At 39.2% G+C, this 54,334-nt stretch overlaps 2 protein-coding genes and 1 non-coding gene across 4 annotated transcripts; 1 reads left to right on the top strand and 2 right to left on the bottom strand.

Moving 5' to 3' along the window:
* Nucleotides 1-347: 347 nt before the first annotated feature.
* RNF168 (ring finger protein 168) lies at nt 348-18,744 on the bottom strand. Its single transcript, XM_040249703.1, has 7 exons — nt 18,382-18,744; nt 17,714-18,050; nt 13,627-13,703; nt 10,791-10,970; nt 8,140-8,261; nt 6,327-6,408; nt 348-3,681 (listed from the first exon to the last, which is right to left on the bottom strand). Exons 2-7 carry the CDS (start codon nt 18,012-18,014, stop codon nt 2,722-2,724), a joined length of 1,722 nt encoding a protein of 573 aa, XP_040105637.1. The 5' UTR covers nt 18,015-18,050; nt 18,382-18,744; the 3' UTR covers nt 348-2,721.
* Nucleotides 18,745-20,067: 1,323 nt separating this feature from the next.
* Nucleotides 20,068-26,968, bottom strand: SMCO1 (single-pass membrane protein with coiled-coil domains 1). Of its 2 annotated transcripts, none has more exons than XM_040249912.1 (3): nt 26,799-26,968; nt 23,191-23,340; nt 20,068-20,990 (listed from the first exon to the last, which is right to left on the bottom strand). In XM_040249912.1, the coding sequence occupies exons 1-3, from the start codon at nt 26,846-26,848 to the stop codon at nt 20,546-20,548; spliced, it is 645 nt and encodes a 214-aa protein (XP_040105846.1). In that variant the 5' UTR covers nt 26,849-26,968; the 3' UTR covers nt 20,068-20,545. The 2 variants fall into 2 exon arrangements, with proteins under 2 accessions (XP_040105846.1, XP_040105853.1); XM_040249919.1 differs by lacking the exon at nt 26,799-26,968 and adding an exon at nt 24,218-24,434.
* Nucleotides 26,969-38,047: 11,079 nt separating this feature from the next.
* LOC120860229 lies at nt 38,048-38,154 on the top strand. Its single transcript, XR_005720272.1, has one exon. It is a non-coding gene; the product is annotated as a U6 spliceosomal RNA (small nuclear RNA).
* The last annotated feature ends 16,180 nt before the right edge of the window (nt 38,155-54,334 follow it).

The raw sequence follows: 54,334 nt of genomic DNA, 5'->3' as shown, positions 1-54,334 counted from the left end.
TGATATTTCTCCCAGCAATCTTGATTCCAGCTTGTGCTTCCTCCAGCCCAGCGTTTCTCATGATGTACTCTGCATATAAGTTAAATAAATAGGGTGACAATATACAGCCTTGACATACTCCTTTTCCTATTTGGAACCAGTCTGTTGTTCCATGTCCAGTTCTAACTGTTGCTTCCTGACCTGCATACAGGTTTCTCAATTCTCTTCTTTGGATAAATAGTTGCACACTATTCTACACTTGTATTTTTTATTTACTCTATATCTTATAGTGCTTTTAATCTCAGTAAAGTGGTTTTTCTTTGTTTAACTGCTGTATAGTATTCCATTTTACCATCATTTATTGTCTCTTGATATGCTTAAGGTTGTTTCTAACTTGTTATTATAAACAATACCATACAAAAATCTTTTGTGCATGCCATTATACATATGTGTGAAAACAGTAAGAAATTACTAGAGATAAATTGCCAAGGTTACCTCTTCAGGGCTTTAAAATTTTCTATTCATATCAAGCAACATATAAGAGTGCCTATTTCCCTACAGTTTTGCCAAGACTGGAAAAACAAAACAAAACAAAACCTATACACAGATAAAAGCAAAACCAAAAAAGCACCTTTATCTTTACTAATGAAGGATAGAAAAACATGAGCATTGGTATAAGTGATATTATGCATCTTTTCACACATTCAAGAGCCATTTGTATTTCCTTTCCAGAGAACTGTTTCTTGGGAACATAAACTTTTCTAATTTTTCTTTTGAGTTGTTAGTCTTTTTCATAATGTACTGGCAGACACTTTATAAAAAGAAATTAGCTTTTTGTGGTGAACTGTATCTACTTTTTCCCTAGTCTTCCATGTCTTCCAGTTTTCCTTTATGGTAGTTTTTACACAGAACTTATTTTCATGTTTTAATTTTTAACTGTGATAAAACATATAGACATATAGTCCATTTTAATTTTTAATAATTATTTTAATTTTCAGATTTTCAGCCTCTGCACAGTTCTAGCACTCCTTGAGAAATTAAACACTCTCATATCCCTTCCACAAAAATGGAATGAAAAGTATCAATACATTCTAATGACACAAAATATTTACTAGTTTCTCACAAAGATGCATACATGGTAGGAGTATCAGAAAGACTAAGAAGTTAAAATTTGTGTTAAAACCAATTTTAGTCAGGAAGACTTTTCACAGACAAATAAGTGGTTATATATGTAAATCCTAAATACATTATACTATTTTTCTCCCTTTTTGGTCATGGACTATTCCAGGAAGATTTAACTGCATAGCTTTTATTTGAGGAATCCCTAAAATGTAAAGCAAAATTGGTCTTAAAAAAATATTGGTTTGATGAAAAGATTTTAGTCTACTTTAGACAAATTTGGTTAGTTTCTAAATACACTTCATTTCAGCACAATCATTACCCAGGAGACAATCATTTTTGAGAAAGGGCAAACTAAATTTTAAGTTAGCATCAGGATTCTACCCATAATTAATCAATATTGAAGGAGATGCCATCAGTGTGCAGATTACAGAATTTTGGTTACAAAATTTGGAGGAAAAAAAAAATCAATGTCCAAAAGCACTGATAAATTTAAGCTACAATTATTAACTCTAGGACATTTTATTATGTTATTACCTTAATTGGATGGTTAACTAGACATCCATCAGAAATGCTGTTAAACCTGTTATTTGCTCAAAGTTGTTCATACTACTGAAACAAAAGATCTCTAAGTTAAATTTCATAAAATGAAATTGCTGCCTTCCTATTTAACTTTTGGGGGTAAGACAGGGCAAAACCCAAGTATCATACTTTCTATTTTTGTCCATAAACACAAATAAGTCAGTATGATAACCTAAGGAAATAAACACATGGTTAGTCAGGTTCTACAATATAGGATACTGTGACATAACTTTCCATTTTTTCCTCTGGAATAGTCGATTAGATAGTATGGTGTGTAAAACTATAAAATCTAAATGTTTCTTGTGTCATTCAGCAAAGAAAGGACGAGGAAGAACACTCTGCCAGACTACACCTGCTACTCCATTCTAGATCCAGCTGTCTGATCATCCCACACTGTTCATCTACCCCTCTAGCCTCATCCCAAAACAAGCTCCTTTGTATCAACGGTCTAGTTTTGTCAACTAAGTCCTAATTTTCCAGAAAACCCTGATTTTTCTGATTTAACACTGACCCCAACCCATTTTAAGTCAAAGAAAATATTATAATACTTAATTAAAGCAGAGATGGAAATTAGTGTTATGGAAGATGTATGTCAAGTGCTCTGCAAAAATATATGGGAAAGCTGCAAGAAAACAGCTTTTAAACCCTGCCTGGATACCTTAGCTACTTGGTACTAATGTTGCTTTGATTACTAGTCAGGACAAAAAGGGGCTCAAAGGCCATAAATATGCATTTTGGGGGAAATGCACGGAACTGAAGATTTCCTGGGAGTTGGCAAATGCAATTTTATATCCGTAAAGGCTGTCAACCTATACTGAGTACATCAGTTATTGAAAAAGTAAAGGAGTGGGACTCTTGCTTACAACTGAGTCCAGCAGAAACACATTCGTATGTTTCTCCTTTGTAATCACATGCTCCTTTAGTTAGAGACAATGAGTGTGTCCACAGAGCAGAGCTAATGAAAAATTTATAAAGAACCTATGATAGAAAGCTTCACAACCCAACCTTACTGGATTATAAAATACTCTTCTTACTCAAGCATTACTTTGTGAATCTCTGAAACATCTGAAAAATACTTTTCTGTGACTTACTAGGCTGTAGGGAATGAGCAGTTTTAGGTACATTACAATTATCTCTAGTAGAATTTGCTATCTTTCTTCCATTAACTGAACATTTCAACTGGATCTTAAAAGAAGGTTGCCGATGGTTTTCATTTTTTGAGTCGGTCTGAGGTTTTGGCTGCTCTAGCTCAGTTTGTCTTTTGGAGTTTCTGTCTCTGGAATTCTTTCTCTGTCCATTTAGTACTTTGTCTGGAGGTGAGGACACAGTCCGTAACTGATATCCATCTGGGGATCCTTTTTGCCGGTCTGGCCTTATTTGCTCTTGATCCACCTCTTCCTGAAGTTGTAATGCTAATAACCTGTCCTGCTTTTCTTGCTTATGTCTCTCATAAAGTAGATGTTCCAAATCTATCAGTTTCTGGGTCAAGCTGATTTCTGTTTCCTCTTGGTCTGAGGAGGCTTTGGGGAACATTTTCTTTCTTTTTGCAGAAAAGCATGGCTCTCTGATTGCTTCAGACAAAGGTTCTAGGTTTCTTCTTTTGGAGGTACCTTTACCGATCGGTAGGTGGGACTCTTCATTTTCTGTCCCAACCGTGTTGTTTCTAAGGAACTGTGTTGTATCTGATACAGTACACTCACTCTCTGTTTCACCACATGCCTCAGTGGCAGCATCTCCAGAGTAGGGAACTCTGGCTTTAGGTTCCTCGAGACTTATGACACATAACCCTTTTTCACGATTGCTTGGTCCTGTTTCAACTTTTCCTTCAAGGCACCATTCTCCACCACTGGTACATAACTGAGGCATAGGTGACTCCACTGAAGATTCTGCACCTTGTTCCTGAACTGCAAGATATATTTGAGGAGAAAGCGTTGGCATATCTTCTTCATCATCTGTGTCTTGCCATGTAGGGCTCTTCACATCACTGTTGTCGTCAATTTTCTGTAGAAAACAGAACAAGATTGAATGAACCAAGGGAAACCATCAAGTCATAACATATGTCTTATTACACTGACACCAAAACTGAGTTGTCACTATATACTATAATTACCTGATTATTACTACTACTAAGATATATTAGTTTTTAATAGTATTTTTATTCTGTGTGCCAACTTAAGGTATTTCTTCATTTTCACTCCCATGAAAACCTACAGCTCAAAACCCACAAGCCAGTTTTATATATGGCCAGCAGCTGGCACCATGACTTGACCTTTCATCTTTTAAACTTCCTCCAACCCAGGGACTTTTAATACCTTTTTGTGTCACAAACCCTCTTCTTTTTGGCATTTTTGTGAAGCTGACAGACCTCTTCTGAGAATAATATTTTAAAACATAAAAGTAAATACATAGGGATCAATTTATATTGCAACATAATTATTAAAATCTTATGATATAATAATGCATATCATTAATACATTAAATAATAAGATCTAGTAACAAGTCTAATAATTTGTAACACTGAAGGAGGGATGAGTATAAATGTTTCAAGAGATCTACAACAAATCTAATATGTTATTGGTGACAAAGACTCAGGTACTGTTGACAGTATTATGGTTTGCTGCTTATATTCATGACTATGTTGCTAAGTCATTTCGGTCATGTCCAACTCTGTGCAACCCCACAGACGGCAGCCCACCAGGCTCCCCTGTCCCTGGGATTCTCCAGGCAAGAATGGGTTGCCATTTCCTTCTCTAATGCATGAAAGTGAAAAGTGAAAGTGAAGTTGCTCAGTCGTGTCCGACTCAGCGATCCCATGGACCGCAGACTACCAGGGTTCTCCGTCTATGGCATCTTCCAAGCAAGAGTACTAGAGTGGGCTGCCATTGCCTTCTCCGATTCATGACTATAGGAAACACTAAAATGAGAGGTCAGGTGGAAGATAAACCTTTTCTTCTATCCAGGTTCATATTTACTCTATGGATTCTACCCACAGACCTTAGGTTAAGAACCCTTGCTTTAGCCAGTATAATTCTTCTCACTTACAGGTCTTGGGTAAATTAAGATCTAGGATTAGTTTTGACCGTGGGAAAGCCTTAAGAAAGGCTTCAATGAGAATTTGCTTCAAGACAAAAATTATTTATTGTTCAAGATCTTCTGTTCTTTTACCTACTTTGCTTTGCATTTATTGTTCCTCATAACATTTCTTGTGAACCAATGTAGTCTGGGTTGGACAAATTCTAAGCTGCCTAGCACGTTTTGCTGTATTAATATCAGGATAGGGAGAAAAAAAATCCCAGCCTTCAATGCCTCCTTCCATCAATCGTTAGTCCCAGCATAAGCCAGACTATCTGGACTTGAATTTCCCTCTATTACCTCTACTTAAGAGACTCTTTGTGGCTCAGCTGGTAAAGAATCTGCCTGAAATGTGGGAGGCTTGGGTTAGATCCCTGGGTTGGGAAGATTCTCTGGAGAAGGGAATGGCTACCCACTCCAGTATTCTGGCCTGGAGAATTCCATGGATTTGTACAGTGTATGGGGTCACAAAGAGTTGGACATCGCTTTCACAGGACTCTGAGCAATTCTCTTGCCTCTGCATGCCTCAGTTTTCTCAATTATAATTGGACACAAGGATACCTTACAGAATTGGTGGTTGTGATGAAGATTAAAGAAAATACATATATTTTGGGGCACATGAATGTCCATTAAGTGTTAGGTACTATAAAACCACCTACCTGAATTGAAAAATATTTATGAACCTATTAACAAAACTTTGGTTAACAAAACTTCTATATAGGACATTGATCTTGTATTTTTTCTAGTGCTCTTTTCCTGGAAATATGATAGAGGTGGAACGTCACTTGTGTCACTAGGCCTCATAGCTTATGATAAAAATGACCCTTATTGCTGAACTGCATTTGGACTAGGAGACCTAGGAGGGATCTTTAACCCCCTACAGGAAGCCAAGGTTCAGGGGCTTTGGAAAACGACTTACAAGTCTTTGGCTGTGTTCCTTACCAGGACCTCTGGAAGCTACACCCATGAGTCGTTACAGTAAATAACTGACTCTTATGGGGCATGGGACTTCTAAATCTTCATGGCAACTACACTCCTCTGCATGGTCTCACTTTCAGGCCATCACTTAGAAGCTCTGCAGTGAGGATGCTTGCTGAACAGATATGCCTGATGCTGCCCTACTAGCACGCTTTTTCCCATTCTGTTATCTTTTAAGTGAAGCTGGTACCAGGGGTAGCCTATTTAGTTTTGTGAGTCTGATGATCTAGGTCAGGGATCTACAAATTTTGCCCATGGACAAAATTCAACCTGGTGTCTGTTCTTGTAAACAGTTTTACTGGAACAAAAGCAAGCTCATTTGTTTAGATTTTATTCTGGATGCTTCCACATGAAAACAAATCACTGAATAGTTGTGACTGAGACCACCTGGGCCACACAGCCTAAAATATTTACTATCTGGCTTTTTAGAGAAAAAAATCTACTGACTCCTAGCTTAGGTGAGACTAAGATGATTAAGAAGGTGTATTCCATTTACTATGGTGACTTTTTTAAAAAAAAGTAGGAAACTATAAGTATTAACGATCTATAGCATTAATAAACTTGCGAAGCCAAGAATATCTTTAGCATTCACAAACCTTAGACATGGAGTTTTTTCTGTCTTCCTGTACAACTTCAGACTGTGATGCTGACCCAAGTTGAGATTTAGGTGACAGATACCTTTAGAAAAAAAGAGTTCAAAGTTAATTACACTTTAATAAAATATATATATTAAAAAAAAAAAGTTTGCCAAAATTTGAATGCTTTGAAACACAAGTGGCATGTATCCAATGAAATAAAGCCAGATTAGCTATTTATGCCTAAAGTTGTCTCACTTGCTACTTGGCTGATTTCTCAGAAAAAGTGTTATTTTATCTCCCTGTCTCAGGTATTTTGGTCTAACTCTGGAACAAAACTTAAAAGTCCGAGTATTGATATTTCAGTGAAAAACAGGAGAAAAGGAAGCAAAAGTCAAATTTAAATTATCCCTTAATTCTCAAAAGAATCTAAATAGGTAGGTCCTGGCATCAATACAACCTAAGACTGTACAGTCTTTCCAAAAGTAACGGAAACGACACTTTAAATTAGGAGAAAGAATATGTTAGTTTCTTTTTAATGTCAGAAATTCTACATTTTTTATCTCTGAAAAATGGTCCACGATCAGATTCTTTACCATTTTGGTATAGCGATTTTTATTACATACAAATTTATATCAACTATCTGCTTAGAGACATGAGACTTATCAATATGTTAGCATAAGAGCATATCTCTATCTAAGCATCAGTTTATTCTTGTATTTGTGACACATTTTTATGTTTATATATTTCAAAGTATATATTTAGATTCATGAAGATTTATGACAATTATATCCTTTATGTCTGTGCATGCTAAGTTGCTTCTCAAACTGATGTCCAACTCTTTGCGACCCTATGGACTATAGCCTGTCAGGCTGCTGTGTCCAAAGGATTCTCCAGGCAAGAATACTGGAGTGGGTTGCCATTTCCTTCTCCAGGGGATCTTCCTGACCCAAGGATCAAGCCTGTCCCTTTTTATGTTTCCTACACTGGCTGGCGGGTTCTTCTACCAACAGCACCACCTGGGAAGCCCCTTATATCCTTTATGCTGAATAATATATCAATTTGAAATATCCCTGCTTTTCTCTTTTAATGGCTTTTCTCTTGATTTCTACTTTACATAATATCAGCATTAACAATATTGAGGCTACATGTCTGCTTTTTCTCTTAATAGCAACCACCTCTTTTAACACTGCCCTCTCCCTATAAACCTTCATCTCCCTGTCTCAAATTTCCACTATCTCAAATCCTAAATTTCTATGAATTTTGGAAGGGGGTAAATCAGTTGCACATATTTATCTAATTGAACCAAAAGCCCTTACATGTTTTTGAAGTCTAGATTGTAGTTGATAAACTGCTTCGACTATGAATTACTATGGGAAAGCTTATCAACTCGTCTTGCTGCTAAGAGGGGCACAGTGGGGCAACTAAATTCACTCTACTGTTGACTACTTGACTCATGTTTTTTGTACAGTAGGGAAGAAATGTAATATATAAACTGGGAAAAACAGAGTGGGGTAAGATCTAAATGCCAGCCAAACTGTAAACTCTTTCAATGAGGATGACCTTATATTGGACTACTTTGTTTTTCATTTGAATCCAAACCAAGAAAAGAAGGAATCCAACTGATTGATTTTGAGAAAATGGTACCAACATGGAAATCCTGAGCAGTCAGGATAAAAAAAGGCTTCACATTTCTCTTCATGTTAGCCAGGAATGTAAGCTATGTGAGCATCTCTCTTATTTTCACTTTATATTAATGTCAGACAATCTAGAGGGTTTTCATGCAGAGCTGATGGACCAAATTTTGATACAGCAGTATTCCATATTCACTTACTTCTGAATATCTCCAGTGTTTGTTTGTTTGTTCTTACTTTTCTTTTGTGATTTGGTTGTGACTGGATCAGATTTTCTGGAATTCAAAGGTGAAGCCAAAACACTTCCCTCACAGAAATTGTTCTTCAACAACAGAAAAAGCATAAAACAATTTTAAAATAAAATAAGCTATTAATTAACTCAGAATCCACAATAGAATTTTTCAGGAATTATGCTCATTATGCTTAAATTCTATATATCCTGTGAAATAATACTGGCCATGCAAAAATTAGTATAAACAAGATTAATAAGTTTATCTAAGTTGGTCTAAATTGCATTATTACCCTATGTTAGATAAACAAAGGGCATGATGATACTAATCTCATTAACTGATCATTTTTAAATTTTTCTAACGAATAATTTCATATATTTATAACTACTTTAACCTATAGGGGAAAATTGAAAAAGCTGGGGCTATTCCTGGAATAAAAGTTATTTTATGTAAAATAATTTAATTTGGGAATTTAAGGGCATACCAATAAATAAGCATGAATATTTACTTCCTATCTCATGACAGACCCATAAGTTTCCTACTATGTCATTTGAAAAATTAACATACTTGGTGGTGGTTGACATTTGGCCTTGAACCAACAAACTTTTATTTCAAAATATCAATAGATCTGCTCTTATAATCCCATGTGAAAACAAGAATTAGAACAATAATTCTTGAAAGACAAAGTTGACCCCAGGGTTTCCTCTTTGATATATTTTCTTTCCTATCCCATTTGTTATTCTATTGGTCTTTTTTATGGCCTTGCTGCTCAGCTAGCAGGATCTTAGTTTCCCAATCAAGGATTGAATCCAGGGCTATGGCAGTGAAAGTGCTGAGTTATAACCATTGAACTGCCAGGGAAGTTCCATGGTCTATGTCTTTTACTTAATTTCTCAATTATGTAAAGTTCTGAAGCTATCCCACTTAAATTTTAAAAGGAAATATAATTTTTAAAAGGGTGTACATTTTAAAACTCAGTTATATTATGAATGGCAAGCCTCTCAAAAAATGGGGGAAAAAATCAATTCTGGATATACTTCACTTTGGTAAGTATATTTTAAGATATCTGTTGTTTGAAAGCAAAAGAATTGTTTTTAGAGGCTCTCAAACCTGCACACACACCCCCAGAGGGGAGTGGTATTCCCTAAATCCCATCCCCAGAGATTTTGTATTTTAAAAGAACTTCAAGTGATTCTGCTACGTCCTTTCAAATCACTGGGTCTCACTGTATCCTTTGGTCTTACAGTATGTGTTCTATCATCCTTCCCTTAATTCACTGTCCCCTAGGCAGTAATTTTTAACCATGGCGAGATAACAAAATCCAAGTTTAATATGTTATGTAAGAATTTAGGGACCTCCCTTGTGGTCCAGTGTTTAAGACTCTGTGCTTCCATGCAGGGGGCATGGGTTCAATCCCTGATTGGGTAACTAAGATCCTACAAGCCGCGCAGCACGGACAAAAAAGAATTTAATGTGCTTCACTTTCAAAAAGTGATTGGCATCCATACAATGGAATATTTTACCACTATTACAAAAGAATTATAGACTATATGTAGTAATATGAAAAATCTCTTATGAAATATCAAGTGAAAAAGTTCAGGAAACAGTTTCTTATGACACTAAATGTCTTCCTGACCCTTGATGTTGGACCAAGTCAAGTGATTTGCTTTATTAAATGGCATGTAAACTGTCATGATGCTTAAACAGAAGCGTTAGGAACCACTGCATGGTTGGCTTTTATTCTCTTTCCTCTTCCATAAGAATGGCATGGCCTAAAGAGGACTCCCTCTTCACATGGAACACCACCAAATCAGCTGACATGAATCATGAACAAGTCATAAATGTGGGTGGTTGAAAGCCTCTGAGATATGGGGATCATTTGTTACCTCTGCAATGCTGACTGATGCCATTTCCCATTTACATGTAAAATGATGAAGTTTGTGAACATAAAATACTAAATTAACCCACATTCAAAAGAAAAAAAAAAATTCAGAAAAAAAAAAACAAACCCAGTGTGATTCATATATCATTTTTAGGTGAAAAAAAAAGTTATAAGAAAGAAACCATTAATAGTGCTAACCTTTGGGGAAAGAGCCTGATGTAATGGAATAAGAATAGGAGTGGAGAAGTGGGAGGGGGAAATGGAGTTTTCATTTTCCACTAAATAGCTTTCTACATAACTGAATTTACTTATGAAAAATAAAAGTTTTTTATAGAATACTTGGGGGACTTCAACAGTCCAGTGGTTAAGACTTTGCTTTCCAATGAGGGGGTATGGGTTCGATTCCTGGTCAGGGAGCTAAGATTCCACATGCCTCATGGCAAAAAAACAAAACATGAGAATAAGAGAAGCAATACTGTAACAAATTCAATAGACTTTAAAAAATGATCTACATTAAAAAAAAATTCTTAACAAACAAAAAAATCCCCAAACAAACCAAGAAAACCACATACTTGGATTAGAGCAAATATATAACAATATGCCAAAAAAGTTTTGTTTTAGGTAGAACAAATATGTCAGAAATAGTTTCAGTTATGGTGAATGCTTCCTCTTTAGACTGTTCAAAATCAAACAAAGCAATAATAATGGAGATACTTCAAAGTTCTTTCTTGAAACTTACAATATCAAGGCTTAGTCTTCTTGCCAGTTCTTCATCACTTTTCAGTTGTTCTTCCATTTCTCTGTGCCTTTTTTCTGCCTGTCTCTTTTCCTCCTCTTCCTCCTCTGCCAGTAATTTCTGAATGTATTCTTCACTGGCTTTGTTTTCTTCTTCCTCACAGGCTCGCCGCTCTGCCTCTACCTTAAAGATGATTAATAAAGAACAATCCTTCTCTGAACTTTTGAGTACACTTGCAATATTTCTTAGTAAGAATAGTAAAAAAAAAAAAAAGAAACAACAACAAATTGGCAAGAAATAAAATCCCTCAAATTAAGGTCAAATCCAGAGAGGCGATTTCCTGTAAAGTAGTTAAGGAAGTCTCCTTTAGGAAGCCTCCCCAGTCGGTCCAATGAAATCTTGATCAAAGCCTCATCCCTCCTTGTTTCAGTCCTTATCACAGTTTCTATTACACTATAATACAGTTTTGGAAGTCTTCCTAGGGGATATTTTTCCCTAGGTAATAGAAGGTCACATTCTGACTAACTTTGGCATAGGTTTCTGAACCAAACACTAGCAAGGGAATGGAATGATAAGAACTGAATTAAACTAATCAGGGTCTCTCCCTGAAGTTGGGATGAATCTCCAAACATGGTGGGCAAGGGTGCAGTAGTTGCTGAAAAAACAATGGTCATTATATGATCTACAGAGGAGAAAAGACAGAAAAACTTTAATAGATCAGTAAGTGATCTAACTTTCTTAGCTCAGTAAGTCAGAGTGGAGGCTCAAACTCAGCTTTCTGGACCTAAGACCATGCTTGTGGGCATTTAAACTATACTTCCTGAAAGAAATAATGTTAAGAATTACTTTAGAAATCCAAAAGACCTGACTTGAAAATAAGTAAGTCCTTGATTCAATTCAAGTGAAGGAGATAGGAGGAAAGATTTGTTAAGTTTTCTTGCTCTTAAAGGAAAGCCATTGGAAGAGACTGCTGTTTTTTCCTCTGCGTATCATTGTGTATGCAGCTGAGGTTCAGAAATGTGCAGCTGTCTTGCTATTAGCCTGAGGATAAAGCCAGGCAACAGAAGTCAGCAAAGAATTGGAACCAGAGCTGTGGATGAAACCAGCCCTGAAGTCCCTACTAATCTATGGAATTCTAATAAATTAGTTTTTTTCATCTATACCCAAAATCATCCTGATAAAACCAGTTCTCACTACATTGTTGTGAACATCATTTCTTAAACCCTTACTTAAAGATATTGTTTAGACAATATGCTGTCAATTAAATACTATGATTGTTTATTAGCTCTTGTAGAGCTCACATGGTCTAATACAGTAGCCACTAGCTACATATGGCCATTGAAATGTGACTAGTCCAAATTGAGATGTAGTGTAAGTACAAAATACACAGTTGAAGACTAAATAAGAATAATCAATACTTTCTATGCTGACTACATAATAAAATATTTTAGGTACAATATATATAAAAATTAATTTCATGTTTTAAAAAAAATTAAAATGTGGCTAATAGGAAGCTTTCAATTGTGTATGAACCCATATCATGCTTCTATTGGACAACATTGCTCTAGACTAATCAGGGTAGAAGAGTACTAAGGCTCTCCTAGTACTAGTGAAATCCAAAGACCCCTCTTTTCCTAAGCAGGTACTTGACAAAGTAGACTGAGCACCAAAGAATTGATGCTTTTGAACTGTGGTGCTGATGAGACAAGGAGATCAAACCAGTCGATCCTACAGGAAATCAACCCTGAATATTCATTGGAAGGGGTAATGCTGAAGCTAAGACTCCAATACTTTGGCTACCTGATGCAAAGAGCCGACTCACTGGAAAAGACCCTGTTGCTGTGAAAGACTGAAGGCTGGAGAAAGGGATGACAGAGGACGATGGTTGGATGGCATCATTGACTCAATGGACATGAGTTTGAGCAAGCTCCAGAAGCTGGTGAAGGACAGGGAAGCCTGGTGTGCTGCAGTCCATGATGTCAGAGTCGGACATGACTGAAAGACTGAAAAACAACTTCACAATTAGCCCTTTATGCTTTCCTCATCTAAAGGCATTGTTTGTGCCTCTAAAATTCATATACTGAAGCCCTAACTCCTCAATGTGACATTTAGAGGTGGGGCATTCAGGAGGTAATAGGATCATGAGGGTGGAGTCCTCATGAAAGGGACTAGTAGCCTTAGAAGAGACAGGAGAGATGATCCACCTCTCCCTCCCGCTCTTCACCATGTAAGAACACGGTGAGAAGGCAGCTGTTGAGAAGCCAGGAAGCAGACCCTTGCCCAACACCAGATCCAGAACTGTGAGGAATCAATGTTTGTTGCTTCATTCACCCAGTCTCTGGTGGTTTTGAGCCTAAATGGACTTAAGATACCATAATCTACCACCGTTTTCCCATCCTTTATGCTTAAAGCTTCAGGGAAATTTTAAAAAATCTCCTTAACACTTAAATGCTTACAGATCACTATCACATAAGAGCACCAAACACGTATAAATAAACTAAAGCTAATTTTAACTATTTTAAACACATGTAAAAACTGGAGCTTTGGGATGTCCCTAGAGGTCCAGAGATTAAGACTTTGCCTTCCAAAGCAGAGGGTGAGGGTTTGAGCCCCTGGTCAGGAAGCTAAGATCCCACATGACTCGCAGCCAAAAAGCAAAACATAAAACAGAAACAAAACTGTAATGGTCCACATTAAAATAAAACAACTGAAGCCTTTATAAACTATATTAAAATCATTAACATTTCAGTATATATTATTATTTATTTATATAGGCACATAAAACTGTATGCAAAAACATAGCAGAAAATTTTTCCAAAAAAGAACATTTACGACCTACCTTGCTTATCTCCTCTTCATATTCTCTTCTTAATTCCCCAGGCTTACTTAATAAGCGGACTGGCTGATAGTCATCAACTGTTTCAGATCAAGAGAGAAAATTACATTATAGGCAATTACAGAATTCTATAGCTAGCTTTGAGCTTCCATTAAACCCATATTAATATAAAATGCAAAATTAAAGTAAGTGTACAATTATTAACAGCTATAGGAATATGGAATTCCATTTTTAAAAAGGCCAGAGGTTTTCTGGTTCAAAATGGCACACAAATATGTATCCTTAGCTTTCTCTAGAAGCCATTAAAATTACAGTAAAGGAATTTAAAAAAAACAATCCCACAATAATAGCAAACAGATAGTTCTCCAAAAAAGATATATACAAATGGCCAGCAAGCACGTGAAAAGATGCTCACAATCACTAGTCATTAGGGAAATATAAATCAGAACCAATGAGACAGCATCTCCCTACTACTCCATCAAACAAAGAAAACAAAACCAGAAAGTAGCAAATGCTAACAAAGATACAAAAAGGAACTCTTGCCCTTGCTGGCGGGAGTATTTAAGATTGTACAGCTGTTATGGAAGAGTATAGCAGTTCCTCAAAAAATTAAAACATAGAATTAGCACATGATCCAGCAATTTCTTTTCGGGTACATACTCAAGAGAGTTGAAAGCAGGGACACTGACACTTGTACATGTCCGACTCTGTGCGACCCCGTGAACTAAAGCCCGCCAGGCTCCTCTGTCCTTGGGATTCTCCAGGCAAGAATACTGGAGTGGGTTGCCATTTCCTTCTCCAGGGTAACTTGCCGACACAGGGGTCAAACCCAGGTCTCCCGCATTGCAGGCAGGCGCTTTAACCTCTGAGCCACCAGGGAAGCCCAACACTTGTACACCCATGTTAATTCACAATAGCCAAAAGATGGGAGCCAAAGATGGAAGTAACCCAATGACCCACTGACAGATGAAAGGATAAACAAACACAGTAGACGCATACAATAAAATATTAGCCATAAAAAGAAATGAAATTCATTCACATGCTACAACATAAAGTCTGACTTTATGTTAAGTGAAAGAAGGTGGTGATCATTTTGTACTATGTAGAATTACTGAATCACTGTTGTGAAATAGTGAACCTAATATAACACTGTAAGGTAATTATACTTGGATTATTTTTTTTTTAATGAAGTCGCCAAATTGCCCATACTGGGAAAAAGAGAGAGAGGAGAAAAAGAGAGAGAGGAGAAAAAGAGAAAGGGAGGGCAGGAGGGAAGGGACAAAAAAAGCTACAAATAGCTACTATGATTCTACTTATATAAGGTACATAAAGTAGTTAAATCATAGAGACAGGAAGTAACAGTGGTGGTAGCCAAGGGCTGGATGGAGAGGAACTGAGGAATTATTGTTCAATGGGTACAGAGTTTCAGTTTTTGAAGATGAAAAAGTTCTGGAAAGGGATGATGGTGATGCTTGCACACCTATGTGAATGTACTCAATGCCTTGAACTGAATGTCTAAAAATGGTTAAAATGGTAAATTTTGTATGTATACTTTACCACAATTTAAAAAACACACTAAGATACCAGTTAACACCTCCTAGGATGGCTATAAAAAATGAAAAATTTTTTTAAAAAGCAGAACAGAACTAGTGTTGGTTAGGATGTGCAGAAATTGAAACCATTACACATTGTGAAGGGAATTTAAAATGATGCAGATCTGTGAAAAAGTTTGGCAGATCCTCAAAAGGCTAAACATAGAATTACCATATGATCCAGCAACTCCACTCCTATACACAAAAAATGAAAACATATTCAAACAAATACTTGTGCATGAGTATTCATATCAGCACCCATTCAAACAGCCAAAAGGTGAAAACTACCCAAATGTTCATCGATGAATGAATAAAAAAATATATATATAAAAATTATTCAGCCCTAAAAAGGAATGAAGTACTAATAAATAATAGAACCTTGTATGAACCTTGGAAACATTATGCTAAGTGAAAGAAGCCAGACATAACAGATTACATATTTTATGAATACACTTATATTGCCATTGTTGAGTCGCTAAGTTGTGTCTAATTTTTGGGGGGACCCCATGGACTGTAGCCCATGAGGCTCCTCTGTCCATGGGATTTCCCAGGCAAGAACACTGGAGTAGGTTGCCATTTCCTTCTCCAGGGGATCTTTCTGATCCAGGGACTGAACCCGCATCTCCTGCATTGGCAAGTGGTTCTTTTTTTTTTTTTTTTTTTTAACTTTAAATTTATTTATTTTAATTGGAGGCTAATCACTTTACAATATTGTATTGATTTTGCCATACATCAACATGAATCCGCCACGGGTATACACGTGTTCCCCATCCTGAACCCCCCTCCCACCTCCCTCCCCGTATCATCCTTCTGGGTCATCCCAGGGCACCAGCCCCAAGCATCCTGTATCTGGCAGGTGGATTCTTTACTGCCCAGGCACCTGGGAAGCCCTTCCCAATGAATACCTGTTGCTTATTCTGAAGTTGTTTTGTTCTCAGATCCATCAAACAGCCCAGATGCTTCCTTCTGCTTATACCACGGAGATCTGATTTTGGTGATTTGTCCTGGTATCTTTTGGGGTTTATGGGAACATTTTATGAGCTAATTCTGAGGTAAATGATGTCTATGATGTTTAATTCTGCTAAACAGGTGGTGTGTGTGTTTTACTGGGGCTTCACAGAAATTAAAAAACCAAGCAAATTCACAGAGAACTCTTGACAGGGGGTAGGGAAGAGTGAGTCATAGCTTAATGGTTAGAGTCTGTCTGGAATGATGAAAAAGTTTTGGAAACACAGTGGTGATGGTTGCAAAACACTGAATGTAATTAACACTACTGCGTCCACTTAAAAATGATTAAAATGGCAAACTAAGAAAAGCTATGACCAACTTGGATAGCATATTAAAAAGCAGAGACATTACTTTGCCGATAAAGGTCTGTAGAGTCAAAGCTATGGTTTTTCAGTAGTCAGGTATGGATGTGAAAGTTGGACTATAAAGAAAGCTGAGCGCCAAAGAATTGATGCTTTTGGACTGTAGTGTTGGAGAAGACTCTTGAGAGTCCCTTGGACTGCAAGGAGATCCAACCTGTACATCCTAATGGAAATCAGTCCTGGATATTCACTGGAAGGACTGATGCTGAAGCTGAAACTCCAATACTTTGGCCACCTGATGGGAAGAACTGACTCACTGAAAAAGACCCTGATGCTGGGCAAGATTGAGGGCAGGAGGAGAAGGGGATGACAGAGGATGAGATGGTTGGATGGCTTCACCAGCTCAATGGGCATGAGTCTGAGCAAGCTTCGGGAGTTGGTAATGGGACAGGGAAGCCTGGTGTGCTGCAGGCCCTGGAGTCACAGAGAGTCAGACATGACTGAGGGACTGAACTGAACTGAACTGACAATAAGTAAAAAGAATTCCAAAAAAAAGCTACGTATATCACAGCATTAAGCATTGCATTCAAACCCTAAACAAGAAACATCGCATGACTTACTGAGCACATAAATGATCAAGCTGCTAGAATCAAGTGTTCAGTTTGAGGCACAAAGAAGAGTCCACATTGTGGAGGACCTTTGAATAAAAACGGCTGAACTAGATGGCCACAGAAAGCTGTTTTAGGCTCCCTGCAAGCTTAAGAATTAAATGAATGGCAATGTATAGGCAAGCAAGTTAGAGAAAATAATTGAAAGTGAAAAAGACATTAACACAAGAATCCTTACTTCTGCTGTTGCTATACTGTGACTGTGGCTCCTCTACGACTATTTATATAACTTTTCACATGACTGAAGACTCTATCGGGCAATTCTTTTGTTTTGGGTTTTTCTTTTCATTTTTAATCGAACAAACACCAAGTGAACACAGGCTGGGCATTATAACAATGAACAAAATCTTGCCATTGACCTTAATCAACATTTTGAGGCCAAAAAACCCCAAACACCTCTAAAAATTTTAGACAAATACTAACTGACTCTCTGTTTAATCCTTTAAAAAATGGATTAGTGGCGGTTGGTTTTCAAAATGATCTTAGTTTTTAGACAACAAACGCGCTGGGCTTTACTCACCAATTTCCTTTGATTCTTGCCCAGAGGCTCTTAGCTTGCATTCCTTTGGATAGTGTTTTTGAATTGTCTCCCACAGTTCCATATTAACTAGAGAATTTGTTCGGGTACGGTACCGAGCCCACGAAGAGACCCGGCGGCGACAGAAGGGACAGCACAAACTTGCCTTTTCGACAGTCGATTCGAAACATGGTTTACAGAGCGTGTGGTTACAAGGCAGTGTCACAGGCTCAAAGAGGATTTCCACACAGATTTGGCACTGACATTCTAACAAGGAAGGGATGGAGTCTTTGGGTACAGCCATTTTAATATGCTAATAAGGCATATTCAACATCAATACCTGAAAGAGAAAGAATCTTGTTTCCGGTCCGAATAGGAAAAAAGCAAAGTAACACTTTTGCGTTTTAAATATTATGCCCAGTAGCCTGCCAGAATTCAGAGACTGAAAGCATCAAATATCTAGAAGTAAAAATGGTGTTCTACAGGTCAGGTAAACAGTACGACCCTGGAAGGCGGTGTATTTGTCCATGTTTAAGATAAACATCCGGAAAGAAAACAAATGAATCTTGGCTGCTCCCAGGCATTACCAACCATTGCAGCAGGGCGGAAAGTGGGCTCCAGCTCTCCGGCGCGGCCGGAGCCGCGCGCCAAGTTCCCCTCCTCCCGCTTACCAGGTGAGAACGCTCCCTTAGCTCCCGGCAGGCAAGACGGAGGCCGCCGAGGCGCACAGCCCTCGGGCCATCGCTCGAGGAAAACTGCAGCGCCTCCCCCGGACGCGGGCTCCGTTGGAGCAGGACTTCCGTTTCACCGCTGCTGTGGGTCCGCGTTCGCGCCTTACTCGGATTCTGAGCCCACCCCTTGTCCTCTCTAAAGTCAGCCAGAAAGCCTAATCTTAGCGGCGGCCCCTTAGAATCCCGCAAGGGCTAGTAGCGTCACGACTGCCCGCCAAAACAGCCCCTCCCACCATAGAAAACCGACAAAGGATACAGACAGCTAACATTCCGCGATGGGACTTCCGGGCCTGCGCGCGCACTGCCCGCCCTGCTGGCCCCGCCCCCCTGCCCCGGCAGAGAGCCCGCCCCTCCCCTCGCGAGGCGTGTGTGCTTGCTTGCTAAGTCGGTCCAGTCCTTTTGGACTCTGCGTCACTATCGTCTGTGGCCCGAAAGATTCCTCTGTCCTTGGGATTCTTGAGGCAAGAATAATGGAGCGGGTTGTCATGCTCTTTTCCAGGTGAGCTTCCCAAGCCTGGAATGGAACCCCCGTCTCCCGCGGCTCCTGCATTGGCGGGTTCTTTTAGGTGAGCCACCGCCCCCCTCGGGTCGTTGTGGCTCTAATTTTCTCGTGTGGTTCCTGCTCTCGGGGACTGCGGAAACCGGGCAGTGTCGCAAGATTGGTCTCTGGGCAGAAAAAGGAAACCTCAAAACAAACTGAGACCCGAGCGGTAACTTGAAAATTCTTCCCTCTATACTCCTCAGCCTACCTTTCTGTAGTACCCTTCTGTACTGTTTATACATGATGGCCTGCCTCAGGGAACCTTGCCCCTCTGCCTGACTGTTAAATCAGGACCTTTGTTCAGGACCCTGTTCACCTGTGGATGGCTACAGGAAGGAAGAAATTGACACATCCCTTCCCCAGACTTGCCATTCTAGGAGATACTTGCAAGATGAAGGGGCTTTTTACTTCTCTTCCTCACCCCACCCCCTCCACCCCACTCATTCTGTAAAAGAACCCGGCATCCAGACCCAGATGGGATGGTTATTTTGAGACATTAGTTTGCCATCTTATTGGTCAGTGAGTAGAACCAGCTCGGACTTGGTAACGCTGTCTGTTCAAGCACAAGCTGCCTGTTCTCTTTATTTGGTGCCCTGCAATAAATGCTGCATTTTGTCTTAACACAACCGCATGTCAGTAGATTGGCTTTGTTGCAGACCCAAGTTTGATTTAGTAACACTTCCAAGAGATAGTTCCAGTCTCTCTCTCTTCTGTGGCATGGTTTCTCTAAACAATGTGTCTGGAGAAGGATAAGACTAAGTGCATGTATCTGGCAACCAACCTATTTTCAAGGAGGAACCAGCAAGGTAACACATCTTGTATTACTTCTCATCCTTCTCTACCTAACTTCCCTCCAAGGTGTTACTCATTCTGGTTGTCCTGAATTTGTACCTTCTAAATTAAGTAACTTTTGCCTGTAGGGCAGGATCCACACTTTAAAATGTTTCTGTTATTGACACTACATATTGCATGGCATTTGTTTAAAAAAGATTATAAAATATATGATCACTGTGTGGGAATTCCCTTTCTAGTATAAAACACCTCTGGAACTGTACCAGAAAGAAAATGCACATCAACATACGAAATATAGTAGATTTTTTTTATTTACTACATCATACATTCACATGTTTCAAAATTCATAAAGTACAAAATGAATTAACAGTTGAAAAAGACTTCTTCCTACCTTTGATCCCTAGCCTCTAATTAGTTTTCTTCCCTAAGACAAACAATGTTACCACTTTTTAATGTATTTCTCCAGAAGTTTATAGATATAGTAGCCTATGTATTTGTTTTTGCCCTTTTTTTCCCACTGAGCAATAATGTTGGAAATATTTTAAAACACATCTTGGCGATAACTCTGTGTTACTATACAGTTACATGAAAGCTTCTTCATTCTTTTATATTGCTACACAGAAAGTATCCATTGTACCAGTGTATTATAATTTAACATTCTTTTCACTTTTGCTATAAAAATAAGCCTGTAATAAATTGTGTATATGTATTGCTTCCCATTTGCAAGATAAATTATACTAGATATGGAATCTCTGAGTCCAGTGTAACAGATTAGCTTTTGACTGATGGTATCAACTCTTTTAGGGTTGACTTTTTCTCTTGGGGGGCCATCTCTGCTTTCCCCTTCTCAATGACCTGCACAGCCTTCAGCAAACCATCCTGCAGAGCCTGGTTCTTTACCATATTAGAGATCATGAAATTGATATCTCTTATATACATCTGCCTTACTTTAGCAATGTAGTGTTCTGCCTTGTTACCATGTGCTACAAAGAAGATACACAGTGCTGTGATATCTGCTTCTTGCAACCCACAGTCCTCCAGAACAGACTCCCATACAACTCTGATGCGCTTGTTCTTGACTTTTCGTCTAAGGATGGAGGCTAAGGTGGGAAGACTTCTCACCAGATCTGGCAGCTTCTCAAGCACACAGGTGTGCAAGTGGACAAGTACTTCAATGACGTAGCTGTATAAAATATTCAATTCCATTGAAGTGAACCTACAAAAAATGTGGGCACTTCTTAAGCAGTAGAACTCTCTATGTACAGCCATAAAGTGAATTTTATTAGGATAATTCAAAGAAATATAAACATACTAGGAGAACTTTAAACAGATTGGGTTAGAGGTTTCCAGTGAAAGAGAACAAGACTTGGATCTCTTGACATAAGAAAAGCCATTGTTTATCTAAGCAGTTTTGTGATCTAAGCCTGGCCACAGTGCTTGCCCTAGAACAGGTCTCAGTAATTCATGATCTTAAGGGAAGTGATGGAATGTTGGAACAAAGGAAAGGATATTAAGAAACAATAGTTCAGTGATAAGTGTTGGTTGCTCAGTTGTGTCCAACTCTTCATGACCCCATGAACTGTCGCCCACCAGACTCCTCTGTCCATGGGATTCTCCAGGCAAGAATACTGGAATGGATTGCCATTTCCTTCTCCAGGGGATCTTCCTGACCCAGGGATTGCACCTGGGTCTCCTGCATTGCAGGCAGATTCTTAACCATCTGAGCCACCAGGGAAGCCCAATTCTTCCTAAAAGGATATACATAACAATCTGATACGTATTTTAGAGTTCTGCAGGAACTAAAGCCCCACCCAGGTGGCGGTGGTGGTTGTTCAGTCACTCAGTCATGTCCACCTCTTTACAACTCCATGGACTGTATGTAGCATGCCAGGCATCCCTGTCCTTAACTATCTCCCGGAATTTGCTCAAACTCATGTCTATTGAGTTGATGATGTCCTCCAATAATCTCATCCTCTGTCACCCCTTATCCTCCTGCCTTCAGTCTTTACCAGCATCAGGGTCTTTTCCAATGAGTCAGCTCTTTGCATCAGGTGGCCAAAGTATTGGAGCTTCAGCTTCAGCTTCACCATCAGTCCTTCCAATGAATATTCAGGATTGATTCCCTTTAGGATTGACCGGTTTGATCTTCTTGCTATCCAAAGAACTCTCTCAAGAGTCCTCTCCAGCACTACAGTTTGAAAGCCTCAATTCTTTGGTGCTCATCCTTCTTTATGGTCCAACTCTCAAATAGATTTAACTAGACAGATCTTTGTTGGCAAAGTATTGTCTCCTCTTTTTAACACACTGTCTAGGTTTGTCATAGCTTTTCTTCCAAGGAGCAAGTATCTTCATTTCATGGCTGCAGTCACCATCCACAGTGATTTTGGAGCCCAGGTGGAGGATAGAATGATGATGTTGACCTTTTCTGACCCTTTTGACTTCAATCATTAAAGCTTGAATTCTGTCAACCTTTGCCCCAGTTCTGTGCTGGTCTCCTCTGTTCAAGCTCCTTCATGAATATGCATCTATCCTTAGCTTAAAACTTTCTGATTTTGATATTTGGGAAGACACTGCTTAGGGAAAGATCCCTGCTGTTCTCCTTACTTGCTGCAAGTAATAAATCCTTCCTTGTCCAAATCTGTGGCTTGGTTGTGTCTTTTGACCCAACACACACCAAGAGGCTAACCCAGCTTTTGGGTTCAGAACAGAAGCAGCTGTTATAGTTTAGAAAATACTTTAGAAATAGGGCCTGTCCTATTACAAAAGCCAAGACATGCAAGCAACCTAAGTGCCCATCAGCAGATGAATGGCTGAAGAAGATGTGGTGTATATCTACAATGGAATGTTACTCAGCAATAAAAAAAAGAGTGAAATAATGTCCTTGCAGCAACAAGGGTGGACCTAGAGGTTACAATACCAAGGGAAGAAGAAAGACAAACATCACAATGTCACTTATATGTGGAATCTAAGAAAATAGTACAAATGAACTTACTTATGAAATAGATTCACAGACACAGAAAATAATTGTATGGTTACCATAGTATAAATTAGGAATTTAGAATTAACAGATATATACTATTAAAATAATTTTTTTTAAAAAGAAAAGAGGATTTGCACTCAACTGGATAGCTTAGATCTCAGGCCACTCATACTACAAATTTTTCAATGGCAGAGCACTTACATTATCCATCTCTGTGTTATTCAAACTTTGCCAAGCAAGGGATTCTGAGATGTGTACCACAGTATGGGAAGTAAACCAGCACTCAAATCAATCTTTTTTGAATGAATGAGCCTGAGAAAATGTGATTTCTTCACAACCCATTGTTGGAACCATATTAAGAAGCGCAGTTTTAGAATGACCAGTGCAAGCTCTCATGAAACCACAAAATTCCACTGATTTCAGATTAGGTACTCACTTGAGTGACAGAACTGCTGTCCATAGCTCATCTTGGGCTCCCTGGTTTGCCAAAGTCTTGCTATGATCTTCAAATTTCTGTGTCAGATTATCCTTGATGAAGTCCAGTTCTTTAAAATGTGCTTCTAAAGCTTGGAGCTTGTGGTCTACTCTATAGTATAACAGAATCAATGTTAATTTGGGTCAGAGCACAAAACTAAGATTTCGCCTAAAGATAAAGCTACAATACATTATTTACAGTCACCACCAGTAGCTACTTCAATTTTAAACAATTATGGATAGATGTTCCCATTTGCCATTCTCTCTAGTCATCATCCTAGTTCTTGCATTCCTTATATTGCCGAACATGTGAATTGTCTAATTATCTCAACTATCTGCCTCATCTTTATTAATATATTGTACCTCATACTTTAAGAAGTATTTTATACAAACTTCAATTTGATTCTCATAACAACCATAAGTAGTGAAGCAGTCATTTTTACTATTTTACAGATAAAGAAATTGAGTCTCAAAAAGATCAAGACTTAACCATCATATAGCTATTAACAAGTGCTGAGACCCATATTTATTAAGGTGGCTTTCTCCACCTTATTCTGACTATCAAAGTCTTATCCATCAGGGATAAGCTCATTCCATGCCTGCCTGAATCCCTCAGCCTTTCTACCTGGAGATCTGCTCCTTGCCTGCTTCTCTGTCACAGACACTGTCTCTATTACTTGTCACTCCCCATCTCTTCCTTTATTTTTAGAGTTAGCTTCTCGTGATCTAAATTGTAAACTCTTGAAGAGAGAGGATCATAGACTATTTCTTGAACATCTTTATGCTTGTCCCCCAATACCTAGCAGAGGTCTTACACAGAAGTAATAAAACATGTCTTCTATGACATTTGTGATATTAGTGAAATGCTAGGCAGTTTAACAGCAAAAGGGGGACCTGAGTTGCTCTGAACAACCCTGATCATTAGAGGGCGCTGTGGCACAAAAATTACGTCTAACTGAACCACAAAGAACTGAAACCCCACAACTCACTTGCGTGAAGTCACCCACATTGTCTTTCATGAAGTGATACACAGCCAGTTTCCTGAGTTTCTATGTCCCCAGTGACCTGAATACTGTTGTGATTGCTTAGGGTTCTGTCCTTGACCATCTTCTCTTCTTGGTCTTCACTTTATTCCAAGGTTAATTAGCTTCAGGTACCACCCCTGTCCTTCCCTGGTGGCTCAGAGGGTAAAGCGTCTGCCTACGGTGCAGGAGACCTGGGTTCGATCCCTGGGTCAGGAAGATCCTCTGGAGAAGGAAATGGCAACCCACTCCAGTACTCTTGCCTGGAAAATCCCATGGACGGAGGAGCGTAGTAGGCTACAGTCCATGGGGTCAAAAAGAGTTGGACACGACTGAGCCACCTTACTTCATTCACTTCACTTCACCACCCCTGTCCTAAGCTCTAGAGCTGAATTTTCAGCTATGTTTTGTACATCTCCTCTTAGATGGTGGTATCAGACTCAACTGTCTTTAGCTGAATTTACTAAGTAAACCCCTCTGCACTCCATCTTCAGAAATTGCAGCAATGGAATTTTCTCATTGCTCTGGATTCTATATGCGTATAGATAAAGCTCTGTATGAAATGTGCATTTTCATTGGGAAGATCTCCTGGAGAAGGGAATGGCTATCCATTCCAATAGTCTTGGGCTTCCCTGGTGGCTCAGCTGGTAAAGAATATGCCTGCAGTGCGAGAGACCTGGGTTTGATCCCTGGAGATGGGAATGGCCACACTGCAATATTCTTGCCTGGAGAATTCCAGGGACAGAGGAGCCTGGCAGTGTAGAGTCCAGGGGTTGCAAAAAGTCAGATGCAACTGAGCGACTAACATTTTCACTTTTTTTCAAGGCTCTGTATGAAATATGCATTTTCATAGGAACATAGGCCTACATGACCTAATATGCCAGCAATCTGGCAGCAAGTCAAAACTATTATATCTGGTAAACTCTTTGTATTAACTTTTAGACCATAAGATGTACTTCTTATAAGTTATCTCCAGCTTGAACTCTAGAGATAAACTCTAGCTTGTCAATCAGTAATAGGTTTACATAAATTGAAGCAATTATTTGGAATCCTTTCACCAAAAGGCATCCCGCAGTTCAGTTCAGTTCAGTTCAGTCGCTCAGTCGTGTCCGACTCTTTGCGACCCCATGAATCGCAGCACACCAGGCCTCCCTGTCCATCACCAACTCCCGGAGTTCATTCAGACTCATGTCCATTGAGTCCGTGATACCATCCAGCCATCTCATCCTCTGTCGTCCCCTTCTCCTCTTGCGCCCAATCCCTCCTAGCATCAGAGTCTTTTCCAATGAGTCAACTCTTCCCATGAGGTGGCCAAAGTACTGGAGTTTCAGCCTTAGCATCATTCCTTCCAAAGAACACCCAGGACTGATCTCCTTTAGAATGGACTGGTTGGATCTCCTTGCAGTCCAAGGGACTCTGAAGAGTCTTCTCCAACACCACAGTTCAAAAGCATCGATTCTTCGGTGCTTAGCTTTCTTCACAGTCCAGCTCTCACATCCATACATGACCACAGGAAAAAACATAGCCTTGATCGTTCAAAGGCATTCCTAGATCGTTTCAAATAAATCCTAAGGAACATGTCTGCAAATCTGCATTTCTGTGACAGTTGTCCAGCTCAGTTAATGGGATCACCATCTACCCAATTCCTTGAACTAGAAATCTCAGAATAAGTCACTATTTTCCCCCTTTCTCTCCATCAACATATCTCTAATCTATTCCCTCCTCTCTATCTCTAGTAAGTCAGTTAATCACCATCTTTCACTTCGACCTAGGATTACAATAGTCTAACTAGATTTCTGCTTTTCACCTCCAATCCATCTCCGAGAGCTATTCTTCTAAAACACAATTCTGTTCTCATAACTTGACTATTATATACATTTTATGCTGCCCTGACTTGCCTAGTGATATTGCTAGAGTCAAGTTGGATCTCCTCAGCAGGAATTGTAGACTCTTTAACCTTTGCCCCTATCCTCTGTCAGTCCTCTTGCACAACTTGGTCACCAGTCACATGAGACATCTAGCTGCTGACTGAATACAGTATGATAGTCCAGGCATCTGTGGTTTACACAGACTTTCCTCACCCTAGAATTCCTTCCCATATTTTTATTTCTTGCAAACTCCTACTCACACTTTCAGATCCAGTCTAAACGACCCTTTATGAAGGGCTCCTTTTCCTACCATCAAAAGCAAATTCATTCCTTTCTCCATGTTCTCATAGCCCTTTAGGAACATCACCATTAAATTGTAAGCATTTTTGAATAAATCTGTTATTCCAAAGGCTGTGAGCTCCTTGAGGACCGAAACCACATTTTACTTATTTTTGTAAGCCCAGCATATAGCGCATGCATTAATCGAATGGAATATAGCACCTAGGAGGAGATTTTTATTATTAATGGACACAATTTTTGAACCTGAACACATTAACAGAAAAAGAATTCTAATTAGCATGCTTGTAGTTATTTGCCTGTTTTTATTCTTCATTCTTCTCCTACCCATTTTCCCAGAAAAGCTGACCCATGCTTGCTCCCTCCCTGTAGCCCTTAGCAACCTTTTCATTGCCTCCTTTAAGGATATCAGGGTTGTGGTTTCATTGTTCATCTTCTTAAGGCAAAATGAAAAGAAACAAAACAAGCAAAACAAAAGCCCCACAGAGGTTTGAATCCAGGGTTTTCTGCTGCTATCCACTCAGCAACAGGCAGCAGCAGTGTGAGTATTCGATCTAAATTCTGCCTGAAAGGTCACTCAGTACAAGAAGCTTTTAATAGCTTGTACATCCAAATATAGTTCAAAGAACTGATCGTGTGAACACAGGTGTCCTGGGATGCACTATAATATTTGCCTTTGAAAAATGACCCATAGTACATCAACATAGTAAAACAACCAGATGTAATTGTGACTCAGTGTATATTCTGGTAAATGGATATATAGGTACACAAATGTATACATATACTAGGATTAAATTTGATGGAAATACTACTCTCAAATTTTAAGAGCTTAATTTCACTTAGAACTTAAATTAGTTTTAAAGAAGCTTCAGACCTTTTATGATGAATTATATCAATGCAAAAAAAATCTAACCAGCCTTGCTAAGTTGCTTCATCGTGTCCGACTCTGTGCAGTCCCATAGATGGCAGCCCACCAGGCTCGCCGTCACTGGGACTCTCCAGGCAAGAACACTGGAGTGGGTTGCCATTTCCTTCTCCAATGCATGAAAGCACTCAGTCGTGTCCGACTCTTAGCGACCCCATGGGCTGCAGCCTACCAGGCTCCTCCGTCCATTGGATTTTCCAGGCAAGAGTACTGGAGTGGGGTGCCATTGCCTTCTCCAACCATCCTTAGAAACTAATAAATATTTATTAAGCTTATAGTATTAGATTAAGTATCAGAAATAAAAACAGGCATAAAACAGATTTCTGAATTCAAGGGGTTTAAATACTAACTGAAGAGGTATTTAAAAGATAAATACATTGAAAAGAAAAAAATCTATAAAAATATTGTGTGCTGAGTAGATACAGACCATAAAAATCATATATGATGAGAGAGTATGTCACTGAAGCCTTGGATAATTGAGTATCACTCACATTGAAGGTGAAATTTGGTTTTGGCCTTAAAGGAAATGTAGGTCATTGATTATCAGAGAAGAGAGAGAAGAGTATTACAAACCAGAGAAACTGAATAAAATCACACATGTGGATGGCAAGGTTATGTGAAGTGGTCAGGGAACAATGAGTGAGTGTCTCTCAAGCAAAAAATGTATGTGAGAAAAAGAAAAACAGCAGCATTTAAACTGATTAAGAGTCAGGTCATGGATATATTCATTCATTGAATAACATTCATTTATTCAATATTTGCTGACTGCCATAAATTCCAATTGAATGGATAAAACCTATGAATGAATGACCAGCACTATTCTAGGTACTGGGAATAAAATGAAGAGTAAGACAAAATCCTTACCCTAAGAAGCATACTAGTAGGGAAACTGAAAACAAGGATTATAAAAAAGTGGATGGTTCTAGATACCCTGGTAAGGAGTTTGGACATATGTGTTGGTTCTGCAAAGTTATTCTAGTATGGGTATTTAAGATGGATCCAAATAAGAATAAAACCATAGGCAGAGATGTCCCTCAGGAGACTGATATCACAGTCAGCTGTGAGGTGATGAAATTACAATGTCTGTCCTCAGGAAAGAGATAGATCTGAGAGACAATATAACTGCTCAAGGACCCCTGGGGGTTGGAGTCAGTAAGTCTCATGTGAATCTTCAGAAAAGCCTGGGTGTCCTGAAGGAATCAAGTCCTTCCTTGTCTCAGTGGGAAAACCTTGCCAGGATCTTGGTGTCCTATCCAGTGGCCATCATCCCCAGTATCTCCCCATCTTCATTATTTTTTCCTCATTAACAAAATCTAAATCCAAATATTGTTCAAGTATTCAGCAGCTGTGTGCTTCAGGAGACTCTGGGATCCACCCTATCCAGTCACAAGGAGGGTAAATCTTGATGAGAACAAGCCAATCAGTAATTTCATTAATGTTGCCATTATCATTGGTTTAGGAAGCGGCAGGTGGCAGAATTCTGGCCTATGAAATGTGAGAGGAGGTTTACTGTAGGGCTTCTGAGAAAAAACTTTTTTTATAACTTGTGATAAAATGCACATAATATAAATTTTACCTTTTTTTTTTTTTTTTTGGTGGAGAGCAGTGGGAAAAATGGAGGAAAGTAGTCAAAAGTTACAAACTTCTAGTTATAATAAAATAAGTAAGTCTAGGAATGTAATGTACAGCATGGTGACTATAGCTAATAACACTTTTGTATTTTTGAAAGCTGCTAAGAGTTGATCTTAAAAGCTCTTATCACTGGAAAAACAATTATAACTATTTATGGTGATGGAGTTAACTAGACTCAATGTGGTGATTATTATGTAAACATACATATGTTGAATCATGTTTTACACCTGAAACTAATACAATATTATATGTCAATTATATCTCAATTTAAAAGTTTTACCATTTTTGACCATTTTAAGTGTACAGTTCTGTGACATTTAGAACACTTACACTGTTGTTCAAACATCACCACCATCCACCTCCAGAACTTTTTCATCTTCCCCAGCTGAAACTCTGCACCCATCAAACACCAGCTTCACATCCTGCCCTCTTCCTAGCCCTTGAAACCACCATTCTACTTTTCATCTCTATGATTTTGACTACTCTAGCTCCTTATATAAGGGGAATCATGTCCTCTTGTGACTGGGAGAAGAGTTTTTCTGATGATAAAAAGAAATACATGGAAGAAAATGCTCTCTTAACCCCTCAATATTGTTGGGTCTTCACGTGATGCCTGGGACTGCAGCATCCAAGCTATGACAGCCATGAGGGGAACCAGCTCAGGGACTTCCTCAAAAAAAAAAAAAAAAAATAGAGCTACTACTATATGATCCAGCAATCCCACTTCTGGATATACATATCCAAAGGAAATTAAAAGAGGGTGTCTATGAGAGACCTGCATGCCCGTGATCACTGCGGCATTATTCACAATAGCCAAGACACGGAAACAAGCTAAGTGTCCAAGAAAGAGGGAAATCCTGATGTTTGCAACAGCGTGGACGACCTTGAGGACATTATGCTAAGCAAAATGTCAGACAGAGAAGGACAAGTACTGCATGGTATCATTTATATGTGGAATCTATTAATAAATAAAAAGGTAAACCCATAGAAACAGTAGAAAAGTGGTTGCCAGGGACTTGGAGTCGGGGGAAGAAAGAAACTGGGAAAACGGTAAAGTTAAATAAAGAAGAAAGACACTGTCACTGAATTAATCTCCCCTAGAACTGTTTCACTGCTGCTGCTGCTGCTGGGGCTGCTAAGTCGCTTCAGTTGTGTCCCACTCTGTGCGACCCCATAGGCGGCAGCCCACCAGGCTCCCCCGTCCCTGGGATTCTCCAGGCAAGAACACTGGAGTGGGTTGCCATTTCCTTCTCCAATGCATGAAAGTGAAAAGTGAAAGTGAAGTTGCTCAGTTGTGTCCGACTCTTTGCGACCCCATGGACTGCAGCCTACCAGGTGCCTCTATCCATGGGAGGGGGGTGCCATTGCCTTCTCCGTAGTATGCTTATTTTGAAGAATAATGACTTTGCCTTATTGATTAAGCCTTTTATAGTTCAGACTTGGTCCTTAAGGAATTCAACGAATGAAGGAGACTTTGTGTGTCTGGAGGTGCCCATCACACAGCATTCAGGATCTTAATTCTCTGACCAGGGATTGAACCCAGGCCCTCTGCAGTGGAAGTGTGGCAACCTAACCACCGGAAGTCAGGGATTTCCACGAAGGAGACCTTATACATTAGAGTCTTCTTTGCTGGGGTTTCTTCGGAAGCACTTCATTTCTCTAGAGCTAACATTAGTTTTCTTCTGGGTAGACCTGTGGCTAGTATCTTGACAAGGAAATAAAACAGGGAAGGAAGAGAGGAATGGGTGGAAACTCTGACGTAACCTGGCATTTCTGTCCTCAGATCACTCAGAATAAGACGTTGGGGAACCACCCCCAGGCCCTGGAAGAGCGTTTAAAACAGGGTAGAGGGCAAACGGCTCTGCTGTGGATCAGAGGCTGGCAGCTGCACCCACAGTGCCGCTCCCTCCAGGGTGCTGCCTGCCTGTCCAGGTGCAGTACTGGTCCCCTCCTCACACTTGCATGGCGCTTCTTGTTCTGTGCACACCGAAACAGGACCTGCTCATCGCTGCATCCTGGATTGCCTCTCTGGTATTTGGCCTGTTGTCTGCCCAGGATTTTGAATTTCCTGATCTCTTCTGCCAGTCTCACCGGCTGCACCCTCCTTGTCCCCTGTCATATTGGTTTCAAACTTTTTTAGCTAGTGAACTTTATTTTTTTACAGCAGTTTTAGGTTCACAGGTAAAATTTATATATCCCTGCCCTCACACAGACTTAACCACATCTGCCCCCCACCCCCTGCCATGATAGACAGCCTGCACCATAGTGTATATCTGTTATAAGGGACGAACCTACACTGACACCTCCTTATCACCCAAAGTCTCTAGTTTACATTAGGTTCATTCTAAGTATTGTCCAGTCTGTGTGTGTGCCAAGTCGCTCAGTCGTGTCCGACTCTTTGCGACCCCATGGACTGTATGCCGCCAGACTCCTTTGTCCATGGAATTCTCCAGATAAGAGTACTGGAGTGGGTAGCCATTCCCTTCTCCAGGGGATATTCCAGACCCAGGGATCAAACCCAGGTCTCCTGCATTACAGGCAGATTCTTTACAGTCTGAGCCACCAGGGAAACCTTGTCTAGTATATAGTTTTTGACAAATACAGTATAGGTATTCACCATTGGAATGTCATAGAGAATAGTTTCACTGTATGCTCTGCCTATTTATTCTTCTCTCTCTTCCCACAAACCTCTGGCAGCACTGATCTTTTCACTGTCTCCATAATTTTGCCTTTCCAAGAATATCATATGGCTGGAATCATACAGTATGTAGTCTTTTCAGATTGACTTATTTTTACTTAGTAAAATGCATTTAAATTTTCTTCATGTCTTTTCATGGCTTGATAGCTCATTTATTTTTATCTCCAAACAATATTCCATTGTCTGTATCACAGTTCTTTTATCCTTTCACCTATGAAGGAATCTTGGATACTTCTATGTTTTGGTCTCTATGAATAAAGCTGCTATAAATAATGTGCAGGTTTTTGTGTGGACATAGGTTTTCAGTTTATTTGAGTAAATACTAAGGATCTTGATTGCTAGATTGCATTGTAAGAGTATGTTTAGTTTTATAAGAAACAACCAAATTGTCTTCCAAAGTGGTTGTACTGTTTTGTACTTCTACCAGCAATGTAATTAGGGTTCTCGTTGATCCACATTCCTACCAGCATTTGGTGTCATCATTGTTTTGGATTTTGGCGATTCTAATAAGTGTATAGTGGTATATCATTATTTCAATTTGCAATTCCCTAATGACAAATGATGCTGAATATCTTTTCTTGTGCTTACTTGCCATCTTTGGTAAAATGTCTGTTCAAGGGTTTTGCCTTGTTAAAAGTCAGATTGTTTCCTTATTGTTGAGTTTTAAAAGTTCTTTGAATATTTTGAACAATAGTTCTTTATCAATTGTATCTTAAAAAAATTTTTTTCCCACAAATCTTTTTTATAGCAAAGTTGCAACCTAGATTCCTACCTGCTTTCTGTTGCAGGGTACAGATCTTTGAAAGAACGCTGTACTCAAGAACTAAACAGCAGTGATGAGAAGTAAATAGTACTTTGGTTGGTGAAAACAAGCATCTGAGAAATAAGCGTCTAAAGCAGCTGCAGGTTTTTGTTGTTTATCCTAGAGCTGAATCAAATACTAACAACTGAATACTTTGAGCACTGAACTCAAAGTACAGATGCTAAGTGAGTAGTGTTATTTCTGACTCAGGGAAAAGACCCAGGAGTTTTTGCCAGATATTAAGTTACCATAAAGTTTACTAATAGCCACCTTGCTCTACAAGTTCTTGTAACAGTAGTACTGCTGCTGCTGCTAAGTCACTTCAGTTGTGTCCAACTCTGTGCAACCCCATAGACGGCAGCCTATCAGGCTCCCCCGTCCCTGGGATTCTCCAGGCAAGAACACTGGAGTGGGTTGCCATTTCCTTCTCCAATGCATGAAAGTGAAAAGTGAGAGTGAAGTCGCTCAGTTGTGTCCGACCCTCAGCGACCCTATGGACTGCAGCCTTCCAGGCTCTTCCATCCATGAGACTTTCCAGGCAAGAGTACTCATGTGGATGGAAATAAGACTTGTTAAAATGATATTGAACACTTTGTCAGGGGGCTGCCAACCTGATTTCCCCCACATTTTTAGATTGCTCACTGTTCAAATTTCAGGAAAATGCATTCAGTCCCAATATTTGCCTACAGCTGTACATCAGAAGAAGATTTCTTTAACTTGCAAATTTATAAAGATTACAAAAAGGATTCATTGAGAATGAGTTCATATTCTTGAAAGAGAATTCCATACATTTTATCATGTCCATGACCAGACTCAATCTTTCATCTGGCCCCGTCATTGGATAAAAGCAAGATCCAGACAACAGCATTGATTCAAGGCAATCATTCCATTTGCTTGCAATCTGCTTGGTTTTCTTTCCTCTTATTTCTAAATCCCAGTTTCTAAAACCTTGTTGTCCTTCAGGCCAAACTGTCCTTGGGCTCTGATCAGATTGGTATAAATTCTTGTTCTATCCCTTCAAATTAGATCTGTGAGCTTGTGCAGGTTACTTAATATCTCTCAGTCCCTATTTCTGTATTTTAAAATAGAGGCCATTATCAAAGGACTTTAGAGGGATTGACCCTTAATTACCCACAGAGGGAACCTGTACTCTGTGCTGGCTTCCTTCCCTTCTCTGTCTCACTTTCCTACTTCTGTACTATGGGCGCTTCCTGGAATTGTAACTGAGCAGGACCCTATAGGGCCTTCCCAGGACACAGCACTACCCATGCCCCCATACACGTCCTCTACTTGCCTTTTAATTTATTTATTTATGGCTGCACTGGGTCTTCATTGCTACAAGTGGACTTTCTCTAGTTGTGGCAAACAGGGGCTACTCTCTAGTTGCAGTCTCAGGCTTCTCACTGTGGTGGCTTCTCTCATTGTGAAGCATGGGTTCTAGGTATGCAGGCTTCAATAGTGGCAGCACTTTGGTTCCATAGTTGTGGCACATGGGCTTAGCTGCTCTGCAGCATGTGGGATCTTCCCTGACCAGGGATAGAACCCGGGTCCCCTACGTTGGCAGGCAAGTTCTTAAACACTGGACCACCAGGGAGGTCCCCTGCCTGCCTCTTGTTTGTAGAAAAATTTTAGCCTCCTAGGCCTTCCATGAATTCTGAAGAATAAATTTAATCAGAGAAATGAGAAAATGCAGAAACAAAGGAAAACAGTCAAACAAGACAAAATAATAATAGTTTAGTCATCGAGCAAAGTCAAGGAACTTTAGTTCCTCCTCAAGGACTTAGATAACATTCTGAGCCATATTCTTTGAGGTATTTTGCAGACACTGAAGCCCCCACCAGATGGAAGAAGTTAACTGCATCCTGTCCACAAGCACGTAGATCCCAGATTGGTTGGAACCAGAAGGTTGATGATGTTGACTCCTGAGTATCTCACCACCAACCAATCAGAAGAATGTCCATGAGCTGATCACACATCCCACAACCCCTCTTAGCATGTATCCTCCTCCTCTTTTCCCTAAATAATTTCTAGGGAGTAGGGAGTTGGTTCATTTGGACATGAGTCTACTTCTTTCCCAGGATTGCCAGCTTCCTCAATCAACCTATCTTTCCTTTTATTTAGCATTTCTCTCTCTGTATAGGATTCTTGAGCCATTAGCAGCCGAACCTGAGTTAGGTAATGGAATCATCTCACACGCCAAATGCAATTCTCATCTTAGGTCCTGCTCTGGGGAAAGCCAAATTAAAAATACACCTGTATTCTCTAGAATTCACCTGTATTCTGTCTGTCTATACTTGTATGACATTTCTTTATTTTTTATTTTTCTGTATGACATTTCTTATTCAAATATTAATCTCAAAGAATCTCCGCAGACTCTACTTGCTAGATTGACTCCTGATCCCCAGATGTGTCAGTGTGATAGGCATACTCGTAGACAGCGGGGTTCTTATGGAAACTTCCATTAAGGAACTTGTGAAAAACATACAAATAGTTTACCCACTCCGAATATGTTGGTATTTTTTAAATGAATAAGTGTTTTTAAAACATTGAAGTGTAACACACACAGAACACTGTGTATCATAAGTTTGTGAAAATTAATAAAGGAAAATGTCACTAAAATGGCATTGAGAGGCCGGAAGGGGGAGCTTTTTTATGCAGTACCACTCAAGTCAGTTAATTACAGGAAAACTGTCAATTACAGATCCCAATAGAAGAATCACCAACAAGAAAGAATCATCAATTACAGGCCCCAACCAGACAAGGTGTATGTTGAGTATCCTATAAGAAATCAGCTACCCCAGTAACTTAACCAATGAGAAACTGTCATCACCCTGAACTCCCACTTTTTTCCAATGGGCTTTCATTCATGATAATAATCTTATACTTCCACCTTTTTCTCTATAAAATAATGTTCTTCTCCTTTGTTGAACTTGCTTATGGTTTTTGCTGTGGCTTGTTTGTCTTGAACTGCAGCTCTCTGCTATTCCCAACTAAACCCATTTTTTTGCTAGTAAAATAACTTACTTTTAAGATCAATACGCTCGATGTGATGTTATGATATAATAAGAAATACTTTTTGGGTCTTTGTCCTGGTTCTTGGCACAGAGCTTCTAAAACTCTTATAACTTCCTAAGTGGTAAGAGTAACAGGACATCTCTTGTTATCATTGTTTTTTGTCCTTAGGTCCTAAAACTGGTAAAAGAAGCATCTTTTATTATAACATTTGGTTTAATTCCCAGTTACTGAAATGGCTCCAGAGTGACAAAAGTGAAAGGAGTGCCCATTGTTATTCATAGCAAGTCCCTTTCAACAGTACCTGAGTTTACATTAGTGAGGGGAGTTTTAGAAAGCCCCTAAGGATGTGGGGCTGGTTACCAAGAGACTCAACCATGTGATTAGAGGGTTGGAATTTTCAGCTCCACCCCTCAACCTCTGGGGAAGGAAAAGTGGTTAGATGTTAAGGCAATCATTAATGCCAATGAAATGAAGCTGCCATAAAAATCCTAATCAAGGGGTTTGGAGAGCTTCCAGTTTGGTGAACAAGAACATATCGATATGCCAGTAGGGTGGTGCACCCCAAACTCTGCAGGGACGAAAGGTCCTATAACTCAGGACCCTTCACCCTATGTATCTCTTCATCTGGCTGTTTATTTGTATTCTTTAATTTATTATTTGTAATAAATTAGCACGTGTATACATGCTACATCACTTCAGTCATGTCCAACTCTTTGCGACCCTATGGACTGTAGCCCACCAGGCTCCTCTGTCTATGGGATTCTCCGGGCAAGAATCCTGGAGTGGGTTGTCATGCCTTCCTCCAGGGGATCTTTCCCGCCCAGGGATTGAAACCACGTCTCTTATATCTCCTGCATAGGCAGCTAGGTTCTTTACCACTAATGCCACCTGGGAAACCCCAATAAATTGGCAACAGTAAGTAAACTGTTTTCCAGGGTTCTGTGAGCCATTCTAGCAAATTGCCAAACTTGAGGTGGTCACAGGAACCCCCTGACATGTAGCCAGTTATTCAGAAGTACAAGTTACACTTTGGCATCTGAAGTGGGGGCAATCTTGTGTGACTCAGCCCTTAACCTGTGGGTCTGTGCCAACTCCAGGCAGTTAGTTTTAGAACTGAGTTAAATTGTAGGACATCCAGCCAGTGTCTGCCAAGAACTAGAGAATTGTTTGGTGTGGAAAACCCCACACATCTGGTGTCAGAAGTATTGCATATAGAGAGGAAATGGTGTTTTTCCTTTTAATGATTTATCACAAAGTGAACACAGTCATGTAACCTTAAGCTAAATTAAAAAAAAAAAAAAGAATATTGCTAATATGCCAGATTTGTCATGGCCTTTGTGGCCCCTCTCATTTATTGCTTTTCCTCTCTCTCTAAAAGATAACCACAATCTCTCGTTAAACATTAGTTTTATTTTTGAACTTTTAACAAATGGAATCATACAGTATGTATTTGTAATGCTTTACTGAGATGTAATTCATATATCATACAAGTGACTCATTTTCAATGTACAATTCAAGAGTTTTTAGCATATTCAGAGATGTGCAACTATCATTACCTCAGTTTTGAACATTTACATCATCACAAAAAGAAGCCCTATATCTCTCAGCAGTCACTACCTGTTTCTTCCCAACCCTTCACCCCACTGGACCCAGCACTAGCAACTGTTTATTTTCAGTCTCTGTAGATTTGCCTGTTCTGGACATTTCATATAAATGGGATCATACAATATGTAGTCTTTTGCAACTGGCTTCATTTACTTAGCATGTTTCCAAGGTTCACCCATATTATAGCCTGTGCTTGTATTTCATTCCCTCTTTATTGCCAAATAATATTCCATTATGCAATGTTATGGACTGAATCGTATCCCCTACCCGCACTGTAAATTCACATGTTGAAGCCTTAACACCCAATGTGATTTGGAAATAGGAACTTTAAAGAGATCATTACAATTTTATGACATTATAAGGGTGGAGCCCTAATCCAATGTGACTACTGTCATTACAGGAAGAAGAGTCATCAGGGAGGTACACACATGAGAGAAAGGCCATGTGAGGACACAGTGAGAAGGCAGCCATCTGCAAGCAAAGGTGAGAGGTTTCAGGGGATAACCAAACCTATCAACACCTTGTTATTGGACTTCTAGCCTCCAGCAATGTGACAAACAATTTCCTGCTGTTTAAGCCATCCAGTCTGTGGTATTCTATTATGGCAGCCCCAGTAGACTAATGCATGAGCCAAATGGAATTCCTAGAGCTGAAAAATGCAAAATCTAAAATTTAAAATTTACTAGGTTGGACTTCACTGGTGGTCCAGTGGTTGAGTCTGCCTGCCAATATAGGGGACCAAGGTTTGATCCTTGGTCTGGGATAATTCCACATGTTGTGGAGCAAATAAGCCCATGTACCACAGCTACTGCAGCCTGCATGCTCTAGAGCCCCGTGCTCTGCTAAATCCGAAGCCACTGCAATGAGAAGCCCTCACATTGCAACTAGAGAAAGCCCACGTGCAGAAACAAAGACCCAACACAGCCAAAAAAAATAGCATTAAAAAAAATATATTGTGCTTGCTTTGGCAGCACATATACTAAAATTGGAACGATACAGAGTAGATTAGCATGGCCCCTGCGCAAGGATGACATGCAAATTCGTGAAGCGTTCCATATTTTTTGGTGGATTCATGTTGATGTATGGCAAAACCAGTACAATATTGTAAAGTAATTAACCTCCAATTAAAATAAATGAATTTATATTTTTTAAAATGTATTAAAAAATTTACTGGGTAAATTAGGCACTGGAGATGAAAGCAGCAATGGGTCTGAAGACAGGGCACTAGAAACCTTTTAAACTGAAGCACGGAGAAGTAAGGCTGAAAAATAACTAACTAGAGCCTCAGTAATGTGTGAGACGATATAAAGAGTTCTGACATATGTGTACTGGAGTTCCAACAAGAGAGGGAAGCAGCAAAAGCCATTTGATGTCAGAAATATTTTCAAATTTAGTGACACATTAAATTACAAGAAGTTCAAAGAAGTCCAAGCAGAATATACATAAGGAAAAGCATACCAATGTGACTATAGTTGATTACACTGTATTGTATAAATGAAATTTACTAAGACAGTAAAACTTAAATGTTCTCACCAAGAAGGAAAGAAAAAGAGAGACAGATAGGAAGAGAAAGAAAGAGGTGATAGTTGTGATAATTAACTGGATTGGGGACTCCTTTCACAGTGTATATCTATATCAAGTCATCATGTTGTACACTTAAATATAATTTTAATTTGCCAGTAATACTGACAAAACTGATACCAAAGCACAAAAAAATCAAGTTGAAAAACAGTGATTTTGAGGAGAATATTTTAAAAGCTCAAAAGAATAGCGAATTCCCTGGTGGTCCAGTGGTTAGGACATTGTGCTCTCATTGATAGGGCCCAGGTTCAATCCCTGGTCGGGGAACTAAGATCTCACAAGCTGTATGCAATGGCCAAAATAAAATAAAATACACAGCATTATAAACAAACAGAAAGCACCAAAGAATAAATGATAAATTAAATACAGAGAAACAAAGATAAACATTACTGCTGACTTCTCAGAAAAAATACCAGTCAGGAGAAATTGAACTATCATCTTGAAACTGATGAAACCAAACAAAAACAAGGGGTAAAAAACTACCAACCCACGATTGGTAATAGTACCCTTCAGCATGAAGATGAAATAAAAAGACATTTGCAAGTGAAAAAGGTCAGGTTGGGGTAGGGTGAGTCCTTAACACAGCACTCAGACTAGTGTCGCCTTAGCCCCTACAGGCTGCTTGCTACAACAAGACACTGCAGACTGGATAGCTTGTACACAGCAGACACTGTTTCTCACAGTTCTGGAGGCCGGGAGCTCTAAGATCAGGTACCAGCATGGCTGCCTTCCTGTGGGGACACACTTATTTCCTGGCTGGCCTCTTCTTCCTGTGTCCTCAAGTGGTAGAAGGGGTTGGGGATCTCTCTGGAGCCTCTTTTATAAAGCTCCTACTGTAAAACTTACTAATCCCATTCATGGGGCCTCCACCGTCATGACCTAAGCACATTTCCAAAGTCTCCACATCTCCTCTGGAGTTAGGTTTCAACATAAGAATTTGGGGGGAACACTTTCAGACCATAGCAAGTGTCTTTATAAGAAGAGAAAAGACAGACACACACAATGGCAGGTTGCCACTGTGAGGACAAAGGCAGATTGTAGTCCTCCAGCTAAAGCCAAGGAACACCAAAGGTTGGTAGGAAGGTAGGAAGAGACAAGGAAAGATTCTCCCCTACAGGTTTCTTTCCTTGACTTCATATTTGGAAAAGACACACTGGCACTCCTACACAGATTTCTGGATCTCCTTCTTTGCACATATATGCTCCCATCTCTCTTGTAGTCTGGTTCCAGAAATTTTAGTTGCCTCACTCTCTACAAGCTCTGACTCTTTTCTCCTCAGCTCAGCAAGTCTGTCATGCTTTACTTGGAATCCCCCTTCTTATTTGGTAAATGCCACCAGGCAGAAAGCTAGGAAAATTGTAGTGCTCACTTCACTTTTCCTTTCTTTCAGAAATCCCTCTCCTGGGCTGCCTATGGTCCAATGACTGAAGACATATATATTATTTCATATATATTGTGCAGTCATCTAATTTCTTATTGCAGGAGGTTTAGCCTGGTACCAGTTACTCTGTCATGGCTAGACGTATGTATTATTTTTTGACTGGTTCCTTCTGCTTACCATTATGTTTGGAAGAGTTATCCTTGTCGTTGAGTGAAGCAGTTTTATTTTTGTATGGTATTCCATTGTATGAATATATCACCATCTACTTATATATTCTATTGTTGTTAGACATCTGAGTTGTTCCCATTTGTGGGCTATTATAGATAATGCTGCTATGAACGTTCTTGTACATGTCTTTCAGTGTAGAATTCCTGTTGGGTATATATCTAGAGATGGAATTGCTGAGTCACAAGCTGTGCTGATAGTCAAGTTTACACATGTAGCCAATTAGTTTTGCAAAATGGTTGTACCAATTTTTATTCTCATGTGCAGTGTATGAGAGTCTCAGTTGTTCCATACATCATCAGCACCTCATATTGTCAGTTTTTAAGATGCTAGCCATTCTGGTGGGTGTGTTTTAGTTTGTATTTTCTAGTTTCCATGAAACTGATCACCTTTTCATATAATTATTGCTCTTTTGGATATCTACTGGCCCATTCACATCTTTTGCCCATTTTACTATTGGATCTGCTTTTTTCTCTTATTGATTGATCAGTTAATTATTTACTCAGAGTCCTTTGTCAGATATACACATTGCACATATCTTATTCCACTCTGTGGCTTGCCTTTTTGCCCTCTTAATGATGTTTTGATGAACAGATGTTCTTAATTTTAATGTAGTCCAATTTATCAATGTTTTCATTTCATCTTACATATGAAATCTTTCCTTTTCCCAAGGTTATGAAAATGTTCTTTTTCTCTTTAAAAGCTTTCTTACATTATCTATCACATTTAGATTTGCAACGCATCTAGAAATAGCTTTTTGATGAGTCTGAAGAAGAGATCAGATTCATTTCTCCTTCATATGGATATGCAGTTGACCCAGTTCCATTTATTACCAAGACTGTCCTGTTCTCACTACTCTGCAGTGCACCTTTGTCATTAATCAAGTTTCCATATTTATAAGCTTCTATTTCTGTCCTCTATTCTGTCCCATTTATCTGTTTATCTACTCTTGTGCCCATACCACAGTCTTAGTTATTGTAGCTTTATATAATAAGCCTTAATATCACATAGTGAGTCTTCTACGTCTGTTCTTCAAGAATGGGCTGTTCTGAACCATTTGCATTTTCATATAAAATTTACAATAAGCTTACTAATTCTTATAATAATACTAGCTAGGATGTTGATTAGGGTTACATTGATATCTTTATAATATTTAGTCATCTAATTCATAAATATGAGAAAAACTTTTAAATTTTCTTCAGTTTTTCTCAATCACGTCTTGCACCTTTCTCTGTAGACCTTTTGCATATATTTCTTTAGACTTAATTCTAAGTATTTGATGTTTATTGATGCTATTGTAAATGACATTTAAAAAATTTTCCCTATTGCTGCTGTTAAATAGTAATATTGGCAATTTTTATAAATTTATCCTTTTATTCAGCACCCTAAATTTACTTTTAATTTTAGTAATTCATCTGTAGATTCTTTTGATTTTCTGCATGCACAACCATATTGTCTGTGAATGACAGTTTTACTTCTTACTTTCTAATTCTTAAGTCTTTTTTTTTTCTTTTGCCTCATGCTATTTAGGACCTTCTGGAGGATGTCAAATAGAAATGAAGGATGGACATATCCTTCTCTCCTCTTGTTCCCAACACCAGGGGAAAACATGTTAATATTTACTATGTTTTTAAATAATCCATATCTCAAAGAAGAAATCACAATGGAATTTAAAATGTTGTGCAGTACTTGGATGCAATCTCAAAAATGACAGAATGATCTCTGTTCGTTTCCAAGGCAAACCATTCAGTATCATGGCAATCCAAGTCTATGCTCCGACCAGTAATGCTGAAGAAGCTGAAGTTGAATAGTTCTATGAAGACCTACAAGAACTTCTAGAACTAATGCCCAAAATAGATGTCCTTTTCATTATAGGGGACTGGAATGCAAAAGTAGGAAGTCAAGAAACACCTGGAGTAACAGGCAAATTTGGCCTTGGAGTAGAGAATGAAGCAGGGCAAAGGCTAATAGAGTTCTGCCAAGAGAACGCACTGGTCATAGCAAACACCCTCTTCCAACAACACAAGAGAAGACTCTACACATGGACATCACCAGATGGTCAACACTGAAATCAGATTGATTATATTCTTTGCAGCCAAAGATGGAGAAGCTCTATACAGTCAGCAAAAACAAGACCAGGAGCTGACTGTGGCTCAGATCATGAACTCCTTATTGCCAAATTCAGACTGAACTTGAAGAAAGTGGAGAAAACCACTAGACCATTCAGGTATGACCTAAATCAAATCTCTTATCACTATACAGTGGAAGTGAGAAATAGATTTAAGGGACTAGATCTGATAGACAGAGTGCCTGATGAACTATAGATGGAGGTAGGTGACACTGTACAGGAGACAGGGATCAAGACCATCCCCAAGAAAAAGAAATGCAAAAAGGCAAAATGCCTGTCTGGGGAGGCCTTACAAATAGCTATGGAAAGAAGAGAAGCAAAAAGTAAAGGAGAAAAGGAAAAATATAAGCATCTGAATGCAGAGTTCCAAAGAACAGCAAGGAGAGATAAGAAAGCCTTCCTCAGTGATCAATGCAAAGAAATAGAGGAAAACAACAGAGATAGGGGAAAGACTAGAGATATCTTCAAGAAAATTAGAGATACCAAGGGAACATTTCATGCAAAGATGGGCTCAATAAAGGACAGAAATGGTATGGACCTAACAGAAGCAGAAGATATTAAGAAGAGGTGGCAAGAATACACAGAAGAACTGTACAAAAAAGATCTTCATGACCCAGATAATCACGATGGTGTGATCACTCACCTAGAGTCAGACATCCTGGAATGTGAAGTCAAGTGGGCCTTAGGAAGCATCACTACGAACAAAGCTAGTGGAGGTGATGGCATTCCAGTGGAGCTATTTCAAATCCCAAAAGATGATGCTGTGAAAGTGCTGCACTCAATATGCCAGCAAATTTGGAAAACTCAGCAGTAGCCACAGGACTGGAAAAGGTGTTTTCATTCCAATTCCAAAGAAAGGCAATGCCAAAGAATGCTCAAACTACCGCACAATTGCACTCATCTCAACACGCTAGTAAAGTGATGCTTAAAATTCTCCAAGCCAGGCTTCAGCAATATGCGAACCGTGAACTTCCAGATGTTCAAGCTGGTTTTAGAAAAGGCAGAGGAACCAGAGATCAAAATTGTCAACATCCGATGGATCATGGAAAAAGCAAGAGAGTTCCAGAAAAACATCTATTTCTGCTTTATTGACTATGCCAAAGCCTTTGACTGTGTGGATCACAATAAACTGTGGAAAATTCTTAAAGAGATGGGCATGCCAGACTACCTGACCTGCCTCTTGAGAAACCTGTATGCAGGTCAGGAAGCAACAGTTAGAACTGGACATGGAACAACAGACTGGTTCCAAATAGGAAAAGGAGTATGTCAAGGCTGTATATTGTGACCCTGCTTATTTAACTTATATGCAGAGTACATCATGAGAAACGCTGGGCTGGAGGAAGCACAAGCTGGAATCAGGATTGCCGGGAGAAATATAAATAACCTCAGATATGCAGATGATACCACCCTTATGGCAGAAAGTGAAGAAGAACTAAATAGCCTCTTGAAAGTGAAAGAGGAGAGTGAAAAAGTTGTCTTAAAGCTCAACATTCAGAAAACTAAGATCATGGCATCCTGTCCCACCACTTCATGGCAAATAGATGGGGAAACAGTGGAAACAGTGGCTGACTATTTTTCTGGGCTCCAAGATTGCTGCAGGTGGTGCTTGCAGCCATGAAATTAAAAGATGCTTACTCCTTGGAAGGAAAGTTATGACAAGCCAACACAGCATATTCAAAAGCAGAGACATTACTTTGCCAACAAAGGTCCGTCTAGTCAAGGCTATGGTTTTTCCAGTGATCATGTATGTATGCGAGAGTTGGACTATGAAGAAAGCTGAGCACCGAAGAATTGATGCTTTTGAATTGTGGTGTTGGAGAAGACTCTTGAGAGTCCCTTGGACTGCAAGGAGATCCAACCAGTCCATCCTAAAAGAGATCAGCCCTCATTATTCATTTGAAGGACTGATGTTGAAGCTGAAACTCCAATACTTTGGCCACCTGATGGGAAGAGCTGACTCATTTGAAAAGACCATGATGCTGGGAAAGATTGAGGGCAGGAGGAGAAGAGGACGACAGAGGATGAGATGGTTGGATGGCATCACCGACTCGATGGACATGGGTTTGGTTAAACTCCGGGAGTTGGTAATGGACATGGAGGCCTGGCGTCCTGAGGTTCATGTGGTCGCAAAGAGTCAGACCAGACTGAGTGCCTGAAGTGAACTGACTGGAACAATAATGAAAGTGCGGCACATGTAGCTGGAAGGTTGCAGGTAACACCACACTTAGAAGGAAAATCAGTGAGCTCTAAGTATCCATCTCAAGACATCTGAAAAAGAGGAAATCAAACCTAAAGATAGTAGAATGAAGGGGTTAATAAAGGAAATAATGAAATAGAAATTAGTACTGAATCAGGTATTTATTTGAGTGATAGGGCACAGGCATCTAAATATTTTAAAAATCTTCACTGGTGAATCTGATTTGCAAACAAAATTATGGTGATACCTTGGTCTCAAAAGACACAGGCTTTGAAGGAAATGTCATCCTACAAAGAAAGAGCCAGCCTGCCTTCCTTCTGTTCTCCCTTCCTCTCTCCCTCCCCTCTTCTTTTTTTTTCCCCTCCAAACATAGGATTATTATAAAAGTACTGTGGGTAACAAAGAAGAGACAAAATAGCAGTAAATCTACTGTCTGTTTACCTCTTGTTTGACCTTTGGTGGTAGTATAAACATCATAGACACCAAGAGGATTGTAACATTAGGCCTCTGGGAAACAGAAACCAGAGCTGGAAGTGTCTTCAAGGGAAACATCAAATAATAGCTGTTTCCATTTGTTTCAAGCTTTACAAATGAGGTGAATCAGAGCTCTATGATTGTGCATATAATCCCATGCAGAAGCCAATGGCATGCACATTCCTGAGACTGGCATTGCAGTCTTATTCAAGTTTGCTATTGCTGTCAGCCTGTGCAATTTCCCTGGTTAACCTGCCAAAAGTTTTATGAAAGCTGTCCAGAAATAAACAGATATTGTGAAAGGAGACAAGGGCAGATTCCGGAACTGGAATTCTTGATAATCTTAAATGATAATATATGAAAGACATAGGGAAAAACAGTTTGATTTGCTCCAATTAGGTTGACCCAGAAAGGACAAAGTGTCCAACTCCCTGAGACCCCGTGGACTGCAGCCACAGGATTGTGTCTCTAGGGGGAGCTAAATCTCTGCAGAGCAATGCAGGAAGGGAAAATACTGAAAATTCTTAGAACCAAAAAAGTAATGCCTCATGAAAATCAGTAATGTCAATCAGAAAATTAGAATATGTTATTCAAAAGGGAGCAAGTCTAGGAGTAAGAGGTTTAAGGGAAACAAAGAGAAACAGAAGTGTCTGCTTAGTCCTCTCTCTGGCTTATTCTGGTAACAGACCCCAAACCACCCCCTGCCTCTCCAGTGGGATTCTGTCTCGTGCAACCAAAGAGCTGACAAATAACAGCGGCTATGTGTCATTTTGGAGAACTGATGGTAACGACACCAGAAGTGCTAGTCAGGGCAAGTCAGGGCAGATCAGGTCTAAGTAGTCAAACTTGTTCACCCTCCTGTGCTCCCTACCTAGATTTATGGCATTAGGATCCACCCAGTCACTGAAACCGGAAACCCGGGCTTCCTTCTTGACTCCAAAACCTCTTACTGAAAATGTGACTAGTTATTCTACTTGGCTACCTTAGAATTTATACTGAAAAATGCTCCTTCAGAACACACTATTGGTTCTAACTTCCCCACCTTCCCCAGCAACCTGACTGATTTAGTCTTACCTAGAGATGCCAAAGACGACTCAAGAGGATTTTCAGGACTCTGTGTACAAGCCAATGCATTCAAGTTTGAGTACTGTCCACTTGCAAAAGAAAAAATGTATTAGATTTCTATGATTGATTATTATTTAATTATTATACCAAAGTTGTTTGTCCAAATCCAATATTAGGTATGAGATTCTTACAACTCTTACGTAACTACAAAATCAAAACAAACCTACATATTGAACACAAACCAAATCACAACTAATAAAATTGCCAGTAATAATTTATTACGGTGGCTGATGTTATTTTGCTGAAATTAAATCACCTCTAATATCATGGATTTGGCACTAACTGCTTTAGAGGAAATTTTTTTTCATTTGGCAAATTAATACTACCTTGGGCAGAGTAATGACTCAATTACAAAACATTTCTGTAATTGAACTACATCTATCACTTAATGCATGCATTCTCAGTTCGTGAATTTCAGATGGAAAGAGACACAATAACCTGAATATTTACACGTGCCATGTATTTTGAAACATTTTTAGATTTTATGAGTTTTTTCCAAAGCAGACACTGATAACATATTTAAGATCATTTAAAAATTAAAATGGGAGTAACTATGGTTCAGGCATCCAAAATGGAGCTGGGTGGCCATTGTGGATGTGGTTTTAGACATGTCCCTGTATCACTGAGAACTTGAACCTTCTGAACTGTATATAACTCAGACACCATCAGCCATTTTCAAAACAATATCTACTAGCAGCTCTTAGATGCAACCTTGTAGTTTCAAAGCCCCCCAACTCTACTTAGCAACTACGTAATCGTCTTGAACCCCAACTAATCCTTGCTTAACAAGCACCCTTACTTCTTGCCAGATCCAATCCTAATTCTTGACAATTTATGTAACTAACTGTGACCTTGCAGTTTTTGCCTGTATAAGCTTCCTCCATTTTGTAGTCCAGAAGAACACATTTCAAGTGCTTTCTTAGATTTGTGCTTCCCAGGCTGCAGTCCTAACAAACCCCAAATAAAAGCTTTTCTTTTCTTTCTTTTTTTGCCTCCACCAGGTCTCCATTCTTTGAACCCTTGTTAACAACATGATTTAGAAGATACATTTTTCCTGTTACTTCTGCTACTGCTGTTGATGAGTGGAGCAATGATGATGGAAGATTGGGGAGGGCATTTATTGACACATATTGAGTGACATTCTTAGTTCTGGGGGATCTGTCCCTGCTGAACAACCAAAGTATTTCTGTTGAAAATGTGCCCAGTTTAAACCCTTGTTTGTATTGTTATTTCTAACACAACTTTCAAACTAGAAAAAGCAAGCATGTAAAAAGCATGTAAAATCTATGGAGAAAAAATTCTAATTTTAAGTGAAAAATTAGTGATAACTCAAAGAAAGACAAACCTCAAAGGCATGAAAGCTTCAAATGTTCTATGTATAAAGACACTGGTTAGTAAGTAATAGGTTTGGAAAGAACACACTAAGAAACTTGTCTTGAAAATGTACTTTTTATAGCAAGCAATCTTTAAAAAATCAGTTTTGAGATATAACTTATATACAGTAAAATTCAAAATTTGAAAAAGCACAGGAACACCTCTGGTGGTCTCATGGTGAAGAATCTGCCTGCTAATGTAGGGGACACGGGTTCAATCCCTGGTCTGGGAAGATTCCATATTGCTGAGGGGCCACTAAGCCCATGTGCCACAGCTGCCTGCAGGCTCTAGAGCCTGTGCTCCTCAACAAGAGAAGCCACCACAAGGAGAAGCCTGCTCACTGCAACTAGAGAGCAGCCTGTGCTCTCCTCAACCAGAGGAAGCCTGCACACAGCAGTGAAGACCCAGAGCAGCCCAAAACAAACAAATAAATAATAATTTTTTAATAAAATAATTTGAGAAGTGCAGTTTGTTGAGTTTTGACAAATGTTTATAGTTATGTGACCACCACCACAATCATGGTAAACCTCACAGAATATCACCCCTATTACTCCCAAAATTTCCCTCGTACTTACTTGCAATTAATTCTATACCCACCTCTGACCTCTGGTGACCTCTAATCTGCTTTCTGCTTTGCTTTTTCTAGAGTGTCACTTAAGTAGAATGATACAGTATTTTGGTCTGACTTCCTTTACGTATCATAATGTTTTTGAAATTTTCTTGAATGTATCAACAGTTTGTTCCTCTTCTTAGTAATATTCCATGATATGGACATACTATAATGTGTTTAAATAGTTACCAGTTGATGGACATTTCGTTCGTTTTCAATTTGGCTATTGTGAATAAGTAGCTATAAACTTTTGAGTAGGGACCTTTGTATGGACCTAAGTTTTTATTTCTCTTGGGCAAATATCTACGAGTGGATTTAGTGGGTCATAGGTAATTATGTTTGACTTCATAAAAATTACCTAACTTTTCTTCCAAAGTGGCTGATCCATTTTTTTATTCTTAACAATATAAGAGAGTTCCAGTTGCTCTGCATCCTTTCCAATATTGCCAATCTTTTTAATTTTAGCTATTCTGATGGATATGTGTAGATATAACCTTGTAATATTGTGTTTACCTAGTGACTATTGATGTCAGCTACCTTCTCATGTGAAGTGAAAGTCACTCAGTTGTGTCCAACTCTTTGCGACCCCATGGACTATACAGTCCATAGAATTCTCTAGGCCAGAATACTGGAGTGGGTAGCCTTTCTCTTTTCCAGCAGATCTTCCTGACCCAGAAATTGAACCGGAGTCTCCTGCTTCGCAGGTGGATTCTTTATCAACTGAACTATGAGGGAAGCCCATATCTTCTTACCTTCTCATGTACTTATTAGCTATTTGTAAATTCACTTCGGTGAAGTGTCTGTTCAAATCCTTTGTTCATAATGAATATGTATGTAAGTCCTTTAACAGATACGTGTTCTACAAATATTTTCTCCCAGTTTATGGCTTGCCTTTTTATTTTCAGATTTTTTTTTTTTTTTTTTTGAGGAGCAGGGAGGAGCAGAAGTTTTCCATTTTGGTGAGGTCCAACTTGGACTTCATCTTTTTCTTTTATGGTTCATGCTTTTTGTGTCCTAAGAAACCTTTGTCTAACTGAAAGCCACAAGATCTTTTTCTGTATTTCCTACTTTTTATAGCATTAGCATCATGCGAAATGCTGGGCTGGATTAAACACAAGCTGGAATCAAGATTGCTGGGAGAAATATCAATAACTTCAGATATGCAGATGACACCACCCTTATGGCAGAAAGCGAAGAACTACGTAGCCTCTTGATGAAAGTGAAAGAGGAGAGTGAAAAAGTTGGCTTAAAACTCAATATTCAGAAAACTAAGATCATGGCATCCGGTCCCATCACTTCATGGCAAATAGATGGGGAAACAATGAAAACAGTGACAGACTATTTTTTTTTTTTTTTTGGCTCCAAAATCACTGAAGATGGTGAATGCAGCCATGAAATGAAAAGACACTTACTTCTTGGAAGAAAAGCTATGACCAACCTAGACAGCATATTAAAAATCAAAGACATTACTTTTCCAACAAAGGTCCATCTAGTCAAAGCTATGGTTTTTTCCAGTAGTCATGTATGGATGTGAGAGTTGGACTATAAAGAAAGCTGAGCACCGAAGAATTGATGTTTTTGAACTGTGGTGTTGGAGAAGACTCTTGAGAGTCCTTTGGACTTCAAGGAGATCCAACCAGTCCATCCTAAAGGAAATCATTCATTGGAAGGAATGATTTCCTGAATATTCATTGGAAGGACTGATGCTGAAGCTCCAACACTCTGGCCACCTGATGCAAAGAACTAACTTACTGGAAAAGACCCTGATACTGGGAAAGATTGAAGGCAGAAGGGGACGACAGAGGATGAGATGGTTGGATGGCATCACCAACTCAATGGACATGAATTTGAGCAGGCTCCAGGAGTTGGTGATGGACAGGGAAGCCTGGCATGCTGCAGTCCCTGGGGTTACAAAGAGTTGGACACAACTGAGTGACTGAAGTGAACTGAACTGATAGTATTAGCTCTTATGATCCATTGTTTATGGTATAAAGTAATGGCTGAGGTTCATTTTTTGGCATATGACATCCAATTGTTCCAGCAATATTTGTTGGAAAACCATAATTGGATTGTGGTCCATGGTGGATGATGATGTTGGAAATACCACATTGAATTACTTTGCTGAAAATGTTTGCCATAAACATGCAAGACAATAAGTGCATAAAAGGATGCTCAGGATAACAAGTTTTTTTTTTTTTAGAAGTTGTTAGGAAATGCAAATCAAAACTACAATGAAATAATTCACACTGACTCCAATGGCTACAATAAAAAGAAAAAACAAATGTTGGTCAGGATGTGGAGAAATGGGAATCTTCATAATTTGCTGCTCAGAATATAAAATGTTGCAGTAACTCTGGAAAACAATTGGGCAGTTCTTCAAAGTATTAAATACATAGTTATTGTGTGTGTGTGTCTGCACAGTTGTGTCTGACTCTTTGAGACTCTAAGGACCGTAGCCTGCCAGGCTCCTGTCCAGTCCATGGGGTTTTCCAGGCAAGAATACCGGAGTGGATTGCCATTTCCACCTCCAGGGGATCTTCCCAACCCAGGAATTGAACCCAAGTTTCTTGCGTCTCCTGCATTGGCAGGAAGATTCTTTACCACTGAGCCCATTAATCACAGTAGCCCTGAAGTGGAAACTACCTTACACATCTATCAACTGATGAGTAAAAAATGTGATATATACACATATATTTGTGTATATGTATATACTTGTATACAAACACATGTAATGGAATATTTGGCTATAAAAAGTAATGATGTAAAGACTCTACCAGAAAATTACTAGAGCTAATTAATGAATATAGAAAAGTTGCAGGATATAAAATCAACACACAGAAATCCCTTGCATTTCTATACACTAATAATGAGAAAGTAGAAAAAGAAATTAAGGAAACAATTCCATTCACCATTGCAACAAAAAGAATAAAATACTTAGGAATATATCTACCTAAAGAAACTAAAGACCTATATATAGAAAACTATAAAACACTGATGAAAGAAATCAAACAGGACACTAATAGATGGAGAAATATACCATGTTCATGGATCAGAAGAATCAATATAGTGAAAATGAGTATACTACCCAAAGCAATTTACAAATTCAATGCAATCCCTATCAAGCTACCAGCGATATTTTTCACAGAACTAGAACAAAAAATTTCAAGATTTGTATGGAAATACAAAAAACCTCGAATAGCCAAAGCAATCTTGAGAAAGAAGACTGGAACTGGAGGAATCAACTTGCCTGACTTCAGGCTCTACTACAAAGCCACAGTCATCAAGACAGTGTGGTACTGGCACAAAGACAGAAATATAGATCAATGGAACAAAATAGAAAGCCCAGAGATAAATCCACACACATATGGACACCTTATCTTTGACAAAGGAGGCAAGAATATACAATGGAGTAAAGACAATCTCTTTAACAAGTGGTGCTGGGAAAACTGGTCAACCACTTGTAAAAGAATGAAACTAGATCACTTTCTAACACCAGACACAAAGATAAACTCAAAATGGATTAAAGATCTAAATGTAAGACCAGAAACTATAAAACTCCTAGAGGAGAACATAGGCAAAACACTCTCCGACATAAACCACAGCAGGATCCTCTATGATCCACCTCCCAGAATTCTGGAAATAAAAGCAAAAATAAACAAATGGGACCTAATTAAAATTAAAAGCTTCTGCACAACAAAGGAAAATATAAGCAAAGTGAAAAGACAGCCTTCCGAATGGGAGAAAATAATAGCAAATGAAGCAACTGACAAACAACTAATCTCAAAAATATACAAGTAACTCCTGCAGCTCAATTCCAGAAAAATAAACGACCCAATCAAAAAATGGGCCAAAGAACTAAATAGACATTTCTCCAAAGAAGACATACAGATGGCTAACAAACACATGAAAAGACGCTCAACATCACTCATTATTAGAGAAATGCAAATCAAAACCACAATGAGGTACCACTTCACACCAGTCAGAATGTCTGCAATCCAAAAATCTGCAAGCAATAAATGCTGGAAAGGGTGTGGAGAGAAGGGAACCCTTCTACACTGTTGGTGGGAATGCAAACTAGTACAGCCACTATGGAGAACAGTGTGGAGATTCCTTAAAAAATTGCAAATAGAACTGCCTTATGACCCAGCAATCCCACTGCTGTGCATACACACTGAGGAAACCAGAATTGAAAGAGACACATGTACCCCAATGTTCATCGCAGCACTGTTTATAATAGCCAGGACATGGAAACAACCTAGATGTCCATCAGCAGACGAATGGATAAGAAAGCTGTGGTACATATACACAATGGAGTATTACTCAGCCGTTAAAAAGAATACATTTGAATCAGTTCTGATGAGATGGATGAAACTGGAGCCGATTATACAGAGTGAAGTAAGCCAGAAAGAAAAACACCAATACAGTATATTAACACATATATATGGAATTTAGAAAGATGGCAATGATGACCCTGTATGCAGGACAGCAAAAAAGACACAGATGTGTATAGCGGACTTTTGGACTCGGAGGGAGAGGGTGAGATGATTTGGGAGAATGGCATTGAAACATGTATAATATCATGTAAGAATCGAATTGCCAGTCTATGTCCGATGCAGGATATGGCACGCTTGGGGCTGGTACACAGGGATGACCCAGAGAGATGTTGTGGGGAGGGGGAAGGGAGGGGGGTTCATGTTTGGGAACGCATGTACACCCGTGGTGGATTCATGTCAATGTATGGCAAAACCAATACAGAATTGTAAAGTAAAATAAAAAATAAATTAAAAAAAGTAATGATGTATTGATACATGCTATAACATGGATGAATCTTGGAAACATTATGCTAAGTCAAAGAGGCTAGTCATATAGACCACATATTATTTCATTCATATGAACTGTCCAGAATTGGCAAAACTACAGAAATGGGAAGATTAATGATTGCCTACTCTTGCCTGGAAAATCCCATGGACGGAGGAGCCTGGTGGGCTACAGTCCATGGGGTCGCTAACAGTCGGACACGACTGAGCAACTTCACTTTCACTTTTCACTTTGATCCATTGGAGAAGGAAATGGCAACCCACTCCAGTGTTCTTGCCTGGAGAATCCCAGGGACGGGGGAGCCTGGTGGGCTGCCGCCTATGGGGTCGCATGGAGTCGGACACGACTGAAGCGACTTAGCAGCAGCAGCAGCAGCAGCAGCGTGGTTTAAGGAGAAATGGGGAGTAACTGCTAATGGGTACAGGGCTTCCTTTGGAGGGAGGGAGGGAGAGAAATTTTCTAAGATTAGGGTGTGGTGATGGTGTTACAATTTAATACAAACCATTCTATTTTAATTGGGTGAATTATATAGTGTTGAATTATACCATTAAAAGATGCTTACTCCTTGGAAGGAAAGTTATGACCAACCTAGATAGCATATTCAAAAGCAGAGACATTACTTTGCCAACAAAGGTCCGTCTAGTCAAGGCTATGGTTTTTCCAGTGGTCATGTATGGATGTGAGAGTTGGACTGTGAAGAAAGCTGAGTGCCAAAGAATTGATGCTTTTGAACTGTGGTGTTAGAGAAGACTCTTGAGAGTCCCTTGGACTGGCAAGGAGATCCAACCAGTCCATTCTGAAGATCAGTCCTGGGTGTTCACTGGAAGGACTGATGCTAAAGCTGAAACTCCAATACTTTGGCCACCTCATGCGAAGAGTTGACTCATTGGAAAAGACCTTGATGCTGGGAGGGATTGGGGGCAGGAGAAGGGGATGACAGAGGATGAGATGGCTGGATGGCATCACTGATTCAATGGACATGAGTTTGAGTAAACTCCGGGAGTTGGTGATGGACAGGGAAGCCTGATGTGCTGCAATTCATGGGGTCACAAAGAGTCGGACACGACTGAGCGACTGAACTGAACTGAATGTGTTTTTTAAAAACTTCCTTGAAAATTATGGATTAAAAATTTTTGCTCTCTAAGGCTATATTTTTGTTTCTACCAGTGCCATAAAATAATTACTTCCAGTGTTTGAAAGAGCAGCTGTCTCCTCTCTTACATGGTTAGAATTAAACTTTTTCTAGTCACAAAACATACAAAAGCACCTTAAGATTAAAAAAAGGTTTAGTTTTACTGATGTCAATTACATAAGCCAAAGCAGCTAAAG

The sequence above is a fragment of the Oryx dammah genome, unplaced genomic scaffold, assembly GCF_014754425.2.
Source record: "Oryx dammah isolate SB20612 unplaced genomic scaffold, SCBI_Odam_1.1 HiC_scaffold_2, whole genome shotgun sequence".
Classification (NCBI taxonomy): domain Eukaryota; kingdom Metazoa; phylum Chordata; class Mammalia; order Artiodactyla; family Bovidae; genus Oryx; species Oryx dammah.
The sequence above is the reverse complement of the archived record's forward strand: the minus strand, read 5'-3'. Positions and strand labels throughout refer to the sequence as shown.

What these genes read in the sequence shown, in the direction of transcription:
- RNF168 (XM_040249703.1), bottom strand. Translation starts at nt 18,014, where the DNA reads ATGGCTGTACCCAAAGACTCCATCCCTTCCTTGTTAGAATGTCAGTGC. An exon ending in AACACTGGAGATATTCAGAA is followed by an intron (nt 6,409 to 8,139) that starts GTAAGTGAATAT and finishes TTTTTTCTAAAG; the next exon opens with GTATCTGTCACCTAAATCTC. An exon ending in GAAAAAACTCCATGTCTAAG is followed by an intron (nt 3,682 to 6,326) that starts GTTTGTGAATGC and finishes TGTTTTCTACAG; the next exon opens with AAAATTGACGACAACAGTGA.
- SMCO1 (XM_040249912.1), bottom strand. Translation starts at nt 26,848, where the DNA reads ATGAACAATGAAACCACAACCCTGATATCCTTAAAGGAGGCAATGAAA. An exon ending in TTAAAGGAGGCAATGAAAAG is followed by an intron (nt 23,341 to 26,798) that starts GTTGCTAAGGGC and finishes GTTATACTATAG; the next exon opens with AGTAGACCACAAGCTCCAAG. An exon ending in ACAGCAGTTCTGTCACTCAA is followed by an intron (nt 20,991 to 23,190) that starts GTGAGTACCTAA and finishes CATTTTTTGTAG; the next exon opens with GTTCACTTCAATGGAATTGA.